Source organism: Pleurodeles waltl, chromosome 4_2, assembly GCF_031143425.1.
Source record: "Pleurodeles waltl isolate 20211129_DDA chromosome 4_2, aPleWal1.hap1.20221129, whole genome shotgun sequence".
NCBI lineage: Eukaryota > Metazoa > Chordata > Amphibia > Caudata > Salamandridae > Pleurodeles > Pleurodeles waltl.
The window spans coordinates 515,139,092-515,211,180 of record NC_090443.1 but is presented as its reverse complement, the minus strand read 5'-3'; positions in this window follow the sequence as shown (position 1 = coordinate 515,211,180).

The window sequence follows — 72,089 nt, the reverse complement described above, 5'->3', positions numbered from 1 at the left end:
AAAAAACATTAGTTCCACAGAGGCACATATCGAAGCTTATCAAAAAGGATAACTTTTAGCATTTTTTAAATCCATTAACAAGCCTGCCCCGGAAACATATCGGCCATCTTGAAATGAACCTTGCATCACTATGTTAAAGTGCACAGGAACTTCAAAGGTAAAAAAAAAAAAAAAAAAAAAACCTTTTAAATAAATCCTTGGAGAAAAAACACAATACAAATAATGAAGGTGTTATACCTTGATTAAAGACCACATTTCTGACAAATCATTTAATCCCTTCTTGGCAGTTCCAAATTTTTCTATCAGACGTGCTTCCATTCTGTCCACAGTGGAAGCTGTCGATCTGCATGTTTTTGTTTTACTAACTACATACAGGATTGACCATCTAATATCTTCTGGTCGATGATCTTTTTCAATATAATGGTCGACCAGTGGAGCCCCACGGACAGCACAACGAATCCTAGACATGTGTTGTAGGATGCGTGTTTTCACAGGCTGTATCGTCTGACCAATATATGTAAGACAGCAGGGACATGTAATGTAGTAAACCACATGGCGTGTGTTACAGTTCAAAAAACAGCGTTGGTGATGGATTTTACCATTCACCTCTACCTGTCTGCTCTTCTCAGTATATTGACAAGCCAAACAGTTGTTACATTGAAAATGGCCAATGATTGGAGGAAGATCTAACATACTTCTCAAATCTGATCTTTTCTTAGTATTAGACATGAACGGGGGCATGTACTAAAGAGTCATAAGATGTTACGACCTCTTTTAAATGCAAACAAGGGTTTGTTTAACCCTACAGGGAGAAGCAATTTCCAATTTCTTTCAATAATCACCCTAATTCGATTCGCTTTACGGTTATATGTTAGTACACACATCAAAGGGCACTCCTTGTTTTTTTGTTTAGGGGTCAACAGATGTTCACGTGGGGTATACCAAGCACGCTTGCAGGCTCCTTTGACGATTTTCTTAGGATAGCCCCTATCTATCAGTCTTGATATTAAAGATTCTGCATTTTGAAAGTAGTCTTCTTTATTGGGACAATTTCTACAGATCCGAAGGAATTGGCCATATGGCAAATTCTCCTTGAGGGTCCGAGGATGGTTACTTGAAAAATTAAGTAAAGTATTTCTATCTGTAGGTGTTTTGTATAAATTCACAGAAATGCAACCATCATTCGATTGGATCCATAGATCCAAGAAATTGATCCGTTTGGAATCAGAGGCCAGCGTAAAATTTAAATCAGGTGTTAAATGGTTGATCCAATGTTGAAAATTGGAAAGAACTTGTAGGTTGCCTTCCCAGATCATAAAGATGTCATCAATATATCGTAACCACATTTTAATGTGTTTTTGAAAAGGATTGTTTATGTAAAAAATCCATTTGTCCTCAAAAAATGCCATCACTAAATCCGCAGTTTCGGGAGCAAAATGACATCCCATTGCTACGCCCTTGACTTGCATATACATCTCATTGTCAAAGGTGAAAACATTGTTTTTTAGACAGTGTTGCCAGATTTAATAAAAAGGAGGTGGGGACCTTGTGGGGAGCAGTTCTCTCATCTAAATAGATGTTCATTATTTCTAGTGCCTCATTTTGTGGAATGTTAGTAATCAGTGCTTCTATATCTAAAGTGACTAGTAGTTGTGTTCTTTCATTAAACAAACTACCTTCAAGTTTGTTGATCATGTGCATAGAATCACGTACATATGCTTTAGTATTGTACACTAGTGGTTTTAGAAAGAAGTCTACATGTTGGGCCAGAGGTTCTAGTATGGATCCACAAGCCACAATTATCGGTCTCCCAGGGGGGTTATTTATGTCTTTAGGGATTTTTGGAAGATTATAAAGGAGAGGAATATGTGACTGACTTTGATTTAAAAAGTCATATTCTTTTTTACATATCCATCCTTCTCTAAGTGCTTCATCCGTAATAGTAGTGATGGTAGTTTTCAGTCTAGGTATAGGATCCTCTGTTATCAAACGGTAGTGCTCTCTGTTGGCTAGTTGGCATCGTACTTCCATACTATATTTATCCTTATCTAGTATGACTATGCCTCCGCCTTTGTCAGCTGGCTTAATGATGATGCTGTCATTCTGTGACAAGGAGTAAATAGCATTCTTTTCCTCGTTAGAGCAGTTGGATTTAAAGGAAATGTTTGTATTATTCAATGAATCAATTTCACGTAGAACCACATCTTCAAAGATCTGGATTTCACATGGCATATTAGTGATATCAGGGCAAAATGTGATTTTTGGATGTAATCCACTAACATTATCTTCAATAGAATAAATATCCTCAGTATTGTCTCGAAAAAAGGCTCGTAGTCTCACTGTCGACACTAAAACTGAAGTGCTGCAGTTCTTACGTAATAAGAACTGCAGCACTTCAGTTTTAGTGTTGACAGGGTCTTGAAGTTTAGTAGGAACAAAAGAGAGACCCTTATTTAATACCTCATACTCTGTTTCTGATAGAACATGTTTGGACAAATTATAGACAGGTATCATGTCTAAACACTTGTCAGTTATCTTCTGTACGTTCTCTTTCTGGTGCAAAATTCCCCTTGTTGGGTATACAAATCTCCGTTCTGATCTTGATATTGGAATCTGCCTCCCGCACCTCCCCCTCTCCCTCTGCGTCCCCCTCTGCCAAAAAAAGGTTGAGTTGTAGGGTGTTGGGGTCCCGAAAAAGTATCTGGTAAATGTTCTGTGTCAGAGTCTGAGGAAGTATCAGAGAAAGTGATAAATCTCCTATGTGAACAGGTTTGAAACTGTAAGTTAACATTACTGGGGTTTTTATATTTATAAAAGTCTTCTTTCAAGAAAGGATATACCTCCTCAGTTTTAAAATTCTTAATGTCCCTTGCCACTTTTGATGTTTTTTTGATTTGTAGTCTGAATTTTAAACTCAGCAATAGTTTTATTTGCTGATTCTAATAGTTGTTTTACGTCTTGAATTGTTTGATCTTGTAAAATTTCAAGTTGCAGCAATTCAATTTCTTTCAATTCTGTTTCACTTATCCTCAACACAGTCTCAATAGAGAGGGCCAACCAATCACGAGAGCATTTGGTACCTACTCCACTGAATTGTAGTAGATAAGGTTTATCCAACACAAAAATTACTGGGATATTTCTCACCTATAAGTGGACCTAGGCAGGGCTCCACGTTCTTTGCCTTCTTGAACATCGAGACGAGGTGTGGACCCATGTCCTCCATGTAGGCAGAGTAAAATTCTACAGGAAAACAATCCAAACCTGGGGTCCTATTCCTTGCCATGCCCTGGATGGGCGTACGTACCTCTGGCAGCATAATATCCTTCCCTAGGGTCTCCGAGTCTTGAGAGGAGAGGGTTGGCAGGTCTATCTGCAACAGGAAGGTTTGAATTGCAGTGGCCATTAGACTACCTTTGCTGAGGTATAAGTACAAATACTATCTACAGAATTCGTGATTGATGTCAGTCTTTTGGCATATAGGGGTTCATTCCAACCCTGGCGGTCGGTGTTAAAGCGGCGGCAAAACCGCTAACAGGCTGGCGGTAAAAAAAATGCAATTCCGACCCTGGCGGAAACCGCCAACAGAGACCGCCACTTCAACACACCGCCCGCCACGGCGGGACAAACAAACAGTGCGGCGGTCACCGCCAACAGACAGGCGGGAGACGATTTACCTCCCACCCTATCACAACCCACCAATCCGCCACCTTTTCCGGGGCGGTAGCCCCGCCGATAAAAACACGGCAGAAACAGCCATTTCAAACGGAAAACGCTCACCTCCATACACCCCACGAGGAATCTGGACAGCATGGAACCCGAACTCCACATCCTCCCAGCGATTGTCTTCCTGCTCCTCTACCAGGAGCACGAACGCCGGCGCAGAAGACAACGGTGAGTACTGCACCTACGACACAGGGGAGGAGGGAGGCAAAAAACGGGGACACACATATGCGACACACCCACCCTCACCCTCACCCACTACAACACACACATCAATGCATAGCAAGACATCACAGTTACCCCCCCAAAACCCCCCGGAAGAATGCAAAGACAAAATTAAATGATTATAAACATTGGAATATATTGTATGACTGGCTTTAAAATATATCACACATCAAAAACTTTTATATACATAAATTGTCCAGTCCGATATTTGTATCAGGCATTGTTCGTGGACCACTGGGCCCAAATCACATGGGCAAAGCCCACACAGGATACCTGACTCCAACGGAGAGAACACTGCAGGGGCATCAGATACCAAAACTACAGGCACCTCAGGGGGAAGGGAAGGGGGGGCACCTCAGCCAGATGAGTACACAACGCCAGATCCACGAGGGGCCTCCATGGCCACTGTTTCATCCTGGGGAGTGCAAAGCCACAGTCTCTCAAGTCTCTACAGTGGGTGGGTTGCCCACTGTTCCATCCTGAGGAGTGCAAAGCCACAGTCTCTCAAGTCTATACAGTGGGTGGTTTGCCCACTCTTACATCCTGGGGAGTGCAAAGCCACAGTCTCTCATGTCAATATCAGTCTCCACTGGTACTGGAGGGGGACTAGTGCCCAGAGTGCTTCGTGCAGCCGTGCCCGACACAGATGCGGGCCTGCCCCTTCCGCCAATGGGCCAGCGGTGCTTGAGACGGCGGTGCCCAGTTCAGCGGTGCTTGAGATGAAGGGCCCAGCGCAGCGGTGCTTGAGACGGCAGTGCCCAGTTCAGCGGTGCTTGAGACGGCAGTGCGCAGCGCAGCGGTACTTGAGATGAAGGGCCCACCGCAGCGGTGCTTGAGATGAAGGGCCCAGCGCAGTGGTGCTTGAGATGGCGGTGCCCAGTTCAGCGGTGCTTGAGACGGCGGTGCCCAGTTCAGCGGTGCTTGAGACGGCGGGGCCCAGTTCAGCAGTGCTTGAGACGGCGGTGCCCAGCGCAGCGGTGCTTGAGATGAAGGGCTCAGCGCAGCGGTGCTTGAGACGGCGGTGCCCAGCGCAGCGGTGCTTGAGATGAAGGGCCCAGCGCAGCGGTGCTTGAGACGGCGGTGCCCAGTTCAGCGGTGCTTGAGACGGCGGGGCCCAGTTCAGCGGTGCTTGAGACGGCGGTGCCCAGCGCATCGGTGCTTGAGACGGCAGTGCCCAGTTCAGCGGTGCTTGAGACGGCGGTGCCCAGTTCAGCGGTGCTTGAGATGAAGGGCCCAGCGCAGCGGTGCTTGAGATGAAGGGCCCAGCGCAGCGGTGCTTGAGACGGCGGTGCCCAGCACAGCGGTGCTTGAGATGAAGGGCCCAGCGCAGCAGTGCTTGAGATGAAGGGCCCAGCGCAGCGGTGCTTGAGACGGCGGTGCCCAGTTCAGCGGTGCTTGAGACGGCGGGGCCCAGTTCAGCGGTGCTTGAGACGGCAGGGCCCAGCGCAGCGGTGCTTCGGATGAGTGCCCAGTTCAGCGGATCCACCCATGGCGTGGAGGTCATTCGCCACCTTACCTGTGGCTGGCTGCGCCTTCCTGCCCACCTGGGATGGGGCTGGTGGGGCCCTCCTGGGCTGCAGTACCGGGCCTGTTGGTGTCCTCCTGCCCACCTGGGATGGGGCATGCATGGCCCTCCTGCACAGCTGGGCTGCTGGCAGTCTTGTCGGGCGTGCTGCCCTTCCCAGCCTTCCCTGTTCGCCTGTGGCCCTTCCCCACCTTTGGCGGTGTGCCAGCTGGCACCACACTCCCTGCCGGAGCCATGGTAGGGATTTTGGTCCCAGGTGTTTTAGGCCTCTCGCGCCGGCCACTGACAATCTTCGCATGTTTTTGCGGGGGTGGGCTGGCCGTGCCTTGGCTCCCTACTGAACTGGCTGCCCTTGAGGGTGGGGGACTCCACAGTCCATGGCAGACTGTCTTCACAGGGCCCGCTTTTGTGGTGGCTGAGGTGCTGACTGGAGTCCTATTAGATGGACGGGATGGGGGAGTAGTTGGAAAGAGGTCAAGTTTTGATAGGAAAATAAGTTTAGGAAGAGAGGGACGGGTAGGTGTAGTAGGTATGGGAGTGGAGGAAGAGGTTGTGGTTGTAGGAGTTTGAAGTCTGGTGTCTTTGGGTGCAGGTGCTTGGGCTGGAGGCTGTCGTGAGGTGGATGGCTGTTGGGTGGGTGGCTGCCTGCGTTTGTGTAGCTTGGAAGAGGGGGTGACAGACACACTGGGAGAGGACACAGGGGACGTGTGAATGGTAGTGGGGGTGGTGACTGCACGTGTGCGGGGGGTTCTGGTGTGTGTGCTGGTGATGGACGTAGTGGCTGAAGATGTTGTGCATGCAGGTGTGAGTGGAGACGTGACAGGGAGGGAGGAGGGAGACGAGGAGGAGGGGGCACAGTGGAGGCAGTGGGTGTTGGTATGTCTGCATGTGGATGTTGCTTGTGTGAATGCTTGTGTGATGTGTGGTGCTAATGTCTGTCTGAGCTTCCCTTGGGTGTTGAGGTGTGTGCAGGCTGGTCTGTAGGTGTGTCTTGGATAGGCAGAGGTACAGGGGATTGGGTATGGGTGGAGGAAGTTGGAGGGGGGAGGCTAGAGACAGGGACAATTGCTGCCATCAGTGCTGAGGCCAGAGTGTTGAACGATCGCTGATGGGCAGCCTGACTAGAATGAATGCCCTCCAGGTATGCATTACTCTGGTGCACCTCCCTTTCTACACCCTGGATGGCATTCAAAAGGGTAGACTGCCCAACAATGAGCGTCCTCAGGAGGTCAATGACCTCCTCACTGAGGGCAGCAGGGGTGACTGGGGCAGGGCCTGAGGTGCCTGGGGCGAAGGAGATGCCCACCTTCCTGGGTGAGCAGGCACGGGGCAAACGCTGAGGGGCTGCTGGGAGGGCGGTGCTGGTGCGCTGGGTGGCAGCTGTACCTGTTTTTGCGGGGGGCACGGATGTTGCCGCCACCACAAGGGAGCTCCCTTCAGAGGACGAGTCGCTGTCACTGACATCCGCACGAGTCCCCGCTGTGGAGCTCCCCTCGCCCTCCGTCTCCCTGGTGAATTCCGATTCAGTTGCATGGCCCGCCATGCCCATGTGAGATGCAGCTCCCTCATGCTCTGATGCCACTTCTCCTCCGCCTGATGATGCTAATGCACAAATGAACAGGAAGACAACATAAAAGGGGGGTGGGGAAAAATAAAGAAATGTTGAGTGCATGCATTGGCGACACCGTTGGCGGACAGGACAGACACAGAAGCCCCCTGCACTACGCCGCGCACTTGGGGTTGACTACGCAATCCGTGGGACATGGCCTACAAGCCTATGGGCGACCTCTGCTCACATACATGACACAGGGCAATGAATAGCTGTACTTGGTACCCTACAGAGGTGGGGGGCGGGGGCACAGGGCCATGCCTTACGGAGGGGTCTAGCCTACAGATATCGCCCTGGCCTAGGGATACCCACAGCCCTCCTCCCCCACCCAGACACCTACTGCGCGCAAAGTCACCAGGATTTGAGTGTACTCACCCCCTTGTGTCTGTTGTGATGTCCTCACGCACCCATCCAAATCGGGGCAGGCAACCGCCAGGATCCGGGACATCAGGGGGGGTCAAAGTACGACTGGCACCCCTCCCACGTTGGGAGGCCATCCCCATCTGAGCCTCCGCCGTCTTCCTGCTCCAGCGTCGGATGTCCTCCCATCTCTTCCGGCAGTGGGTGCCCCGTCTGTGGTGGACCCCCAGGGTCCGGACGTCCTTGGCGATGGCACGCCAAATATCGATTTTCTGGTGGGCGCTGACCTATGTGACATGTACAGGGAGAGAAGAATAATCATCACCTTCTGCATGCTCGATGTGAGTGGCCCCCCCATCCCCACCCTTGCCATGTGGCACATGCTCTCATCTGTCGTTTGATGCATGCCTCAATCGCTCCCCTCACCACCATCTTTCATCCACCCCACTCAACACAGGCATTGGCCACAAAGCATGGTCCCAGTGTACTTACCTGTTGGTCTGGAGGACCGTAGAGTAGCGCATACTGGGGGAGAACCCCATCCACGAGTTTCTCCAACTCCTGAGCAGTGAAGGCAGGGGCCCTTTCCCCAGTCGCATGAGCCATTGTCTCTTCCAGACCGTGGTCACAGCAGCACTTGCAGTGTAGGTCCTCTCCTGTCGAAGATCAAGTATCGAGTGATTAAGCAGATAGAAAATGGCGGTCACGCCCGCGGCGGTGCGTACCGCGGCGGTGCGTACCGCGACCTCTGGCGCACATCGTCATTGGCTCCTGAGACCCATAGGGTTCAATGTTAACCAATGCAGCTTTGTGCCTCGGTCTTCGACCGCCTACCGCCACGGTGTGCCACGCCAGCGCATTGACCTCACATCCCATTGTCGCACTTCACAGGTCAGGCAGCCGCCATTTCAAGGGCCCACATGCCTTATTTTCTACTGCGTCACACATACCTAGGCCTTGCATCGACACTCATACAAGCCATTCAATGCATTGGGAATCGTGTTATGTGCAAGCTGTGGCTACGTACCTGTGGGTTGATTGACTCTGTGCTCCATGTTGTCCTTCCTAGGCACCGTCCGCTGGGACTTGCGAGGAGATGGAGGAATCCTCCCGTGTACAGACCGCTGGTGGACCTGTCGACAATGGAAGAAAGACATGTCATACTGACATACAGACTTGACCGAGCCACTATACAGGAACTGTGTGCCCAGCTGGAGCCAGACCTGATGTCCCCCATTCGCCAACCCACAGGGATTCCCCCTCTGGTGCAGGTTCTGTCAGTACTCCATTTTTTGGCAAGTGGATCATTCCAAACAACAGTGGCCATATCATCTGGGATGTCCCAGCCCATGTTTTCCAAGGTGTTGTCCAGAGTGTTGTCTGCCCTGCTCAAACACATGCGGAGCTACATCGTCTTCCCTGAGGTGGGGGATTTGGCTACAGTGAAGGCTGATTTCTATGCCCTTGGACATATACCCAACATCATTGGTGCCATTGATGGTACACATGTTGCTTTGGTCCCCCCCAGCAGGAGTGAACAGGTGTACAGGAACAGGAAGAGTTATCATTCCATGAATGTCCAGATGGTGTGTTTGGCAGACCAGTACATCTCCCATGTTAATACCAAGTTCCCTGTGTCAGTGCATGACGCGTACATCATGCGGAATAGCAGCATCCCTTACGTGATGGGTCAACTCTAGAGGCACCGTGTGTGGCTAATTGGTAACTCTGGTTACCCCAACCTGTCATGGCTACTGACCCCAGTGAGGAATCCCAGGACAAGGGCAGAGGAACGGTACAATGAGGCCCATGGGAGAACTAGGAGGGTGATCGAGCCGACCTTCGGCCTCCTGAAGGCCAGGTTTAGGTGCCTCCATATGACTGGTGGATCCCTAATGTACTCACCAAAGAAGGTGTGCCAGATCATCGTGGCCTGCTGTATGCTTCACAACCTGGCTTTGCGACGCCAGGTGCCTTTTCTGCAGGAGGATGGTCCAGATGGTGGTGTTGTAGCAGCTGTGGAGCCTGTGGAGAGTGAAGAGGAGGAAGGCAAAGAGGACGACATAGAGAACAGGAACACAGTTATACAGCAGTATTTTCAATGACACACAGGTAAGATTCCAACCCGGCATATTACATATACTTAACCCCTACTACCTCTCTACTGTCTGACCTTTTCCCTCAGTGTATGGTAACTGAGTTGTGACTTTCCCTTCCGATTTCAGAGATGTGGGCCCCACTGCGTGACATCTGCTTTATTTCCCCCATGGACTCCAGCTGTGTGACATTGGTATGTTGGCATCACAATGTGAATATGCCATTTGGCACGGTAATGTCTAATACATTTGTACAAAATCACAGCCAGACTCCAGATTGTTTTATGCAATAAGTGTGTTTATTACAGTGCTCTAAATTGGTGGGTGGTTGCAAATCGTTGAGGTGTGATGGTGGAGGATTGACCATGGCAGAGTCCAGACTATCAGTATCACAGGTGCATTGTCCAGATGCCTGTGGAAAGTGGAGCAGGGGCAGTGTAAGGTTGGACAGGGTGTCAATGTGGGACAGTGGGATGAAAATCAGGGAGGTATCCTTTCCTGGCTGGGGTCTTGGCATCTTACTCTGTCTTCTTCCTGGATCTCAGGGCCCGCTTGCGGGGTGGTTCTCATTCTGCAGGGGGTGGGGTTCTGGTGGCCTGTTGGTCTTGTGTCGGGGCCTCCTGTCCACTAGCGCCGGCGGAGGTGGTAGGCAGTTCTTGGTCCATGCTAGTGTCAGGGGCCCTTTGTGGTGCAACAGTGTCCCGCAATGTGGTGACTACCTGATTCAGAGCCACTACGATGGTGCCCATGGCGGAACTGATGTTTCTTAGTTCTTCCCTGAACCCCATATACTGTTGCTCCTGCAGAAGCTGGATCTCCTGAAACCTGGCCAGGACCGTGGCCATCGTCTCCTGGGAGTGGTGGTATGCTCCCATGATGGAGGAGAGGGCCTTGTGGAGAGTGGGTTCCCTGGGCCTGTCCCCCCCCTGTCGCACAGCAGCCCTCCCAGTTCCCTTGTTTCCCTGGGCCTCTGTCCCCTGGACCGTGTGGCCACTACCACTGCCCCCAGGTCCCTGTTGTTGTTGGGGTGGTGGGTTAACCTGGGTGCCCTGTAGTGGTGGACACACCGCTGATTGACGTGTCCTGGGGACAGAGGTATGGGCCCACTGGGTGGGTGCTGTGCTGGTGTTCCCAGAGGGGGGAAGGTCTGCTGTGGCCTGTGGCTGTCTGAGGGGAACCGACTGTCCAGAGGTCCCCGATGGGCCGGGCTGGTCATCTAGATCCAGGGAGACAGAGCTGCTGTCATCACTTTGGGCCTCTTCTGGGGGTGGAGTGGACATTTGTGGACCCTCCTGCGCGGTGACGTGGCGTTCGGGTCCTGCAGGGGTATAAAAGTATGATTATTGCTTCTGTGTGTGCCATAGCGTGCAATGGGTGGGTGCCCGTGTACCCCTGTGCTTGCATTCCTGTGTGGGGGCTTTTGTGACGGTGGTTTGGGGGGGGGATGGGTATGTGCAGTGGGCATGCTTAGGTGATGGGTGTCCATGCTTTGTGGTCGCATGCAGGGCTTGGTGTTGGGATGGGTGGGTTGTGAGGGTGAGACATTTGCAAGGATTAGGTGTGATGGGGGTGGGGGGGGTGGGGGTATGAGTTGGCATGCTGGTGGGGTGGGGGGGATGAAGTAGTTAAGATTTGACTTACCAGAGTCCATTCCTCCGCCTACTCCTGCAAGGCCCTCAGGATGCAGGATCGCCAAGACCTGCTCCTCCCATGTTGCAAATTCTGGGGGAGGAGGTGGGTGTCCGCCGCCAGTCCGCTGCACCGCGATGTTGTGCCTGGATACCATGGAACGCACCTTCCCCCGTAGGTCGTTCCACAGCTTCCTGATGTCGTCCCGATTTCTTGGGTGCTGTCCCACAGCGTTGACCCTGTCCACTATTCTGCTCCATAGCTCCATCTTCCTGGCAATGGTGGTGTGCTGCACCTGTGTCCCGAAGAGCTGTGGCTCTACCCGTACAATTTCCTCCACCATGACCCTGAGTTCAGCCTCAGAAAACCTGGGGTGTCTTTGCGGTGCCATGGGGTGGTTTCCGTGATGTGTGGGGTGGATTGTGTGGTGCTAAGTGTGGTGATGTGTATTGGTGTGTAGTTTGAAGTGTGTGGTAATATTGCTGGGTGACAGTGAATTGCGTGTCTGGGTGCTCGGGTCTCTTATCTCTGTGCGTGTTCACGAATCTCTAGGAGTGGGGGTTTGTGGGTGATGTGGGTGTGTGTTTTATATTGTGTTGGGTGTGTGGGAGTGTTGTTTGTATGTGTATCAGGTGTGTGTATTTCGAATTATCCAATGTGGCTGTGTTTTGAAGTGTGTGTGTATTTTGAGCGCGGCGGTGTGTACCGCCAATGGAATACCGCGGTTGAAAGACCGCCATGTGGATTCGTGTGTCGTGATAGTGTGGGCGTTTTTCTGTTGGCGTGACAGTGGAGGTCTGGTCATCGCCAGTTTCTCGCTGGCCTTTGGTGTGGCGGACTTTTGTGGATGTCTGTATTTTGGCGGTTTGCCTGTTGTGGGTCAGAATGACCGTGGCGGTTTACCGCGGCCGTGGCGGTGTTATGGCGGTCTTCTGCACGGCGGTAAGCGCCTTTTACCGCCGAGGTTGGAATGACCACCATAGTGTTGTCTGGAGGTAATTGCAGCTCCATAATCACTAAGTCCCTTTTTCCTAGGTTTACCAGCCATGCTAGGAGAGCACATGTGCGATCTCTCTCTGCACGGGTGCGGGCCGTGTAGTGCTTATAATCATAACAGTGAAATCGTTCGACCTTCTCTGCCACCTTTTCCCCGGCCTCCAGCAATTCAGACTGGATATTTGGTTCATATGGGTGGCTCCTCTCAAGAGCCCACAGCTTCGTTCCTGCCTGCAGTATATTATTCAGCAGTGTCCTTTGGACACCCACAGTGGCTGAGATGCAGCACCGCCGAATCACTGCTTTCAAAGCTTCGCACTCCATCAGCACGTAGGCCATAGACCTCTTGTTGTCCTCGAAATAGAACTGTATGGAAGTGCTGATGGAGCCATGGAAGACCTGGTCCTCTAGCAATTCTAGCCTTAGCTTCCATGTGGAAACGGGAGGTCGGAGTCGGCGTCATCTGCGGCCTATAAACAGGGGATTGTGGTCCGATATGGTTCTCATTAAGTACTCAGTCAGCTGGACCAACTTGTGCACGTCCAGCGAGCTCAGGAATGTATCCAAACGGAGGTGCAAATCATGAAAAGAACAAAAGAACAAATAATCTTGTTCCCGTGGGTGATGGGCCCTCCAGGAGTCAATGAGCCCCCACTCCCGTTGCCACGCCAGAAAGACTTTGGCACTCTGGTGTATCAACGATTCTCACAAGTAAGGGGGCATGCAATCTATCAAAATTGGTGTCTGAAATGCAATTGAAATCCCCTCCCGGAATAACCAAATGTAAGACCAATTGGTTAGACATGGAAGCCAGGAAACCTGGTTGGTCGGTGTTGGGGCTATACATGCTCCTCACTGTGATCTATCTGCCATCTAATTTTCCAGTAATGATGACATAGTGGCCTAAAGGGCCAATAAAGGACTGGGAAATCAGGAATGGGTTTCCAGGTTTGATCTAGATGAGGGCCACCCTTGCATAGGCAGAATATGTGGTGTAATACATTTGGCCCCTGTGTAGGAAGCTGGCTCTTTATAGACTATACCAAAATGAGGTATGGTGTGCACAGAGTCCAGGGGTTCCCCAGAGGCTTAACACATGCTAAAGTAGTTAATACTAATGCTCTCTTTTGTGGTAGTGCGGTCGAGTAGTTAGGCTTACCAGAGGGTAGTGCAAAGCTTTTGTTGTACACACACAGTCAAGGAATGAGGCACACACGCAACGACTAACTCCAGGCCAATGTTTTTATATAGCAAAAATATATTTTGTCACTTTAATACTATAACCAAAAGTCTTTGTTGCAGGTAAGTACAGTTGTACGTGGGTATCAGACATATGTATCAAATGTACTTTGTTTGGGTTTTGCAGATAAAGCAGTTTACAAGTAAGTAACACTTTTCAATTTTAAAAGATGACACTGCAATTTTTCATAGGCATCAATGCAGTCCTAGGGGAAGAAGAGTGTTAACACATTTAACAGGTAAGTACTTGACATACGATCCCAGTCTTCAGGGGTTAGGATGTCCACTAGTCTAAGTTCAAGTTGACCCCAAACGTGCACACCCAGCAACACAGGGCTGGCTAGGTGCAGAGGTCAAAGTTGGTGTTGGGTTTTCAATGGAATCCCATGAGGATTGGGGTGCATGATAGAAAACAGATTGCAGGTAAATACCCATGGTTTCAGGACACAGGCCTAGGGAGTTTAGGTCAGCACTGAGTGGGCCACACGGAAACACCAAACACACACCTTCAGAGGCACAGGGGGAGCCTGGTGCAGGGTGCAAACAAAGCACTAGGCGCCCAATGCTTTTCATTGGGGGGAACTCGGGGTCACAAAGATGCTGTAGGCTTGATCTAGGGGGTCGGTTCCAGAAAACAAAGGATGGACAAGTAGGAGAGGTGCCCTCTGGACAGCCGGTCGCATTCCCCAAGGCCAGAGGGCTGCGGATGCAGGGGTACCTTTTGGGCGTTGGGAATCTTTGTTGGATCCGGTCGTGGTCAGGGGGGTCCTCTGGATTTAGGCTGCAGGCATCTTCATGTTGGCCAGGAGGGGTCAACCCAGAGTGGATTCGAGGTCGGAATTGCCTGGGACCTTCTCTGGACCAGTCGGCCACCTGAACCTGGGCCCTGAGCATCAGGTGGAGAGTGGGCAGGTCTTGCGGATCCAGGGCAGTTCTGGAGTCCTTTTGGGGGGTTTCTTCTGGACAGGGCCTCTATCTTCTGGAGTTCTCGGTCTTCTGCTGAGCAGGCAGTCCTCTGGGGGTTTGCAGAGGTCGCTGGTCCTGCAGGATGAGTCGCCTTTTGGTAGCAGGAGTCATGAAGCTGCAGACAGGCTGGTAGGGCTGGGGCCAAGTCAGTTGTTGTCTGGAGTCTTCACTGCTGGGGTCAGCTTTGCAGTCCTTTTTTCTTCTTTCTTGAGGGCACCAGGTATCTCGTAAGTAAGGTTCAGGGGTGCCCCTAAATACTAGATGTAGGAGCTTTACAGAGATCAGAGGTCAGTAGCCAATGGCTACTGTCCCTGATGGTTGGGGGTCGGGCATCTTCAATAGCTGGAGTGCTCTGAGGGCACTGTACCAGGAGGCCTGAACCTTTGAGGCTCAGCTCCAAGGTGTGAAGCACCTCCACCCAGAGCATGCTTTGTTCCTGACTCCAGAGAGCACAAAGGCTCTCACCCCATGGAGTCAGAAACTAGTCTGTTAGTGGAAGGCTGGCACAGACTGGTCAGTCCTGCAATAAAGATACAGGGAGCATCTCTAACATGCCCACTGTGTACATTTTACAGTAAATCCAACACTGGCATCAGTGTGGGTTTATTGTGCTGAGAAGTTTGATATCAAACTTCTCAGTCTTCAGTGAAGCCAGCATGGAGCTGTGGAGTTTGTAATGACAAACTCCCAGCCCATGTTCTTAATATGACCACACTGCACTTACAATGTCTAAGAATGGACTTAGACACTGTAGGGGCATATTGCTCATGCAGCTATGCCATCACCTGTGGTATAGTGCACCCTGGCTTAGGGCTATAAGGCCTTCTAGAAGAGTGACTTACCTATGGCACAGGCAGTGGGTTGCGAGCATGGCACCCTCGGAGGGGTGCCATGTCAACTTCACCTTTTTTCACTCCACCAACACACACAATCGCAATGGTAGTGTGCATGTGTTTGGTGAGGCTTCTCTTAGGGTGGTACAATACATGCTGTAGCCCTTAGGGACCTTCTCTGGGGACTGAGCCCTTGGTACCCCTGGTACCTTTTACAAGGGACTTAGCTGTGTGCCAAGGTTGTGCCAATCATGGACACAATGGTACAGTTTAGGGAAAGAACACTGGTGCTGGGGCCTGCTTAGCAGGATCCCAGTGCACACTTAGTCAATTTAGCATTGAAACCAGGCAAAATGTGTGTGGGGGGTAACCATGCCAAAAAGGGGCCCTTTCCTACATCCTCTATCTGCGCTTCAATGCTAATCCCTCCTTTACACTTAGAGGAGTCTCTTGAAGAAGGGCTATTTGGATCCACTCCCTAGTGAGCTGTGAGAACACTTTGATGCTTGGTCATCAAATTCATCCCCCTAATATTCCATATGAGAAGTTTGTACTCTATATGGTTAACCATGGGGTATGATGTGTGGCATGGGTGGCCAGCCACGTGGGACTGGGTGCATTGTCAATTGGATCCCCCCCTTGTGATGGGCATGATTTGTAGCAAAAGGGCACATAATGGAACAATCCCCACATCAACAAAAATTGTAATTTCCCAACTCCTGTTCTCAAGGACAAGAAGCGCAACCCAACTCATCCAAACTACTGAAAACCAAAAAGCATACATTCTTGTACCGCCAGACTTTCGAACAGTCCGTAGGGGGGAATGACATTTTGACTTGCGCTCTTTCGTTACCCCTGTAGCTCCCCATCTAGCCTATGAGCTGTTGCCCCAACACCATAGGGCCTCTTTGTAGCCCAATGTGTTCAAGTGATCAGCTCTAATTGGCTATAGCTTATCAGTACTGCCAGACACCACCCTATGTTATGTAGGAAAGTTGCCATAATGCTTATAGGAGCTCATCCGCCATCCTCGGGGTTATGATAGGTAAGTGCTCGCTTGATGACTCAGAGCCAGAGTCGGATGAGTACACGGAATTTCCCGGATGAGCCGGGTCCAGTGAGGAGGCTAATGTCTCTCCCCATTGCTGCAATGGATTCCAGTGACCATCTCTGCTCCCTGTGTGCTTCGGCATCAGACAACACACCCTGTCGAGGTCGCTTAAGTGGTTGTCTCTGCTGGCGTCATTGCGGTGGGCTTCCCCCCTATGACCGCTCGGGCCCACCTGTGGATGTACTTCTAGTCGGTCCCACACCTCGCAAGGGGTGTGAAAAAACTGTACACCTTGAGGTTCGATCGCCTGTAGTTTGGCAGGGAATAACATTGCATATTGCAGTCCTTGAGCCTGTGGCTGTTACTTGGCTTCCATGAACAATGTGCAGCGCTTTTGAATGTCTTTGGTGAAATCAGGAAAGATCATGACTTTACTTTTGTTAATTTGAATATCTCATTTTTGCCTGGCCTGCACTAATATGTGGTTGCGGTCCCCAAAAATAATAGTCTGGCGACCACTGGTTGCGGGGCACACCTGATGGAGGCAGCTTGGGAAGCAAGCGATGGGCACGCTCAAGGGCATATCCATCCCGGGCCAGCCACCACAACTGTTGTCCCAGGCCCTCAGGACTGGGTGCTCACGCCTCTCCGCAGCACACAGCTGAGGGCTCAAATGCAGTATATCCGTGGGGTTCCTACTCCAAGAGGGGCCCTCCAGATTATGTGGAGATGCTCCTATATGCAGCAGGCTCTGGCCCCCGGAGGGCACTCTTCAACACTCCGGTCCTTGGCAGACTGGCCGCCGGATCTGTCCCCCGTCACATTCCTGGGTGAAGTCGGCCCCAGGCGCCGACCCCTCAATGCTCAGACCCCCTCGCAGGACAGCAGGCATGGCAGGGCTCCCCTCTGGTTATGGTGCCTGCTGGCCACACGTTGTGCTTTAACAGGCGTTCGGGTACTCAGCTGCTTTGAGGCGATTGAAGTCGGCGAGGCGGGCCGGGCCGCAGCCAGACCCATCCCGCGGTGCATAATACGCTGGAAAGCACTAAAATCAACTCAGCTCCCTGCAGGTTGGGATCTCCTGGGGCTGGAAGTGGTATCAGGGGCTTTTGAGTCCCTCAGGATGGAAGACGGCGATCGAATGGGGATCAATAGGCAGGTGCTCATGGAGCCATGTCTGTACACAGCAGCGCCTGGCCACGCCCCCCCCTTATTTTAACAATTGACATACAATCATTCCAGTCTTCTGATAAGCTACCTAGGAACAGATTAGCATAGGAAAAAGGAGCAATGTGATTGAAATACAGAATGTACCTGTTCTGAAACCTTAATCCAAAACTGTTGAATTTAATGACAGCTAAATCTTAAGAGCTAGATTTATAAGGCCCTAGCGCTTCCTTGCGCCACATTAGCGTCATATTTACAAAGTGGTGCAATTCGTGCATTTGCCGCTTTACAACCCCTTACGCCAGGCATAATGGATGCAATTGGGGCATTCAGGCGTTCAGGGGTTAGGAAGCCCGCAAGAATGGCGCAATGAAATCTACAAGATTTTATTGCACCAGTTTTCGTGTTATTTTTAATGCCTGCTCAAAGCAGATGTTAAAAGGACACACCCATTGAAATTAATGGGCATCCTTGTACTCTACTCTAATTTTTACGCTATCTGCCTAACGTGCGCCTTGGAGTGCCGTATTTTAAATATGGCACACCCATGGTGTCATTAGGGGAGTTCAAGAAATCTGGCGCATCAGTACTGGTGAGTCAGATTCTTGTAAATCTGGGCCTAAGTGTTTGTAGTCTGGGGTACATTCATCACACGACCAGCATGTGGTAGTTATGTTAGGGGTTATCTTAGACAACATTTGAGGAGTTTTAAGAAGACTATTATATATGAAAACAAAGATTGGGTAATGTTTGCTGCTCTTAAAGATTTTCAAATCTTGAGCCAATTTTGATTCCACAGATTAACAGAACAGTTAACATTGAGATCTTCTTCCGACTTCAGTTCCACCTGTGATTTTTGCCTCTCAGTATCGGAAGATCTATTATTTTTATATAGTGTGGACGCTGATGGTCTTGAAACAAGTTGAGTATCCAATACCATGACTGCATTATTGATTGCAACTTTATCATATATGGCAGTTACAATTTGTGCTAAAGTGTCACATTTGTATTTAAATGAATTTTGAATCGGAAATATATGTTCTGCATCAGAGAAAGACAGTACTGTATTCTCCTTTAATAATTGACGAACCCAGATAAAAACCTTTCTCTTACCATGGTTGACAAAACATTGTTCTACATTTAATTTTAATGCATTTAATATTCTATTTGATGAATTAAATAAGTTATCCCTATCATTGAGACACAGAAATAGTCTGGGGTACATTCATTTTCATGTATTTTTAAGGATGGGTTGCGACATACATGAGGGTTGTTTTTTCTACCTGAGCCCATAGAGGACAATCATGATCAATTTTATCTAATAGCCAGTAAGTGTTTTGTTTTAAACAAAAAGCACTGTGGTAAGTTTGAAAATCCACAAAGTTAACTCCACAGTACTGCTTATTCTTTATTAACTTCAGTAATGACATATGTGGTTTTCCTTTATTTCACAAGAAAGATGTGAGTAAAGAATTCATGTTCTTGAAAAAGTAAGATAGTATATTTGTAGTAATTGTAGATAGCGCAAATAAAACAATAGGAACTAACACCATTTTAATAGTTTAACAAAATCAAGATGCCCCCACCAGAAATTAAATAATGGGTTCCATCTCATTTATAATACGCTTAGCTTAGTATTAGTTCCTTCTAAATTGACTTTGACCATACCTTTCACAGAATTAGAGAACCAGAACCCCAAATTTTTAACTTTATGTGGGCTTGAACAAAAACGGAAAGATATAAAATCATGTTTCAAGCAAAGTTTATTGAGAGTAAGTATCTCACATTTTTCGATATTGAGTTTGTATCCTGAGACTAGGAAAAATCATTCACTTCATCAAGAAAAGATGGAAGTGACAAAGTTGTATTAGATATTCATAGGAGTATGTTGTAGGAAAGTAGCCTCTTTTTGGCATGGTTACCCCCACTTTTTGCCTGCTGTCAGTGTGTTTTTGACTGTGTCCACTGGGATCCTGCTAACCAGGACCCCAGTGACTGTGCTCTCTACCTCTCAATTTGGTTGTTCCTGACTTTTGCACCCCACAATTGGCATAGTGGTGCCCCCATATAAGTCCCTATTATATGGTACCTAGATACCCAGGGCATAGGAGCACCAGGGGTTCCCCATGGATTGCAGCATGTATTATGCCACCCATGGGGGCCCATGCAAAATGTGTCTGCGGGCCTGCCATTGCAGCCTGTGTGAAAAGATGCATGCACCCTTTCACTACAGGTCACTGCACTAGGTCACTGAAAGTCACCCCTATTGTAGGCCCTCCTAGCCCCGAGGCCAGGGTGCAAGAGGTGCCCCAACGAACACCAGCTCCCTTTTCGGGAGTGCAGGGAAGCCACTTTAGCCATGTACTGGACATAGGTCACTACCTATATCCAGCTACATAATGGTAACTCCAAACCTGGGCATCAAACATGTTGGAATCATACCCCAATACTGTTGCCAGTATTGCCTGTATGATTTCATCCACTCTGGGGCTCCTTAGAGGACCCCCAGCTTTGCTCCTACCAGTTTGCAGGGCTTTCCCAGGCAGCCTGCATAGCTGCCATCCTACAAACAGGTTTCTGCCCTCCTGCTGCTTGAACAGCTCAAGCCCAGGAAGGCAGAACAAAGGATTTCCTTTGGGAGATGGAGGCAACACCTCTCCCTTTGGAAATAGGTGTCACATGGCTTGGGAGGGTAGCTTCCCCAAACCATTGGTATGCTTTGAAGGGCATGTTGGGTGCCCTCCTTGCATAAAATGGTTTGCACCAGTCCAAGGACCCCCGGTCCCTGCTCTGGCATAAAACAGGACAATGGCCAGGGGAGTTACCACTCCCCTGTCCATCACCACCCTAGGGGTGGTTCCCAGAGCTCTTCCATTTGGCCACTTGATTCTGTCATCTTCAATTCAAGGTGGTCAGAGGCCTCCTGGAGCATCTGAGTGGCCAGGTCAGGCAGGTGGCGTCACAGCCCCCTCCTGATAGGTGGACACCCTGCTAGGTGACCAATCCCCCTTTTAGGGCTATATAGGGTCTCCCTCTTGGGTGGGTCCTCAGATTCGATGTGGAAGATTCCAGCAGGACTCCTTTGCAATGTTTACTTCAAATTCTGGCCACTGGAACCACAACTGGACTTCACAGGAATCTACAATCTGCAGCTCCAGCACCAGCTTTGCTCTGCAGCATTGTTTCTCCGGCTTCTTCCAGCAACAGCAACATATCCCCGGCTGTGCATCCTCTGAGGGCGGCAAGTCTTCAGTCTGCACCATGAAGCAAGAAGAAAAGTCCATTGGATTGAAGGAGTCACTCCCCTGCATCCACAGGCACCAACTGCAATGACAACTGGCTGTGTGGGTACTCTCTCCTGCAACTCTTTGTGGATCATGCAACACAGACAGTGATCTTGAGTGGCTCTCTTGGTCCCCTCTACCAGCTGTCCAACTTTGGAGGTGGTGAGTTGTTGCCTCTCCTTGCAGAACAGTACCCCTGTGCAATGTGACTCTTGCAGTTACCAAGACTTGTTGGCTCTTCTACCAAGGGATCTTCAGGCTCAGTGTTGCCCCAGCCTCCAGCACCCTTCTCTGCAATGTGTAGTCTCCTTCCTGCTGCTCTAGCGATGTGGGACTCCTTTCCAGGTGTGCTGAGTGGACCTCACTGCGACTCCTGTGCCTGCTGCCTGTGAGTTGCCTGTGAGGACTGCATCCTCAACTTCTTGCTCTTCTCACTGCTGAAGTTCACCTGGGACTCCCCTCATTGGGTTGAGTCCACTCGGACCTTCCTGGTCCCCAGCAGCTCTGCAACTTCTCTTCTGCGACTCTTGCCTTTGCCAAGGCTTGTTGGTGGTTTCTCCACACCACCGATGGACTGCAACTCTTCTTCTGACGTAGGACATCAACTGCATCACTCCTGGATCTCTTCCTCTGCTCCTGTGGTGCATAACCGACTCCTGGTCTTCACTGTCGACCTGGCCCGCATCTCCAGAAGGGTGGGTAGTGGCTCCTACCCCAGCTGGACACTCCATCTGGAGCGGGACTTGGTCCCCTTGATTTGCAGGTCCTCTTCTGACTGGATCTACCTTCTGTTTCTTCGAGTCTTGCTTGGGTCTTGCACAGTACATTTAAAAACTTTCTCTGTGGGTTTGGGAAAAACCAGGTTCTTACCTCTTCTCTCCTGGTTGCTGGGGGATACTCTGGTACTTACCTTTTGGGGTTTCTAGTTCCTCCAGCTCCCCCTCTACAGATTCCACTTACCTGGGTGGGGTCCTGACTTTTGCATTCCATTTTTTTTGTATATGGTTTGGTCTCCCCCAGGGTCTCTATTGTTTAAGGTTATTTCACTGTCTTCTATTGCTTTCTATGCTCATTCCTGATAACTAAGGTGTATATAATAGTGTATTTACCCACCTGCTAGTAGAGTACTGCCTATACAGTATTTTAGTATTTGTGTCACTGAAATAAAGTACCTTTATTGTTTGTAACACTGTGTGGTTCTTTCATGTGTGTAAGTGCTGTGTGACTATAAGTGGTATTGCATAAGCTCTGCATGTCTCTTAGTTAAGCCTTGGCTGCTCATTCACAGCTACCTCTAGAGAGCCTTGCTTCTAGACACTGATTACACCTCACTCTTAAGGAATACCTGGAACTGGTATAGGGTGATAACACTATAGGTGCTCACCACACACCAGGCAAGCTTCCTACATATGTCATCTACATAGACAGATAGTTTGATTTGATTTTCACCATAAATGAAACCTTGCATTTTTTTTCTTATTTTAGATTTAAAAAAAGGTTCATGGGACAACATAATATAGGAGATAAAGGACACCCCTGTCTAAATCCTTTTTTTAGCTTGAAAGGTGGGGAAATTAAACCAGTAACAAATTAAACCAGTAACAAATATAGAGGCTTGCGGTGAGGACAAACGTGATATTAAATTGATAATTTTGGGACCAAACCCAAACCAATTCAGATCTGAAAAATAAAGGCGAATTCATACAATCAAAGGCTTTTTCAGCATTAAGTGCAACTGCTGCTAAAGAATTTCTATAACTGTTGGATTTGGTTAAAATAAGAAAACATAAACCTTATATTATCAGAGATAAATCTACCTTTAACAAAACAAGATTGCTCTTGTTTCAACTGATCTGGCAAGAATGGACCTAAACGCAAAGCAATAATTTTTGCAAAGATCTTATAATCAAAATTAACCCGAGATCGTGGTCTATAATTCTTATAGAATATATATCTCCTTTAAGAATGAAATAAATCAATGCATCTTGAAAGGTACACTGAGCTGTCCGTGTTTTAGGAAAGTAATTAAACAAATCATGCAATTTCAACACTAAAATAGGGGGAACAAATGAATAAAATTCAATTGAAAACCCATCTGGGCCTGGTGCATTGCCTTTTTCATTTAAATGAAGTACTTTAGCGATCTCTTCACAAGAGATATTCATTTCCAATTAATGAAAATTGTTATCCTTCCCAGTGTTCAGTTGTATGGCAGCAAGATATTCTACAGTTCGCTCATATTGACGTATAAGTTCAGGAATGTATAAAATATTAGAAAATCGGGCAAATTAATTTAGAATATCATCACCCTTAAATATGGGGTCTTTATCATTCTTTAAAATACATTCCACATTAGTTTGAGATAGCTTGACAAACTTTTTCAAGCTTTAGCTTGTCCACTCTAATATTGCACTCTGGGCATAAGAATTGTTTTCTGTGAACATTTTATGAAACTAGAATTTGGCTTTTATAATTTCATCTAAGCATGGTTATGATTTAGATGAATAATACTGATGTTCTAATTTGTTTATATTATACTTAATATTGTACAACTCTATATTTTGCATTCTTCTTTTATTTGTTACATTGGGTGATTATGAAATCCCTAGCTGCCACCATGAAGGATCCAAAACATCAATAGTAGAGTTATGATTGAAGAACTCAATAGCACATTTCTAAAAGGCATGTGTGAAGGTTTCATCCTTAAAAGAGCATTGTTAAATCTCAGCCATCTGTTTGCATTCAGAGCACATAAGAAATCAGATCAATACCGATAGGAGCATGACTGGGTATTAGAAACATGTCAATCTCAGCACTGATTAAGGTTTGTGATGTATGTTTTGATACAAATATATGATCAGTTCTAGACTGAGAATGATGAGCTGGAGAGAAAAAGGTGTACTCTCTTAAAGTAGGATTACACTGTCTCCATGCATCAAACATTGTTTATGCATTTTACTTGGGATAAACGTAAATTTAGAATTCCTGTCTAGAAAAGGATCAGAGATTTGGTTACAGTCTCCAACAAGTATTACATTTTACACCAAAAGAATTGCCAATTTGAGTTGGACCATATGTAATGAAAATACTTAAAGCAACTTTCTGAATAAGTAACTCAAAAGCCAACCATCTTCCCTCATCATCACTCTCTGGAGATATAAGTTGAATGGCAAGATGTGTATCACATAAAATGATCAATCTGTTTCTTTTTCTCGAACCTGGAGAGGGAAGAACATTGCCCACCTAGCACTTTTTAAACTTTAATATTTCTTTTTCAACAAGATGGGCCCCCTGCAGTAATGCAATGTTTGCTTTAAGCTTGGCAAAATGAGCTAAAACTCTTTAGCCCATATTTAAGACAAATGACACACAACTGCGCTAGCACAGTTGTGTGTCAAAGAAATTACAGCGAGTTAACACCATTCCCTAGCGTCATCTGTGCGCCATATTTATAAAAGGACGCACAATGGTGCTAAGGAATGGTTAGCGTAAAAAAAAATATGCTAAACTCTGCAACATCCTATGTGTAAAAATGACGCTAATGCTGCAAAAGTGGCGTTAGAACGTTTTGCAGCACGCTTTTTGGTGCAAAACGTGTTAGCGCCATATTTAACAGCATTAGCGTCACAAAAAACACATGAGCAAGAAAAAAATTGGGAAGACAAGCTGGAGAATGCAAGCCAGGAGAAGGACCAGGGAAATCCCATCAGCCAAGTACCACCGAGGAGGGTCCTGCAAAGTCTCAGAAGAAGAGGCAGCGGGAGTGTCGCTTTACTGAGGAGGAGAATGACATCTTGGTCAGAGAGGTGACAGAGTACCAACACCAGTTCTTGGTCACCTCCAAATTGCCAATAGGTAGGAGAGAGGCTATATGGCAGGCAATAGTAGATAAAGTCAACAGCGTGGCAGAGGTGAAGAGGACTGTCATTGATTGCAAGAAGAAATGGCACAATTGCAAGTGCAGAACTAGGAGAAAACTGACCAGGAACCAAAAGGCAGCACTGCAGACTGGAAGTCCTGCACCCCAGGGGGACCTGGATGAACTGGAGGAGATGGTGGCAGTGGTCATCCCAGAGGAGCTGGTCACTGGAATCGGAGGACAGGACAGGACAGGACAGACTACCAAGAACTACCACAAATGCAGGGTAAGTTGCAGGGCGGGACTAGCTGGAATCTCATAAATGGCAGAAGGGGGAGGCGCATAGGACACACTGAATGCATGTAAAAGGGTTGCATCGGGACACATAGGGCTATATTTAAACTTTTTGATGCAAAACTGCGCCGATGCAGTTTTGAGTCAAAAGTTTAACGCCGGCTAATGCCATTTCTTTGCGCCACCCGGGCATCAAATAATATTTTGATGCTCCGTGGCGCAAACCACAGGGTAGAATTATTTATTTTTTTACTCAAACCTTTGCGCCACGTTGTAAAGAAAACCGATGTTAACGCGGAGAAAATTACTTTTATCCAGTTTACAACGTCGCAAACCGGATATGCGCCTTTTTTCATCGCAATAGCGTCAAAAAGCGGCCCAAACACAGCAAAATGTGCAAAAGAGCCACAAAATGGATCCCAGAAGCCATGAGAGACCCCATGAAGACTACAACTGACCAGGAACCAGCCAGGAGGACCCAGACAAGACCCAGGAGAGGGAGAAGAAGAAAAGGAAGTGCCGGTGCAGTGCAGAGGAGCAGGAAATACTGGTGAAAGAGGTGACGGAACACCAGCATCAACTTTTTGTCACCTCAAAATTGCCAATTGGGAGGAGAGAGGCAATTTTGCAACAAATTGTCAATAAGATCAACAGTGTGGCAGAGGTACGGAGAATAGTCACTGAGTGCAAGAAACGCTGGCATGACTGCAAGCGCAGGACCAAGGAAAAGATGGCAAGGAACAGGAAGGCAGCACTGCAGACTGGAAGTGGGAGTTTAACACCACAGGAGGCCCTGGACCACATGGAGGAGATGGTGGCAGCCATCATCCCTGAGGAGATGTCACAGGGATTCAAGGACAGGACAGCGCAGACTACCAGGAAACAACACAGATGCAGGGTAAGTTGCATGGGGGACAAAAATGCTTAAATGTTAACTGCAAGCGTGGGGGACATACCTACTACATAATGCATGTCAGCCATGATAATCAGGTAGTGGAAAGGGCATAGGGGCACGGCACGGGTGAATGGGCTGTGCAGGGGAAACCTGGGGCACAGCACAACACTGCACCAACAACCTTTGCATGGGGATACTCTGCCATGCCAAGGCTGTTGGAAAGGCAAAGCCAGTCCAGGATGGTAGGGTACAACGTAAAACAGGTCTGCTGTCACACAACAGCTGGTATTGTCGATACATGAACTAGGGCTCAATTTCCAGTGTCAGGCCATATCTGCAAGTGGTATTTACCTTTGACAACAGTTGCCACTACCACCTGTTCTGTGTGTGCAGCTCAAGTAGCCAATGGCAGTTACGTGCCCATGGTTCAAACACACCCAAAATAGAGGGTTCAAGATGACGACGTTATCAATTTCCTGTAATTACTAACAATGTGCAAATCCTGTCAAATGCTCATGTCTATAGGCGCAATAAACACCAGGTATTGTTATTAACATTATGAGGTACACAGCAGTCATGTCATACCCATGCTGCACATTTCAGGGTCAACCCCGTGCCAGTGTTACAATAGCTGCAATGCCACCTTGCAACATCCCAACTGTCATACTGCTAAGACAACAGCATTGAGGGTGAGAACATATGTGTCTAGCTAGTGAAACACACCCGCACATTCATAAGAGGAAATGGAACACTGCTAGGACCATCAGTGCAATCCAGTGTAGCACACATTCCCCAACATCAGCAGTACACACTACCAATGCTGACACCTGTATCGTGCCATGCCAATGCTATACATAGTATATGCTAGGTCTCAGCAACATATAGGTGGATGTGAAATATCTGAGACTGGGTCAGTTCCAGATTGTTAAGTGTGGTGCAAGTGCCATCAGAACACCCACAGCTAGTGCAAGGCCTCACTATGATAATGGAAGTAGAGGGAGGGTTGAGTAGGACAAGAAGGTGGCAACATACAATTTGGACAGAACCTACACCTAGAGGTTGTGACGCAGACAATTCCCCAAACTGCCCACACTACATGTGACATGCAGGTGGGGCATAGGCCTGTGAGAATGCTAATCTTAATGACAGGAACAATGAACAGGAACCAAGATGCCAATGTTCAACTAATAGGAAGTCAGGAACGTCACATTACAAATGCCACAACACAGACACACTAATTGTACAATATCTCATTGCAGAGGACGAAGGCTCTCCTGGGGATATGCCTGTCCTGGACTTCCCTGATGACATGGATGACGACCTGACAAACATTAGCCAGCAGACCCTCCAAGATGTCCTTGGAACCCTCCAGACCCCACCTTCAGTCGCAAGGAGGAGCACAGAAGTAGCAGCTACCACAGAGGACCCACCCACCACCCCAATAGTACAACCTGCCAGCTCCAACCCAGCTGAGGACTCTGAGGACACTGGTACCACCTTTGAGAGGACTGTAGTTGGAGTACAGCGGGAGCTGGCCAAGGAGGTGCGGGTGGGGATGCAAAATATGGCAGTAAGCCTTGAGGGGATGCGTACGTGCATGATGTCATCTGCAGAACAGGCAGCAGCCATGCAAGCGCTAACATCCACCCTGCAAGGACTACAACAAAGTGTAAGGGAATTCACCACTGCAGTAAGGGAGTTGCCACAACACCTGGCATCCCAAACCTTTCACTGCGTGCACGAATGCAATCATGACCCCCTCAGGGCCGACCTGGCTGCCTACCACAGTGATGTAGCTGCTATACTCAAGAACCAGCAGCTCCTCCTTGCTGCAGTAATGCTCTTAATAGCCCCACAGTTGGCAGCTACCGGGAATTCTGACTCCACGTCTTCAAACACTGAAGTGTGTGTTGCCCCTTCAAACCCACCACCAAGGGCAGAGGAGACGACACACACATCAGAAGATGAAGACATGGAACAGATCACCTTCACCCGTAGGAGTACCCGGTAGCACCAGTCCATGCCACATGGGCACTGATATTCTAGGTCCTATGCATGTTAACATGCCAGTCTTGCAACAGTTGGTCATATGCACTGTTCTCCAGCACACTGTTTACCTTGACACTATGCTCTGTGATTGTCTCTCACTACCTCATTGGCAATTCATGTTCCTCTGTACTGTATGACACTTCACCCCAGCATGTCCAATGACATGTCCCATTGCACTTGTGTTGCATCACAATAGAAGGCGTCACACTAATGGACTCACAATCCTGGACTATGTAATTATTGCACTACAGTACTTTAAAATAAATAGCACTTACACAACCACTTTGTCTCTGTGTAATGTGACACATCAACTGTGTAGGAGATTAGTGTTGGATGTCACATGTTAATGGCCATAGAATGTCAATACAACTGCGTTGAAAGATTGTGGGCTGATAACTATGCACTTGGGTCTGGATAGTATCATCATCTGCACTTCCTGAGGCCTATTTCTAAAGTAAATTGAAAACTAACAGTTTAATGCTGTGTTGGACGGAAAAAAGTCAGCTTCAAGGTATGTATAAGCTGAAAATCAATGTGCCAACATTCCCTTCAAGACAATCTTTATGTATGTGCCATCTGACTATAAACTTTCATCACTCACACACCCTACAGCAGGAATGGATGTGTACGAGTTTATGGACAAATATGTAACCTGGGAGTACAATGTAAGAAATGATAGGTGCGAGTTATGTATACAATACTACATAAGATTATAACATCACTCAGCTTATCAGGGTTCACATGAACATCCGGCTGCAGGCAGACGTACCACAGTGCCCAAGATTCCAAATCAGGTCTCAAACGATGACAGATTTAAAAACACATCCAAACTTCACAACACATTGGGAACCATAGTAACCTTGAGTGGTGGGTTCAATGGATGGCATATGCATTAGAAGTAGCTTTGGTCTAGCTGCCAATGTGACTGCACATTAGGAATTGTGAATAACCATGTAAATAATGGGATTCAGATGCAGGATGGAACACAAATGCAAATACTACATTGACACTGTTCACCCATGCCAAGGCCCTGATCCCCAAGCATATGACACATACTGTAAAGGAGTACCTAAATATTTATTCAACAGTAATAAAGGATAATAAAACTAGGGGAAACACCTTGACTAACCTAACCTATCCTAACTACACATTACCAACAATAGGCCTTAACTACCCTAATCTAAACTTACCTATCACATTTAACCAAACACTGTAAACATCAACCCCCCTTATATGACGGGACATATGTAGGATAATATATACTAACCTAAACACATAGGCCCATATTTATACTTTTTTAGCGCTGCATTTGCATCATTTTTTGACGCAAAAACAGCGCAAACTTGCAAAATACAATTGTATTTTGTACGTTTGCGCCGTTTTTGAGTCAGAAAGCGGCGCAAATGCGGGGCTGAAAAAGTATAAATATGGGCCCTACTATCTTATCCTAAACAAATATATAGATTTTTTAATAAAAAAAAAAAAAAAAATTATTAATTTTTTTTTTTTTATAAACATTTAATCCCCAACTTCATCCTCCCGCCAACCCACCCACCCACCCACAAACACATGTAATAATATAACCCCCTCCATCCCCAACCCACTTATACTAACTAAACTAACATCCTACTCTAACCTAACACTAAGCCCCCTAAACCCACTGAAGATAAGAACCAGGAAAGAGGATGGAGGAGTAGGGAATGATGACTGAGGGTCCAAAAGTCACACATTTGCCCTCCGCAGGATCTTCTTTATACCCCGCAGTCTCCTGCTATTGCGGGACACCTCCTGCTGCAGCCTGTCCGTCCTGCGCAACATCCGTTGCATGTCACATCTCATGGACTGAAATTCTGCATTGTCTCTCACAGCAGCTGGGGTTGTCTGTGTTACACTAATTGAGGGCACTGCTCGTGCCGTGCTTGTAGGGGGAGGTGCAGGAGCTGCTGTCTGTGGGCCTGGAGCAGATGAGGTTGACGGACCTGCAACAGTGGCTCTCATCCTTTGGACGACTGTGGTCTGAGCTGTTGTGCTGGTGGTGTTGGCTGTTGTGGGCAAGATGGCCCCCCCTTAGGCAAATGCCCTCCAGATCCCTGTGGCTCTCTCATGGTGATAACGCTGTGCAATATTACGGAACCCAGACTCCACATCTAGTATGTGGCGGTAACGCATTGCCCGCCTCTGGAATTCCCTGATCTCATGAGCATTCATGTTGGCAGCTGTAAAAATAGAGAAAGCCAAACATTAGTGACATCATTGTGTGGTACATCTACAAATGATATTGTAACACTTCCTCAAAATTAGCTGAAACAGTCCAAATCACAGTACAGATCATAGAATGTCCCTGAGGAACGACAGGCCAACGCAGCCTGCACACCTACTATCTAACAGCACAGCAATGCTAAAAAAGGTGTGTATCTACTTAAATGATCTGTGCATCATTGTACTGCTATTAGTCACATAACAAATGCTACAGGAACTCCACATGTGACAGGCCAACTAATGACTATCTTCTAGATGACAGTCAAGGCCCATAAGACCTGTGATTTGTAAATGGAATTGCCTGGACGGTATGCAGTTGCTAATCATGAGAGGGTATCCTAGGTTGGAACAAATTAATGTTGAAATTACATGTCTGTCTTCTACACTGGGATCCTCACACCTAAGTACACATATTTCATCTGGCTCAGGGAGTGATGGATATGCAACACATACTTTCAAACATCAAGGATAGCCAGGAAGCTTTGGACAGCTGTCCATGGGTTTAATCAGTCCACCACAGGTAAGGAGGGCTGCCAACTAGGATTGACTCAAACATTGGATAATCACATCCACATTTATATTCCTAATTGCGGCCAATTGTCAACATCATTTGATCTCACTGATACCTTTCCAAAAACAAGCACATAGATGAAAGCACCCATCTGGGCTTTAGCTGCATGCACACCTATGACATTCTACTCAAGTGCCACATAAACAGGGCACAACATGTGGATCTAGATGCTGCTAGGAAGTCACACATACAGTCCTACATGTTCATTAGTTAACAGGGATGCTCAAGTGTGTGGGTCATACTTCGAAATCACTGGTCTGTGTGAATCAGGGTATGACTTGCTGACTAAATAATGAAAATGGCCACCTCCAAATTATTTATTGGCATAAATGTAGCAAAAAGAAATCGCCCTGTTCACCTGCCTATGCCTATAGCGCAGCACTAAAATCCCAATATATGACTTTCCGCCACTGATTGTCCAACTCAAACATGGAACAAAATGTCAAACTCCAGTCAAGTCACATTTCAGATCATGTGCCACCACATCATACCTTGCTATGTGTCCAACACACAGGAGTCAATCACACAACAGCTGCAAACACAACACAGGACTAACATATCAACACTAACTGCATGCCTGGGTCCGCAAATCGAACCACTTCTGTGTAGGGGGCTGGTCCACCTATAAAACATGGAAGGGTGAAATGTGCTCAATGTCTGCTCTCTGTACACAACTTGGAACAATAAATCACTGTGTGTGACATTTTATATGATAGAGCAGCACCTCAGACATGTAGACACCCCAACAGACATACTACTGCAAACATGCATTGACCCTTTCACTCCAGTGAGTGATAGACACACATATGCACACATGCACTGGCCCTAACAATCATGTGGTGCCAAACATGATTACTCAATTTAGTGCAGATTTATTTCTAGAGGGTACTCCACTGTTTTATTTGTTATTATGAGAGACATGCAAAGCCGCATTCCTGGTGCACTGTAATACCAGTCACTCAGGTATTGTGGCTTGTGCATCAAGGGACAATGAGATACTGTGTGATGCTCACATGGGTTGAGTTTAGGTCAGGAATTATTGTGCTTGCTATGGTCCATTATATGTGTGCCTGTGTTGTATGTAGGTTACATATGCCACATTGGCAGTGTACCAAGAGCCGTATATGCCCACTATGACACCATGATGGCAGGGATCCTGTGTGTTACTTGATGACAATGTTACGATAAACATGGATTGGCCATTTATCTAAATCAAAACAACAAAGAAATATATGCTGACAGTGTCTAATTTGATTATCCGTGACAGAATGCATGGGCACAGGTGTAGTCATTGCACCTGAAATGTGTTACTCAGTGCCCTGTGTACCTATACCAGCTATTGTAGATCACAGTTAGCCACATTCATTATCTTACATTTGCTAAGTTGGGTGATCTGTGGTTATACAACGAACTGACACTGTCCCCTAATTGAAACATGGTTTAGCAAATGCCCTACTTTGGCAATCTTGATGACGTAGGTCTCAATTTGTATGCACCTTGGGAATGGCAGCACTCACAGGAATGCCGGCCTGCTAATCTTAGCATACACCCATGTCTGTGATAGCCTTCATACTGAGAAGTTAAGAATTGTACATATGCTGCACTAGATCAGCAGGGGTGTACCAAACATAAACTACCAAACTATTTCGTCACTTTAAATGAATGATGGAAGCAGCCAGAGGTCCCTTGCACAACATCATGCAAATAAATCATTTGTGACCATGCATTCACAAAGTTCAGGGATCCCATGATGAGCCATTAACTATAGAAAATTATTTGGCTATAAAGTGACACAGATGGCAAATGCATCAGCTCTGTATCAGCAATTGTGCCCAAGGCAAAATAAAACACACAGGAACAATGATCATAGGGCCAGATGTTCTTTTTTTATGTGTAGCATTTGCTTCATTTGTTTACGCTACAGCTATGGAAAGTAGCACAAAATATTTAGATATTATCAAGTGTGCATTACTTTGGCATCCATAATTAATTTAAATGCTGCACAAACCAAGTCGAAATATCAGCCTAAGATATTACCAGAGGTTAGGAAGATCTTTGTACGTATGGCCATGAATATTGTTCAGACATGTATCCAAAAAATTGGGGACTACATTGGTTCCTTGCATTAGCATGTGAAACACATCTCATTCCTGGTACACTCATAGGCCCTGAATAATACTTTTGTTTGTGCTGCATTACCATCATCTATTGATGTCAAAACAACACTAATTTACAAGATCAAGTTGTCTTTTGTAATTTTGTGCAGCTTTTGCATCAACAAATGACGGTAATGCGTAGCAAAAAGTGTATAAATAAGGCCCACTGTATGTTCAACTTGCATTCCACATGTCCACAAACATTGCATGCAGCATGTCACACAATCTGCTAATGTCACTACAGAGCATTTTACTGTACACATTAGTCTAATTTGTACTCACCAACAGGGCCACCAATCACCACACCCAGGTGGTCCAGCAGGTCTTGCTCTATGGCCACCAGATCAGCCCAGCGATGTTTAAGTTGGTGGTCATTGCGCTGACTGTGGAACACTCTCTTTAGGTGGAACAGCACCTTGGACTACCTGAGCCCCCTCGCCTTGGTTTGATACCCATGTATCACCCTGCCACTAACCTCTAACATCAGGGGAAGGAAGTGGCACACCAGCCAAATAAAAGCCCCCAGCTCCTCCTCACCCATTATCCTTAGACGTGGCCTTCCCAACATCACAAAAATAATAGGGATAGGAAAGGGAAAAGAGGGAAATACAGGGAAAGGAGGTATGGAAATGAAACTTAAAGAACCCACAAACAGCCCAACAATACCCCAACTAACAATACCCACTACACACTCCCAACAGTACAAAGACAAAATTAAACACAAAAAATGACTAAAACACACTTACACTGATTTACAGAGACACTTAAGATGGCAATGGAAATGGCACACAGGAGACAAAAGCACAATATTGACTGACACAACTCTCTACACAGCCACACAGTGTAGAAGAATCACAGACTGCAAAGTGAAAGTGAAAGTACATCCACTGTACCCTTTCTGTAAACAAGATATCCTATTATATCACTTCCTGTCTCAAATACTGTGCGTTTTCATTATGATGTGTTGAAGTTTATGACGCTTACGGGCTTTGCGTCAATATTTTTTGACGCATATGCTTAAAGATTTTCCCTGCATTCAAGGATCAATATATTTTTCATGGATAACGGATTTCATGGGGTGCAGTGTTGGAATTAACGCTAGGGACCAATCGATGTATAATGGGTGTGAGCGTCATTTTCAAACGCATATGCGTCATATTTTGACACATATTTATCTTTTTTGATGCTTTTGCATCAAAATATCTGTCTATAACTGTGTTGTTGCCCTTCACATGTGAAATAGACAGGATATATGTCATTTACACTGTGTGTGATGTTGGCTGGACATTCATACCCATCAAATGTGATGTGGCTTTTTCAGTATCCTAATCTGTATTTCTGCCATGCTCCATGAGGCTAAACTCTGATTATGATTCCTAGGATTCATGCGATGCATAAAAATTACCCAGAGCATGATTGAGTGATGAACGGTGGTGTTTAATGACATATGATAACAAAGTGGTGATGGTGACTATAGTTAGAAGAAGTTTTGTACAATGTGTTGTCTCTGATGCAATCCTGCTGCAGTGTTTGGATGGTCCCCCTCGTTTTCATGGACAGCATCCTCCTCTTCCTCCTCTTCCTCCTCTTCAGGCATTTGTGGGTCTGGTTCATAGAGGGGAATGTTCCTCCTTACACAAATGTTGTGAAGGATGGCACAGGTCAAAATGATGTTGCAGATCATTTCAGGTGAATATAGGAGGCTGCCTCCGGTGATTTTGAGGCACCTGAATCTGGACTTCAGGATGCCAAAAGTCCTCTCAACTATGGTGTGTGTCCTCTGATGTGCCTCATTATAGGCACGCTCTGCTGCAGTGCTTGGGTTGGCAAATGGGGTCATGATCCATGGCTGGATCCCTTAACCCTGATCAGCTGAAAGAGAAAATGAGTGTAAATATTTGGATGTTGGTTGCACCTTTATTATAACTTTGCATGGCAGTTGTTATCTTGTGTCGTTTGTGACTCATCTGTGTTTGTGTTATTGTGTGGGATCCTAGGCTTCTAGGATGTTCTTTCTGCATTGGGTTGTTTAATTATCAAAACTGGTGTTTGGCTGATTTACCTGATATCAGCGGTATATTTGTCAACTTGCAGCTCTTTGTGTATCTCCCATGCATTATGTCATGTGAAAGAAGTGTCCATGTGCCTTCACTGGAGGTGACATGATACTTCCACACACAGAATGAATTCCACTGTGGTGGTAACAGGGTTGCACTACGTATATGGCCTGAACATCCCATCCAATTCAACATATGTAATAGCATGTGAAATACAACAGTGAGGCCCTATGATTTGGCTAGTTGACAATGTACAACACATCTCCCTAAGTTGGCAGCACTGAAGTGTTCACAATTGACAATGCACAAATATCCCATGTGTGACAAGTTCTAAGAAAACCTATTTTTGTGCCCTCACTGAGTTTGCTCATGTGCAAACGTGTACAAACAGTACTGAACAGGCTCCAGGTAAGCTGGATAACTTGGTTGTGGGGGTGAAGGTTTAAGTGTCAGAAAGTCCATGTGCCTGTACATCTGTTATGTATATGTGTAATTGTCTCTATCCGTATGTGTAGCAGTGTGCACTTTGCATTAGTGTCACATCAATATGTGTTCATAGCACAGTCCACTTCCTTATTGCTAGCGGGCAATGTCACCCCAGGAGTGATGTGCGATGTTGGTACTGTCTCAATGATTCCATGTCACCTTTATTAGAGTCAGCATCATCATGCTATGTGTCTCATGGTTTTTGACCTGCAGCAAAACACATTACACACCCCTTACACAGTACGTATTGGTTGGAAGGGTGTGTGATTGAGTGTTATTGATGTGATATTGGAAGATTCATCTTCCAAGTTGTACTGCCAGTTAAGGCCATGTCATTGTCACTGTGTGGTTTTAAATTGGTCCCTTGTGGCTCTGGAGTGGTATCTCTTGTTATTTGCATCTGTCATTTGTCCATAGGTGTGTATCCCATTGGGTTCGGATATCAAACATGACTACCAGTGTCACAACCTCAGTGTCTTCTTAGCCACGTGTCAATGTAGTGGTGTATGTGTTGTGTGTCCTACAGGGTTGCTGTTCTGTGTGTATATATAATAACTAGGTTTCGGTACTTACCAACATGTAGGTCATTGCCATATCGTCCATCCTGTAAGTGTTGATTGATGGTGCAGTGGCGGAAGATGAATGAATCATGTACACTCCCAGGATACTTTGCCACGATGTTGGTGATCAATCCCTGGTGATCTGCAATGGCCTGCACATTGATGGAGTGTGTGTGCTTCCTGTTGCGGTGTAGATGCTCCGTTGCAGCAGGTGGCACAATCCGTAAATGTGTGCAGTCAATGGCACCAAGCATGTGTGGGAAGCCATTGATTTGATAGAAGTCCTGTTTGGTCTCCTACTGCTTCTGCTGTGTGTTGGGGAAGCTGATGTGGCGGGGTGTGAGGGAGATGATGGCATCCAGTACCTTGGGAAAGAAGGCAGAGAATGAGGGCTGTGAGATCCCTGCAACCAGTGGTTTGAAAAGAGCCACTTGCCAACATGTGCAGGACAGCTAGCAGCTTGGTCTCTGGTGGAATGATGTGTGGTGTCTGCAAGCTGGGTGCCAACTGTGGCTCAATGTGGTGCAGCAGCTGCGGTATGGCTTGCCAGTTTAGTCTGTACCTCTGGATGATGTCATGTTCCCTGAGGCGCTGAAGGGTTGTCCTGGTCCGGAATAGCCTCTCCTGCCTTCGCCATTGCCTTTGGGGTCCCTGTTGGTGTGGTGGAAGCTGCTGCTGTTGCTCCTGTGCTCTGTGTCTTCGTGCATGCTGGATGAATAGCACCTCCATGTCTTCCTTTTGGAGCTCTGATGTTGCTTCTGTGGGTTTTCCATAAGTACTGGTGTGTTTGCCCCATTTTAACGCCTGCCCTGACCCAGGCATTAATTTTTATTTTCTGACTCCGCCTCCCAGCCGTGCGGCATTTTTGCGTGGTTGGATAAATATGGCGTACGGGTGTTTAAGTCACTTTTTGGATGGGAACGCAAGTAAAAAGTGCCATTTTCAAACTGACAATCTAAAAAACAACTTTACCAAAAGATGTATTTTTAAATTGTGAGTTCAGAGACCCCAAACTCCATATTTCTATCTGCTTTCAAAGGGAATTTGAACTTTAAGAATATTTCAAGGCAGCCCCCATGTTAACCTATGAGAGAGATAAGCCTTCCAAAGTGAAAACCGAATTTGGAAGTATTTCACTGTTAGGACATTTTAAACACATCAGTGCATGCCCCACCTATAACATACACTGCACCCTGCCCATGGGGCTACCTAGGGCCTACCTTAGGGGTGCCTTACATGTATAAAAAGGGAAGGTTTAGGCCTGGCAAGTGGATACACTTGCCAATTTGAATTGGCAGTTTAAAACTGCCCACACAGACATTGCAGTGGCAGGTCTGAGCCATGTTTACAGGGATACTAATGTGGGTGACACAACCAGTGCTGCAGGCCCACTAGTAGCATTTGATTTACAGGCCCTGGACACCTCTAGTGCACTCTACTAGGGACTCACTTAGTAAATCAAATATGCCCATCATGGATAGCCAATTTTACATACATTTTACACAGAAGCACCTGCACTTTAGCACTGGCTAGCAATGGTAAAGTGCCCAGAATATTACAAACACCAAAAAGAGTCCAGCACACATCAACACCCTGGGAAGCAGAGGCAAAAAGTTAGGCGTGGTCTCGCCAATGATGCCAAGTCTGACATGTGTCCCCCCAGCTGAAAGTGGGAAGAAACTACCCAACCTCATGGGAGTTCTCATCACTAAGGCAGAAGAATCAGCATTGGTGTGTTCTCTGCCAAGGGGGTGTTCCACCATAAAGTCCATTCCCTGTAGGGAAATGGACCACCTCAACAGGTTTGGATTCTCACCCCTCATCTGCATTAACCATCTGAGGGGCCTGTGGTCTGTCTGAACCCGGAAGCGAGTCCCAAACAAGTAGGGTCTTAGCTTCTTCAGAGCCTAGTACACACAAAAGCTTCATGCTCAATTGTGTGAACAATTAATTTTTTACTAATAAATATTCATGTACTCTGAATGTTGAATTTGCATAGAAAATGAATTAATATGGAAAATAAAGCATGACTTGGAAAATGTGCCTACTTGAGTGGCCTCGATTAATCATGAAGTGTACTTATTAATTGCTTATTAATATGAAATGATGTGCTCATATTTAGATTAATGTAGTAGTCTGTTATATGAATGATTACATATTGTGTATGTGCTTTATTAATTCTAGGCCTTAAGTTAGCAAGGTCTTGGGTCTAGTTGCACAGCCTCATGTTAAGTTTCATTGTTTAAATAATTCACATACAATGGCCGTTTAGAGAAATGAATACTTGCAGTGTTCTACTGCATTGACCAAATGCTAGTTAATGGTTTCTTTCCAATGAGAACTGCTTACTAGAATATGCTGTATTAGCTATCAATACATTGTAAAGTTTGGTGTGTGTGAAAGCGATGTTCCAGGAGCTAACAATGGATGCACTGATTGAAGAACAGAGAGATACAAAGTTGTTACATGATGAGTCAGATGATGGGAACAGGAGAAGTGGAGACAATCATCGACATGTGAAAGACAGTTTAGTTATATCTTAGATTTGAAGCTCTACTTTCATTGGACTAAATGTAAACGTACGATTCTTTGAGCAATGGCAATGTGGGAAGAGTTTTAGATGATTTTAACTTAGCCCGACTGCACAGGGACGGGGAGAGCTAATTTTTCCTAATCCTTTTCTGAGAAGCGCGCCATTTCAATCATTCTCACCTTCCATGCTCATTTGTATTTAATTCCTTTACTTCGAGAATTCTATCTTGAATTTTATTGCTTAGACTTTTGATGCTGAATGCTGGTCCATGAACTATGCTTTGCAAATGGTCCAGATAGCCTAGAGTACCCTTGTTCTGAACCATTCCCATTCACGGTCCGAAGCTGACTGAACAGATGTCCAATTGACGAAGACAGTCGCAGCTTGCTGATCCATACCGGGGAGAGGTATTAATCAAATGTTATTGTTTGATGTAATTTGCCTTTTGTTTCTTAAGTACCTACCACTATTTGGATAGAGCCATAGCTAGATGTTTTTCCAAATTTGTGTTGACTAAATTGTTTTGCATGAAGCCCAAACATGCCATTCTAATCAGAAGGTTAGCTAGGAGACCCACAGAAAATGTTTGCTGATTATTGACAATAGTTGATGTTGTTTCTTGCTGAATCTAATTGTATGCTATTTCTATTGCACAGTTATTCTTGCTATTGATTTGCACTGTAATCCTAGAATGAGTAACAATACATGCTTTGGTTAAATTGAGACTCTTTAGAAGATTTGGTCAACCAGCGTTGTTTCTGTATGTGTATTATTTGATTTTGAGACTAAGGGGGTCATTCCGGCCCTGGCGGTCTTTTGCCGCGAATGACGGAAGCACTGCCAACAGGCTGGCGGGGCTTCCTTGCCCATTCTGACCGCGGCGGTAAAGCCGCGGTCAGAAAACCGGGGCCGGCGGTTTCCCGTTGGTTTAACCCTGGCTGGGCGAATCCGCCATGGCGGCGCTGGGGATTCTGACCCCCTTACCGCCAGCCTGTTTCTGGCGGTTGTCACCGCCAGGAAGAGGCTGGCAGTAACGGTTGTCTAGGGGCCCCTGGGGGCCCCTGCACTGCCCATGCCACTGGCATGGGCAGTGCAGGGGCCCCCTAGCAGGGCCCGATTAAGCTTTTCACTGTCTGCTTAGCAGACAGTGAAAAGCGCAACGGGTGCAACTGCACTGGTCGCACCCCCACAACACCGCCGGCTCCATTCGTAGCCGGCTTCTGTGTTGCAGGGCTCCTTCCCGCTGGGCCGGCGGGAAGGTCAGAATGGCACCAGCGGTCTTTTGACCGCGGTGCGGCCAAATGGCAGTTCCCGCCAGGCGGGCGGCAACCGCCGCCCGCCGGGGTCAGAATGACCCCCTAAGTTACTTGATAATGGCATTGTTAATATAGGGAAATAATCGTTCTAACTTTTACATACAGGTGTGGTTATTCATGGCCAAAGTGTTCATGGTGTGTGGAATTACAAGATTATTGGTTCCATTGATTGATATTGTTATTGATTGGTATTAAAATTGAGTCCTATGGTAGGATTTCCTCTAAGCGCAGTCAAAAGGTCCATCGAACCTCTAACGCGTCCCCTTATAAATTAAAGATAAGAAACCAAATAGGGTCAGACTCGCTAACAGAGATGGTAGCAGAGGATGGTTTGTCTCCTTAAGAGCCCATCATAAAGGCCCGGTACATGGTTAGTCTCCTTAAGAGCCCATCATAAAGGGCCGGTACACAGTTAGTCTCCTTAAGAGCCCATCATAAGGGCCCAGTACACAGTTAGTCTCCTTAAGAGCCCATCATAAAACATTTGCCCTCTAGAGAAGGTAAGGGAGTAGCATGGCTATGTATCCTTAAGAGGCCACCATGAAAGTTTCCCCTTTGAGAAATAGATGGTCCCCAGAGATTATAGTAGGGTAATGGTTAGCCCCCTAAAGAGAGAAAATAATTTGCAGATTGGGTAAGAGAAATTGGTAAAAGTTAAAACTTTCAGATTCAATTATACAAAGTGGTGAGAAAATGTGTCCCTAAGAACTTAGGATGACTTTCCTAGAATCTTGGAGCTTCCCAATGATTGTTTGAAGATGTTCTCAGCGTTCTAGTGATAGTGTGAATGGATTAGGTTTTGCGCTTGCACAGCTTATGCAAATCGCAGGTGAATTGTGATGTTTGTGAGGGTTTAGGAAGTCTGCGTACTCCAAATGAAGTTGTTGAAGTAGTTTGCGTACTCCAATTGAGGTAGTCGAAGAAGTTTGCGTACTATGCAAGCTGATTACTAACAAAGCAGGAATATTGCAACAGAAAGTAGCAGATTTAGCCGAGCAAGACGACATAAAGGTTGAGAACGAAGCACTTGAGGAGAAGTTACAGATTAGATTTTGATTCAAAAGATTTTGAGAAAATGAGAAGACCAGGAATGAAAATTCATCTTAGGGAATTTATCTAGAGCATTCAAACATGGGGAGCTTTAGACGAGTGGGAGAAGAAAAGAGACAAGAAGAAAAGGGATTCTGCAAATCTTACTGCAAATGTGCAGAAGGTTGAGGACCCAGGGAAAATTCTGCAAATGAGAGATTACAGAAGGGAATTTTGTTCATGTCCCTTGGAGCAGGAGTGACATTCTGTCATTCACAAATGATTATCCCAGGTTGAGGGAGAAGCCAGTAGAATGGTACCAACAGACAGACAGGAAACTCACAAAATGCCTGTGGGAGGATTTGAACACCCTGTTAGAGATAGAAGTCCCAGCAGACTTATGGATTGAATGCAAGAGGAGTGTGGATTGGCCGTCAACGGAACCTCAGAGAGATCCAGCAACAGGTGCATCATCCCCTGACGTAGTGAAATATTACTATAAGGTGATTGCATTTTTGAAAATTAGAATTTTGCCCCAGAATATTGACTGGCAGAGAAAAGACAGGACAGCCCAGGAAGAGAAAGAGTCAATACATGCCAAAGATTGTTGCAGGCACTCATATATTACAGTGGTACGGAAACAACTGAGCTGAAAGACATGATTCATTTTGTGTTCAGATTTGTTGAAGGATTGAGCCCTGAAATTAGCCAGATGATTAAGAGTCATTTGATTTGCTAGCAAGCAAAGCCGATTGATGAGGTATTGCAGTCTGCAAAGTACTGTAGTGACTAGATTGAGTTGAAGCAGAGAAAGTTGAAAGAAAAGGCAATGGTGATGCAGATTACAGCGGCACATAGGGATGCAGGGAAACTTCCCGCAACAATAGCAGCTGGGAAACGTGGTGTTTCAGAATCAAGCAAGAGGTAGAGGTCATGGAGGAATTGGAAATGGAAATCGTAATCCTGATTTGAATACTGTGGTGGTTCAGAATGATGTGCAGGGAATGAAGAGATTGTTGCCAAGTCACACTTGCGGAGGGCTCGGACATTGGAAGCGGGAGTGTCCGATGTTGGTACAGCAGGGCGTTGTTCAGCAAACGAGTGACATCAATTATTTTCAAAACATGAGAGGTCATAATCCAAATTTCCAAAACAATGTGAATCAGATGCAAGGTTTTCAGCCTATGCAACAGGTGCAAATGCCACGTTTACAGATGCCACAGATGCAGCAAATGCAACCGCAAGTTCAAATGGTACCTAGACAGCCAATTCAAATACCTCAAGCCCCGATGGAGCAGCAGCATGTGATGCTTCCCCAGCAGGTCACAGGTCAAAGGTTTAATCAGAGTAATAACAGTGCACCAATTGCTGTTACACAGTGAGAATGGAATAAACGATGATTGAGTGAGTGAGAGTTCAGATGAAGAAGAGTGTGTGCTTGCAGCATTCCTAGAAGTAGATCAGAAAGGTCCATATGCAAAGGGAAAAGTAATGGATCACAAAGTTTCATTCTTGGTTGACACCGGAGCTACATGCTCTCCAGTAAGAACTTCAGAAGTTCCAAACTTGCCCCTTTCAGGGAAAACTTTCCAGATCGTAGGAGTTGCAAATCAATATTTGACTAACCCAATTACAGAACCAGTTCAGGTTAAAATTGGCACCTTTAAGGGGTTACACTCATATGTAGTTTGTGATTCGAGTCCAGTATCCTTACTAGGAAGGGACTTGTTGTGTAAAACAAGATGCTCAATTACTTGCTCAAATGATGGAATTGAAATTCAGACTAACAGTGATGATGAGGAAGACCTGACCCCAGAACTGGATAGTGAGACATTGAATTAGGAGTACCCTTTGATTAGCTTCTTTCCGGTTTTCACAGTGAGAGATCTTCCTTCTGACTTACAGGGAACAGTTAAAATGAAGGTGTGGGATTTGACAGGAAAATACGTTGGACTAATAAAAGGAGTTGAGCCAGTTAAGGTCCCAGTCAAGCCAAACGTGATTTTTCTCCAGATTCCTCAGTACCACAGGATACAGGACACCATTGAAGGGATTGCACCCATAATTGCAGAATTTGTAAATCAAGGAGTTTTGAAAGAAGTGTTGAGCAGTCCATGTAATTCACCGATAATGGGATTGCAAGACCCCTGTGGGAAATTTTGAATTGTTCAGTATTTGAGAAAGGGGAAAGACATTGTAATTAAACGTTGCCACGTAGTGCCAAATCCAGCAGTGATTTTGTTTCAGATCCCATGCGCTGCTGAAAGTTCACCATAATAGACCTGTCACAAGAATTTATTTCTGTACCTCTTGATGAGAATAGTCAATTTATCTTCTGTTTCAAATTTTTGGATCGAGTTTGTTGTTGGTGTAGAATTCCTCAAGGGTTTTCAATCCCCTTCCATTTTCGCCCAGATCTTGAAAAGGAGCCTGGAATCATTGGCAATGCCTTTACAATCAACAATGGTACAGTACATTGATGATTTGTTGATTGCATCCAAAACAAAGAAGTATGCAAGTATGGTGCAATTGCTTTACTGAATCATTTAGGGAAGAATGGACATGAAGTGTCCCCAGTGCAATTATAGTACTGTCAGAAAGAAGTGAAATATTTGGGTCACCTAATTGAGAATGGTATTAGAAAAATATCCAGAGAAAGGGTCACAGCCATCTTGCAGATGAATCCCCCAACCACACAGAGAGATGTCAGGATGTTTTTGGGAATGGTAAGCTATTGTCATCAGTGGATTCCCAACTTTTCAGTCATTTCGAAGTCATTGCAGAAGCTGACTCACAAAGAAGTTACTGATCCCTTAGTGTTCGATCAAACCTGTATGAAAGCATTTTTGGAGTTGAGAGAAAGTTTGTGCAAAGCCCCTACTTTGGGAATGCCTGACTACACAAAACCCATCGCGTTGTTTTGTCATGAGCGTGATGCATGGTCATTGTCTGTCTTGAGCCAAGTCCATGGTGGTGTAAACCGCTCAGTAGCATATTTTTCAGCTACTTTCGACCTAGTTGTAGTAACTTAACCAGGCTCTATGCGTTCAGTCGCTGCGGTTGGAATGAGCCTCACTCAGAGTGAGAGCATTGTGATGGGACACCCTCTGACTGTTATGGTCACTCACTCCATTGACGTTTTACTTACGCAAACCAAAACGCAGTACCTTACAGGTGCCAGGCTGACTCGCGATGAAACGAGCATCCTGAAGTCCCCAAATATATCATTGAAAAGGTTTACAGTGCTTAACCCTGCAACCTTACTCCCAAAAGAGAATGTTGAAATTGACAAATTGGAAGAAGTTGAACATGATTGTTCTGTGCACAAAACAGAGACCTGATATTAGAGATACCCGATTGGAAAATGACCAAATTATTTTTGTTGATGATTCCTGTTTAAGAGACAACACAGGAACACTGAGAGCAGGCTATGCTGTGTGCACAATTTCTGGCATACTTGAGGCATCCTGGCTTTGAGGAGTATATTCTGCACAAGTGGCAGAACTGGTAGCCCTTACTAGAGCATGCCATACTCCTGCACAGATTGAAGTTACCATCTATAAGGACAGCCAGTATGAATTTGGAATAGTCCATGTTTTTGGTCAGCTGTGGTCACAGAGAGGTTTCCTGACCTCTTCTGGTTCACCAGTCAGAAATGGTGAGAGAATTCATGAATTGTTATAAGCTATTCAAATGCCTGAGAAGATTGCTGTGGTGAAATGCAGTGCACACCTGAAATCACAAGATTTTGTGCCAATGGCAAATGGATATGCGGATCAAGTCGCAAGATTTTGTGCATTGAACTGCATATCGTTCAAGGATAAATGGGAATTGTTATCTGATGAAGACGGGATGTGCCCAGGTCATGCATTACATGTTATAGATATTTTAGAAGAATTGAAAGCATTGCAGGATAATGTTGAAAGGGAAGAAAAAAAACATGGATTAAATTGAAATGTGTCCAGTTCGAAGATGAACTATGGGTTTCAGAAGAGGGACAGTTGGTTTTGCCAAATAGTTTGTTGACTCATATGGTAAGATATTACCATGGTCAAGCACATGTTGGGAGAGATGCTATGATTTGAGTGTTCAAACAAAATTGGTTCAATCCAAAGTTTAGACAGGTTCCCAAAGCAGTTTGCCATTGTTGCGTCATTTCTCAACAAATGAATGTGGGTGAAGGGACAGTGGACTATTTGAGCCACATTGGAAGAGCAGGAGGTCCATTCAGCAGAATGCAGATGCATTTTATTGAGATGCCTGTATGTGGAGGATTGAGATATGTGTTGGTGATTGTCTGAATCTTTAGCCATTGGATTGAAGCTTACCCTACAAGAAGAAATGACAGCCTTACATTAGTGAAATTATTGCTTAGGAAACTAAATCCACGCTTTGGGTTTCCAGTCTCTTCAGAATCAGATAGAGGAAGTCACTTCAACAATGAAGTAATTAAATTACTATTCAGCTTTAAACATTGAGCAGAAGTTGCATTGTAGCTACCACCCTGAAGCACCAGGACAAGTGGAACAAATAAATGGTACTTTTAAATCAAGAATTGCAAAAATCTGTGCGTCCACGAATTTGAAATGGCCCGACGCACTGCTGTTAGCTCTGATGACAATGAGGATCACACCTGACAGGAAGACATGACTGTCACCACATGAGATCCTCATTGGCAGAGCAATGAGGTTGCCAGCTGTTCCTGCAAATGCTCTTGTGAACATAACAGATGATATGGTGTTGTACTACTGTAAAGGTACCACCTTTGTTTTGGGTTGTGTCTTGGGGCCCACCCACCTGTTCTGGTTTTTGGGGGCCTACAAAGGACTCTTTTTCTTTGTTTCTAGTGTCACCCACTTTCTCCTGGGGAGTTTTTGTAACCCCTTTCTTTTGGTCACCCCCAGTGGAAGTTTTGGTTACCCTAGTCTTGACCCAGTGGTCTGCCTTCTTTCCCAATTCTTGGGGAGAAATTGGACCTAGGTCTACCAGATACTGATGCAACTTTTCATTGAAGCAGTTACTTAAAATGTGTTCTTTCATAAACAAATTATAAAGCCCAACATAGTCACACACTTCATTTCCAGTTAACCAACCATCCAGTGTTTTTACTGAGTAGTCTACAAAATCAACCCAGGTCTGGCTCGAGGATTTTTGAGCCCCCCTGAATCTAATTCTATACTCCTCAGTGGAGAATCCAAAGCCCTCAATCAGGGTACCCTTCATGAGGTCATAAGATTCTGCATCTTTTCCAGAGAGTGTGAGGAGTCTATCCCTACACTTTCCAGTGAACATTTCCCAAAGGAGAGCACCCCAGTGAGATCTGTTCACTTTTCTGGTTACACAAGCCCTCTCAAAAGCTGTGAACCATTTGGTGATGTCATCACCAGCTTCATATTTTGTTACAATCCCTTTGGGGATTTTTAGGATGTCAGGAGAATCTCTGACCCTATTTAAGTTGCTGCCACCATCGATGGGACCTAGGCCCATCTCTTTTCTTTCCCTTTCTATGGCTAGGAGCTGCTTTTCCAAAGCCAATCTTTTGACCATCCTGGCTAACAGGGGGTCATCTTCACTGAGAGCATCCTCAGTGATTTCAGAAATGCTGGACCCTCCTGTGAGGGAAGCAACATTTCTGACTATCATTTTTGGAGACAGGGCTTGAGAGGAACTGGTCTCCCTATTTAGGACTGGAAGGGGGGAATTGCCCTCCAAGTCACTAATTTCTTCCTCTGTGAAGTCATCCTCAGAGGGGTTGGCTTTTTCAAACTCTGCCAACAGCTCCTGGAGCTGAATTTTGGTAGGTCTGGAGCCAATGGTTATTTTTTTGATATTACAGAGAGACCTTAGCTCCCTCATCTTAAGATGGAGGTAAGGTGTGGTGTCGAGTTCCACCACATTCATCTCTGTATCAGACATTATTTTGCTAAAAGTTGGAAGACTTTTTAAAGAATCTCAAAACTGTTTCTAGAATCTAATTTCAAACTTTTAACAAACTTTTAAACTCTAAAAGACAATGCTAAACAGGGACTTAACACACAAGGCCCTAGCAGGACTTTTAAGAATTTAGAAAAATTTCAAATTGCAAAAATGAATTTCTAATGACAATTTTGGAATTTGTCGTGTGATCAGGTATTGGCTGAGTAGTCCAGCAAATGCAAAGTCTTGTATCCCACCGCTGCCACCAATGTAGGAAGTTGGCTCTGTATGTGCTATTTCAAAGTAAGGAATAGCATGCACAGAGTCCAAGGGTTCCCCTTAGAGGCAAGATAGTGGCAAAAAGAGATAATACTAATGCTCTTTTTTGTGGTAGTGTGGTCGAGCAGTAGGCTTATCCAAGGAGTAGTGTTAAGCATTTGTTGTATATACACATAGACAATAAATGAGGTACACACACTCAGAGACAAATCCAGCCAATAGGTTTTTGTATAGAAAAATATCTTTTCTTAGTTTATTTTAAGAACCACAGGTTCAAATTCTACATGTAATATCTCATTCGAAAGGTATTGCAGGTAAGTACTTTAGGAACTTCAAATCATCAAAATTGCATGTATACTTTTCAAGTTATTCACAAATAGCTGTTTTAAAAGTGGACACTTAGTGCAATTTTCACAGTTCCTAGGGGAGGTAAGTATTTGTTAGGTTAACCAGGTAAGTAAGACACTTACAGGGCTTAGTTCTTGGTCCAAGGTAGCCCACCGTTGGGGGTTCAGAGCAACCCCAAAGTCACCACACCAGCAGCTCAGGGCCGGTCAGGTGCAGAGTTCAAAGTGGTGCCCAAAACACATAGGCTAGAATGGAGAGAAGGGGGTGCCCCGGTTCCGGTCTGCTTGCAGGTAAGTACCCGCGTCTTCGGAGGGCAGACCAGGGGGGTTTTGTAGGGCACCGGGGGGGACACAAGTCCACACAGAAATTTCACCCTCAGCGGCGCGGGGGCGGCCGGGTGCAGTGTAGAAACAAGCGTCGGGTTCGCAATGTTAGTCTATGAGAGATCTCGGGATCTCTTCAGCGCTGCAGGCAGGCAAGGGGGGGGTTCCTCGGGGAAACCTCCACTTGGTCAAGGGAGAGGGACTCCTGGGGGTCACTCCTCCAGTGAAAGTCCGGTCCTTCAGGTCCTGGGGGCTGCGGGTGCAGGGTCTCTCCCAGGTGTCGGGACTTGGGATTCAAAGAGTCGCGGTCAGGGGAAGCCTCGGGATTCCCTCTGCAGGCGGCGCTGTGGGGGCTCAGGGGGGACAGGTTTTGGTACTCACAGTCTTAGAGTAGTCCTGGGGTCCCTCCTGAGGTGTTGGATCGCCACCAGCCGAGTCGGGGTCGCCGGGTGCAGTGTTGCAAGTCTCACGCTTCTTGCGGGGAGCTTGCAGGGTTCTTTAAAACTGCTGGAAACAAAGTTGCAGCTTTTCTTGGAGCAGGTCCGCTGTCCTCGGGAGTTTCTTGTCTTTTCGAAGCAGGGGCAGTCCTCAGAGGATGTCGAGGTCGCTGGTCCCTTTGGAAGGCGTCGCTGGAGCAGGATCTTTGGAAGGCAGGAGACAGGCCGGTGAGTTTCTGGAGCCAAGGCAGTTGTCGTCTTCTGGTCTTCCGCTGCAGGGGTTTTCAGCTAGGCAGTCCTTCTTCTTGTAGTTGCAGGAATCTAATTTTCTAGGGTTCAGGGTAGCCCTTAAATACTAAATTTAAGGGCGTGTTTAGGTCTGGGGGGTTAGTAGCCAATGGCTACTAGCCCTGAGGGTGGGTACACCCTCTTTGTGCCTCCTCCCAAGGGGAGGGGGTCACAATCTTAACCCTATTGGGGGAATCCTCCATCTGCAAGATGGAGGATTTCTAAAAGTCAGAGTCACCTCAGCTCAGGACACCTTAGGGGCTGTCCTGACTGGCCAGTGACTCCTCCTTGTTGCTTTCTTTGTTCCCTCCAGCCTTGCCGCCAAAAGTGGGGGCCGTGGCCGGAGGGGGCGGGCAACTCTACTAAGCTGGAGTGCCCTGCTGGGCTGTGACAAAGGGGTGAGCCTTTGAGGCTCACCGCCAGGTGTCACAGCTTCTGCCTGGGGGAGGTGTTAGCATCTCCACCCAGTGCAGGCTTTGTTACTGGCCTCAGAGTGACAAAGGCACTCTCCCCATGGGGCCAGCAACATGTCTCTAGTGTGGCAGGCTGCTGGAACCAGTCAGCCTACACAGATAGTTGGTTAAGTTTCAGGGGGCACCTCTAAGGTGCCCTCTGTGGTGTATTTTACAATAAAATGTACACTGGCATCAGTGTGCATTTATTGTGCTGAGAAGTTTGATACCAAACTTCCCAGTTTTCAGTGTAGCCATTATGGTGCTGTGGAGTTCGTGTAAAACAGACTCCCAGACCATATACTCTTATGGCTACCCTGCACTTACAATGTCTAAGGTTTTGTTTAGACACTGTAGGGGCACAGTGCTCATGCACTGGTACCCTCACCTATGGTATAGTGCACCCTGCCTTAGGGCTGTAAGGCCTGCTAGAGGGGTGTCTTACCTATACTGCATAGGCAGTGAGAGGCTGGCATGGCACCCTGAGGGGAGTGCCATGTCGACTTACTCATTTTGTTCTCACTAGCACACACAGGCTTGTAAGCAGTGTGTCTGTGCTGAGTGAGGGGTCTCTAGGGTGGCATAAGACATGCTGCAGCCCTTAGAGACCTTTCTTGGCATCAGGGCCCTTGGTACTAGAAGTACCAGTTACAAGGGACTTATCTGAATGCCAGGGTGTGCCAATTGTGGATACAATGGTACATTTTAGGTGAAGGAACACTGTTGCTGGGGCCTGGTTAGCAGGGTCCCAGCACACTTCTCAGTCAAGTCAGCATCAGTATCAGGCAAAAAGTGGGGGGTAACTGCAACAGGGAGCCATTTCTTTACAGTCTGGATGATGTGGTTCGCTCTTTCTCTCATCAGGTGGAAGTATCCACACTGCAACCGTCTCAAGATCAAGGACACAACCTGAGAGCAGGTGACTGGGTTGTGATCAGAAAGCACGTGAGGAAGATGTGTTTGGATCCTCAGTGGAAGGGTCCTTACCAGGTAGTGCTGATCACTACCACAGCTGTGAGGTGGGCTGGAATTCTGAACTGGATCCACGCAAGCCATACAAGGAAAGTGGTATGTCGGTTGAACAATGAAGAGGAGTTCAACAAAACTGATTTGGCAACACTAACAAGAAGAAAATCAATCCACATTCCCATAGTATTCCTAAATAAATCTTAATAAAGGGTGCTCATACACTAAAACACATCGTTGCCATGATGTGCCTCCCGTAATTCTCCAAATAAAACCGGTAACAGACAAAAAAGAAAGATATAGCTGAGCACACCAAGTTGTTCTTAATATACAAATGTAAAGTGTCAATAGTGACTCCTGAATTAGAAACAAGAAAACAGATATATTCTCACAATACTATTATACATTAGCAACCCTGGTGTAAGTTCTCTTATTCACATATACATACCAACTCCTTAGCACATATGAAAAAACCTATGATTTATTGACAAAAAACACATAGCATACAATACTAATCATAACCCATAACAAACTGATACATTGAACACACACTAACAATTGACGATTACAAACATCATAATGAATTCTCCATATACAAATACAGACTTGAAGTTATTGGGCCTAACAGACATGTGTTGAGCCCATATGTAGCAACAGCCGACACGTGTTTCGTTCAAGACTGGACTTCTTCAAGGCTGGTGAATTATAATCCAAGAACATTATGAATATCTAAAATTATGTAATACTACAAATACAATAATAACTATACATTATAAATAAGTAAAAAGACACACCAAGTCTCCTGAGAGTGTGTGGTACTGATAAGAAGTTTGTGAAAAGAGAACCAACACCAGATGTCATAACAGTCTAATTGTTAATAAAGAATGAATTGATAAATTAGACTTCGTCATACTGTAAATATGGCAGAGTGATAAGTAGGTGGAAATATTTAATATATCAATATTCAAAAAGTTCCCAAGATTTCCAAACGTGCAAAAGCCCTTATATAGCAAATCCTTCCCAGGGTGACCATAATTGCTGATCCAAAAAGAAAAATACCTTATTTTCTCCACAGGTTCCTAAATCCCAAAACGGTATCTCAAACTATGAATGAAAAATAGGAACCAAGTTGCAAGCTATAAGCTCAAAGTCATATGTATATATAGAATATGAAATGCTCCAATGCAATACTAACCTTGAAAGGAATATCACTTATGCCCATTTGTTATGATAGGTCCCAAACAGAACGCTTTCCTCCTCATTATAAATGTTATGTCAACTACCAAACTCTCCAATTGTCCCAACAGCAGTAAGTGTTTACATATATCCCATGAGTAGAGAAGAACGTCGCTAATGACTATTCCTCTGCCTACAAACACAAAGATCAAACAATTAGCTATTAGAAATGAACCATTTCTCAATTCAAGCATCCTTTATTTCAATAACAAATATATGTTGCCAATTCCTCAACAGCATAAAATATGCGTGTTGTTTTCACTTAATCCAAAATAATTTAAGAATAAAATGTATAAGGGATGTAACCAATAATGCGTATCACCATAATAATAGCTCATAAAATAAACATAATCCTAATAGAGAATTCTTGAGTACTCATATATACGTATTAGTGGAGAAATGAGATGTCCCAAGGTGAACAACCAGGTAAAACAAATATAAACATAACCCGATTAACACTAGGAGATGCTTTTATATAAAAAAAATTAAGGGAGCACCAGAATGGTGCCAACATTCGCGGTGCAAAAACATTGAACCAACGTACAAAATTACCTGTATGATAACATTTGGAACGCCGTCAGTCCGCGTCGCGTCTCACTCCAAACCAATATATTTAAATCTTCTACGCAAACAGACCGCCTTATAACCTCCAATGCCGGCATTGAATAATCCGCCGTCCATTACCGGACGGGGATCGTATTCACATGAACAAAGAAAGAGGCCTCCGAACAAACCATAAACAATGGCGGCCATCTTGGAATATGATCCATATGGCACCTCCGTACGCTATTACAGTCCTAAAACGGCCATCTTGGAGTGTACTCCATATGGCGCCTCCATGTGTTATTATAATCCTACAGCAAACGCGACCAAATGTCATTTACATCTTATAAAGTGATATAAAACTGAAAAACATCATATATAACATAGTGCATATAGCTCTCCCAAAATAAAATTACCTCACAAACAAATTATATTACTAAAAATGAATTTTTTATATAGACTGTATTATATCATATCACTAATTCCACATTGTAATGTCAGCAACTGATAGATAGAGACAAAAATACCCTAGATTATGCTCATCTGCTTGGCCTGTAAAGATACGTGAACAAAATGTATCCTAAGCTGCATCACTGATTAGTCGATCTTGACAGAGAAGATTTGTAATGGGAAAAATAGGAAAATAGACCGGAAGGAGATCGAGATTAGCCCAGAAAGACCATCACCATAGTGAAAGGTAATGTGACATTTAAGTATACAATAGTAATATCGTATGCATATTAGTCCAAGCATGTTATACATATTGGTAGCAGATCCAATTTTTAGGAGAGGAAAATCTACACACTACACATGCATGCATATTTATAGGAAATGATACAATTTGTCATCCAAGTTCATCCCCATTTCTGTGGTCCTTAATTTGATTATCCATTTAGCTTCATTCCTTCTCAAATCCTGTGTCCTATTTCCATCCCTAGAATTTACGGAGGTGTGAGTAATGCCCATAAATTATATTAATGGAATTTCTGTATCTGGATGGTTTTTATTCATATGTCGTACCACTGGTGATGTTACATCATTATTTCTGAGTGCACGCATATGTTCCTGAATACGTTCCTTTAGGGGCCTGATTGTACTGCCCACATATATTTGGCCACATTCACATTCTAAAATGTAGACAATAAATTTGGTATTGCAGTTGATAAAAGTGGTGATTTTGTATATTTCACTTCCATTGTAACTCAATTCGGAAGTTTCATGTAGTGAGAAATTGCACATGTTACAATGGCCGCATCTATAAAAGCCCTTGATCTTTTTGGGTAAAAATGTTAGTTTAATGTCCCTTAGAGGAGGCAAAAAACTTTTGCATACAAATGTTTTTATGGTTTTGCCTCTTTTATGAATCATTTTCGGCCTTTTGGGTAGAATCTTTGCAAGTGTGCAGTCAGTTTGTAATATATTCAGGTGTTTGTGTAGAATACGATATATGTTTTGGGTATTTTGGCTGTACACCATACAGAAGTTAATACTTGTACCTGGCGAACTGTCCTGAGACTTAGTATGTTTGCTTAGCAAATATGTTCTACATGTTCGATTGATCTTATTTCTTGCCCCCCCTATGATACATTTGGAGTAGCCTCTTTGTAGAAATCTTTTTTCCAAAACATCTAATTCAATATCACATGTATTGGGTTCACTGCAATTTCTTTTAAGTCTGGCCATTTCCCCAAAGGGGATAGCTGAGACTTGATTTTTCGGATGGGCACTCTCAGCATGTAATATTGCATCAACTGAGGCAGCAGGAGAGACTAGTCAGAGGAGGGCTCTCCCAGAAGCAGACAGTCTTGAGAGACAAACAGAGCAATCAACAGATCCCGACAGGGAAGGAGTTGAGGCGGATGAAAGCCAGTGTGGTCTGACTCCTCCTGAGCCAGTTGCAGGTCTGTCAAGAGAAAATCCTGCAGAAGAAGGAGAAATTACAAGTCAAACATTGAAAATAGCACTGACGAAAGGTCCACTGAAAGGAGATAAGTGGCCGAAGTCACAAGTGAAGAGAAAAGAAGCAATTACAGTGACAAAAATTGAGGAGGAAGTAGACATGACAAGGAAAGAAGATTTGAATGATGGACAATTAAATGGAGATAGAAGATTGAAAAGAAAGAAAATTGCAAGTCGAAAGTACGCTGGTCCTAAATGGGCATACACAACAACAAGTGAATGGCAAAGGGTATTTTTGTCTTTTTGTTTTGATCAAGATATTCCAGGTCAATATTCTGGCACTTGAAGGAAATCAATGAACTGAACTGTAGAGAACAGTAAACTGAAAAAAGTTCAAGAAAGCACTATTGAAAGCCACTGGAAAAGATTTTTTGAAAACCTGATTTGACAAGCTGGTAAACCGATTTTGACAAACGTACAGATTTTTTACAAAAAGGATCCTGGAAGAAAGACTGAAAGCTGTAAATAATTGCTAAAGAAGATTGAAGATTTGTTATTGATTTTGCTGCATAGTTGTAATTTTTCTCTTCTACTTTCTGATTCTTTACAGATCATGAGTAACCTTAGCCAGCAGGGTAGGAAGAATAGGTGCTGTAAATACATGAGTATTGGTATGGCAAGTCTACGCATGGTATTGTGACTGGTATTGATTGTGGGTATGACTGTTCTTGACAAGAGTAAAGCCAACCGTACTAGCTTTAGAGACAACTACTGCACTCACAGAAATAGAGAGGTTTAGGTTAGATGAGAAAAATCTGCACATAGATAGTGCCCAAGGAGAACTTTCTTCTAATTGTTTCTATCGCTTATTGAGTGAGTATGTTGAGATGATGTATGCAAGAGATTGTTATGTTTGCACACAGATTCCTTCATCAGTTGAGGAAGGAGTTACTTATCATAATTTGCCCCTTACTTATGGGATAAGTTGTAATCTGCTACTAACAAGATTCTATAACCAGGAGTACGTTCAGTATTTCTACTCCAATTATGACATTGTATTTTCGATTGTCCCCATAATTAAGTATCTGAGTAGAGTAGCTAGGGAAAACACTATAGAATTAGTGAGAGGATTCTTTGAGCCTACATTGATGTTTGGCACAGCTTACACACATAGAAATAATTTAGGATGCTTGCTTACACCCACAGAAAAGAGCTTCTTAGATCAGACAGATGACAGGAGGAAAGCATTAAAGGAGAAATTAGAAAAGGGCTTAGAGAAAAGGGCATTTAAAAATGAATATGCATTTACTGAGATAAAGACACAAGGAAGGTTATCTTTAGATGCGCAACACGTAGGAAAGCTGTGTGTATATAGGCATAAATATAGAACTGATACATTGTTTGTGGGAATGAGTGAATGCAGACATGTTTTTGGTTAAGAGTAAATGGAGGTTCATATTGAATGGACAGGATCCAGCCATTCCAGGAGTTTATTACATCTGAGGACCAAATGCGTGTTACTGTCTTCCAAGAGGATGGTATGGCACATGTTACATGGGGATAGTTTTCCCAAAGATATATTCAAATAGAGAACTTGAGTAAAAATGACCTACAAGGACTGAATTACATCATGTTAGACAAAAGCTAGAATCATATTCCGGCATAGTTGGAGACATATTTGGAGAAATCATTCTTTCAGCATGAGATGTTCTGAATTCATCGAAAATTCGGAATTTGTCTACTATTGTGGATAACATGCTGACACATTTTTTAGGAGCCATGATCCTAATGGATACAGAAATGGCTGCAGTAAGATCTATGACTCTTCAGAACCGCCTTGCGTTAGACATTCTTTTAGCAAAGGATGCCTTAGTTTGCAAAATGTTGAACTTGAACCATTATTGCTCATAACTTCCTGACAATAGTAAAGAAATTAGAAGCTTGATCAGCAATCTGACTAATGATAGTGCTAATTTGAAAGAGCTGAAAGAGCCAGGAGTTAAGGGAAAGGTTGGCAAAGGATTTGCTTCTGTGGGAAATTGGCTTGGCAATCTAGAAAAAGGGATAATATTGAAAATAATACAAGGGATATTGATTATTGTGATTTGCATAATTGGACCATGGGGAATATGTAAATTGTACCATGTGATTAAATTAAAAAAAATTAAAAATGATCAGAAGAGGGAAGAAATTACAAAGGAAAATGTATTTAGGGAAAATTTGAAAAGAGAAAGAAGACATAGGGAGGACAAAATTTAGTGGAGCAACAATTTGTGTGGGAAGATGTAAGTGCGATGACATATTTAGTCATCAGAGGAGGGACTGTTAATGCAGACTTTTTACTAATAAATATTCATGTACTCTGAATGTTGAATTTACATAGAAAATCAATTAATATAGAAAATAATGCAACACTTAGAAAATGTGCCTACTTGAGTGGCTTTCAGTAATCACGAAGTGTACTTATTAATTGCTTATTAATATGAAATGATGTGCTCATGTTTAGATTAATGTAGTAGTCTGTTATATAAATGATTACGTATTATGTATGTGCTTTATTAATTGTAGGCCTTAAGTTACCGAGGTGTTGGGCCTAGTTCCACAGCCTCATTTTAAAATGCACTTTTTAAATAATTCACATAAAATGGTTGTTTAGAGAAATGAACACTTTCATTGTTTCACTGAGTTGACCAAATGCACTAGATGGTTTCTTTCCCATGAGAACTGCTTGCTAGAATATGCTGTATTAGCTATCGATACATTGTAAAGTTTAATGTGAGTAAAAGCAATGTTCCCAGGAGCTAACAATGGATGCACTGACTGAAGGACAGAGAGATACAAAGTTGTTACATGACGAGTCCGATGATAGAAACAGGAGAAGAGGAGCCAGTCATCGACATGTGAAAGACAGTTTAGTCATATCTTGGATTTGAAGTTCTACTTTCATTGGACTAAATGTAAACCTATGATTCTTTGACCAATGGCAACGTGGGAAGAGTTTTAGATGATGTTAACTTACCCCAACTGCACAGGAAGGGGGGAGCTCATTTTTCCTAATCCTTTGCTGGGAAGCGCACCATTCCGATCATTCTCACCTTCCATGCTCATTTGCATTTGATTCCTTTACTTAGAGCTTTCTATCTTGAACTTTATTGTTTAGACTTTTGATGCTGAATGCTGGTCCTTGAACTATGCTTTGCAAATGATTCAGATAGCCTAGAGCCCCCTTGTTCTGAACCATTCCAGTTCGTGGTCCGATGCTGGTGCTGACCGAACAGATGTCCGATTGATGAAGACAGTCACAGCTTGCTGATCCATACCGAAGAGAGGTAATAATCAAAGGTTATTGTTTGATGCAATTTGTCTTTTGTTTCTTATGTACCAACCACTATTTTGATAGAGCCATAGCTAAATGTATTTCCAAATGTGTGTTGACTAAATTGTTTTGCATGAAGCCCAAACATGCTATTCTAATCAGAAGGGTTGCTAGGAGACCCACAGAAAATGTTTGCTGATTATTAACAATAGTTGATGTTGTTTCTTTGCTGAATCTAAATGTCTGCCATTTCTATTGCACAGTTATTCTTGCTTCTGATTTGCACTGTAATCCTAGAATGTGTAACAATACACGCTTTGGTTAAATTGAGATTCTTTAGAAGATTTGGCCAACCAGTGTTGCTTTTGTATGTGTATCATTTGATTTTAGGACTAAGTTATGTGATATTAGCATTGTTAATATAGGGAAATAAACATTCTAACTTTTACATGAAGGTGTGGTTATTCATGGCCAAAGGGGTCATGGTGTGTAAAATTACTGACTCCGAAGATTATTGATTCTATTGATTGATATTGTTATTGATTGGTATTGAAATTGAGTCCTATGGTGGGATTTCCTCTAAGTGCAGTCAAACGGTCCATCGAACCTCTAACGTGTCCCCTTATAAATTAAAGATAAGAAACCAAATAGGATCAGACGCGCTAACAATTGCACGTTCCCTGGGAAGTAACCTCCTGCTAATGAAGGCTACAGGTTGATCTAGGCCCACTTCATTTAGCTGTGATAACAATGCTCCTATACCATGCTCGGAAGCATCAGTTTACACAACAAACTCCTTGGACAAATCAGGTGCCTTTAGCACAGGTGCTGTGCACATGGTTGTCTTTAGGGCATCAAAAGCATCTGGCAAGACTCAGTCCAGGTCACCTTCTTTGGATGCTTCTTGGAAGTCAACTCATTCCAGGGTGCAACAAATGTGCCATACCCCTTGACAAACCTCCTATAATAGCTAATGAGGCGCCCAAAAAGGCCCTCACCTCTGTCTGGGTCTTGGGAGGCTTCCAAGGCAGAATGGTGTCAGTTTATGGCTGTAGGGGGGCCACCTGGCCACTCCTCACCTGGTGTCCCAAGTACACCACCGAACCCTGCCGTATTTGGCACTTATTAGCTTTAATAGTGAGGCCTACCTTTTGCAGGGCCTCCAACACTTTGCAGAGGTGCTGCAAGTGTTCTTGCCAAGTAGAAATGAATGCAGCAATGTTGTCCAGGTAGGCTGCACTGAAATCATCCAGTCCAACCAACACCTGGTTGACCAACCTCTGATAGGTGGCAGGGGCATTTTTCATCTCAAAGGGCATCACTTTAAACTGGTAGTGCGCATCTAGGGTAGGAAATGCTGACCTCTCCTTGGCCCCCTCAGTTAAGGCAACCTGCCAATACCAAGATGTCAAGTCAAAGGTGCTAAGGTATTTGCCAGCTCCCAACAGATCAATCAGCTCATCAGCTCGGGGTGGGGTGCGCGTTGATCTTAGTGACCGCTTAGAGACCCCGGTAATCCACATAGAACCGGAGTTCTGGCGTGGCACCAGGAGCAGCAGCCTTTGGGACCAAGACCTCTGGGCTGGCCCAAGGACTACTGGAAAACTCAATTACCCCTAGGGTTAACATCTGTGATACCTCATCATTGATGCTAGCCCTGACCTTGTCGGTCACTCTGTAAACCTTCTGTTTAACAAGTGGACTGTCCCCAATGTCCACATCAGGTGTACACAAGTGTGTGACCCCTGGGATCAAGGAGAACAGGGAGACAAACTGACCCGCCACCTGGCGAGAGTCCCTCTGCTATTCTGAGGTCAGGGAGGGGGAGAGGATCACACCCTTCACAGACCCATCCTTCTCCTTAGCAGACAGGAGGTCAGGAAGAGACTCATTCTAGTCCTCCACTCCATCATCTGTTGCTAGGAGCATTGTCAATTCAGTTAGCTGAAAGTGTGGCTTGAGGCGGTTCACATGCAGGACCCTCAAGTGGTTCCTGGGAGTCCGCAAATTCAACCAGGTAGGTGACTTTGCTATTGCCCTTCACCACCTCAAATGACCTAGTCCACTTGTCCTGGAGCACCCTAAGCTCCACTGGTGCCATCACCCATACTTTCTGGTCAGGCTGAAACTCGACCAGAGTGGCAATCTGATCATACCAGCGTTTCATGTCTTCCTGGCTTGCTTTTAGGTACTATTGTGCGAGAGCCCTGAAACGGGCAGTCTGGTTCCTAAAAGCCAGCATGTAACTGAATACATCCTGTGGGTATGGGGGGAGGTTTAATGGGGGCTTTCTCCAAGCCCTCCTTTATCACACTCAAAGGTCCCCTGACAGGGTGGCCATACAGTAGCTCAAAAGGACTACATCCAAGCCCTTTTTGAGGTACCTCCCTATAGGCGAACAGAAGGCATGGCAAGAGGATGTCCCACTTACACCTCAAGGGATCTGACAGGCCCAAAATCATGCCTTTCGAGGAGTGGTGAACTTATACATTACCCCACACTCCTTCCACAGAGACTTCACATAAGTAGATATGATGTTGGTGTCACTATCAGATACTACTTTCATGGGGAACCCCATGTGGGTAAAACACCCCATCAAAGCACGTCCTTCCTCAGAGGAGGTGATTGACCACAGATGATTGGCTTCTGGGTACCCAGTGGCATAGTCCACCAAGACCAGGATAAACCTGTTGCCCATGGCTGTCTTGGAATCCAGAGGCCGCACAATGCCACAATGTCAATACCAACCCTTTCAAAGGCGGTACTAACCACTGGAAAGAGTTTGAGGGGAGATGTGCACTTCCCCCCACTGTTGCTACTTGCCTCAGAAGTTTGGCAAGACCTACAGTGTGCATCTGAGTGCCTGCACATTTGGGGCCAGTAAGAGTGGGTGACAAGCCTGTCAAAGGTCTTGCCTTGCCCCAAATGTCCAGCAAAAAACACATCATGAGACAGACCCACTAGGAAGGCTCTGAAGCACTGGGGTACCACCAGCACACAGGATGACACAGGCTCAGCAACCTTAGGCTCACTATACAGGAGTCCGTCCTCCCAATAGATCAGGTGAGATCCTGACTCCTTGTCAGCGCCTGACTGCAGCCTGCTGCCGCAAACCCTCCATTTTCAAACTGACAATCTAAAAACCAACTTTACCAAAAGATGTTTTTTAAAATTGTGAGTTCAGGCACCCATATTTCTGTCTGCTCTGAAAGGGAATATGCACTTTAACAATATTGGATACACTTGCCAAGTCAAATTGGCAGTTTGAAACTGCACACACAGACACTGGAAGGTCTGAGCCATGTTTACAGGGCTACTAATGAGGGTGGCACACCTAGGCCCATATTTATACTTTTTTAGCGCAACATTTGCGCCGCTTTTTGACGTAAAAATGGCGCACACTTACAAAATACAATTGTTTTTTGTAAGTTTGCACCGTTTTTGCATCAAAAAGTGCGCAAACGTACAAAATACAATTGTATTTTGTAAGTTTGCGCTGTTTTTGCGTCAAAAAGTGGCGCAAATGCGGCGCTAAAAAAGTATAAATATGGGCTCAAGTGTCTGGAATTTTCCCTGATGAGAGCACCAGTACAACTAATATGTGTGGAACAGAAGAGGCAAAATTGATCAGTGACAGGCAGCTGTCAGTGTGCCAGGATACATACCACAAATAAGGTGAAATAATATGTGCTACACTTTACAAGAATTTTAGTGACAGATTTCAGCGATAACAGATGATGTTCCATTCTTACCTGTCAAAGATTTTGTATACATACACAATGTGATCATCAGGAACTGGGGATGACAAATGTTTTGAGTAGCTGATGTCATATTCCAGCCAATCTGACAGCTCCTTGGTCATAGGGGATACACATAGTCATACATGTCAATTAATACAGAAAGCATACCCTAAGGCATTCCTCCAACTTGGCCAGTGCACACATGTGAACACCCAGACACTCAGTCAACATGGACACCTATTTGTCTACAACTAACAGGATTTATTGGTACTTAAAAACAACACCTTATCAAAACCTAACCTAGACACTATCCTACACTAAACTAATCTATACTAACTTATCTAAACATACCCCTACAGCTATCTGTCCTAATCTAAACTTATCTTATACATTTAACACCACACACTAAACATTGTGCCTCCACCCCCTTAAGAGACAAGATATGAGTAGGACAACATCAGCTAAAGCTACACATATGCTAACTTAACCCATATCTTAAACAACTATACTTACTCTATCTCACAATAAACCTAATCTGTTTAACTAACCTATCAGTACCCACCCAAAACCCACTAAAACTCATTACAAAATACAACCAGAGAAGGGAATAAACTGGGAGGCTGTGCATTTAAATGATTACAGCTTCTTCAGCTTTATTTTGAAATATTTCAACAACTTGAAATTGCGAGCATTGTCCTGCTCAAGTTTGTCCAACCTCACCATAATGGCTGCCATGACCCTCCTCAAATCCACCTCAAAGTTTGAGGATGTGGCTTCTCCAGGTGGCTGTGTAGCCATAGGTGCTGTCGATGTGGAGGGAGTTGGTCTAAGTGAGGCACCCCTGACCCATGTTGTCATGCCTGATGTGCTCTGCACTATTGCGGCCTGTTTCAAAGTTACCCCATGTGGGAAAGCAAGACAAGCCCCCTGAAGATTTTTCCTGCCGCTATCCCCTGGCCATCTTCCGGTACCCCATCTGTACCTCCATGATGTAGCAGAAACACTCTGCCCTCTTATCAAAAGCACGCTTCTGTGCAGAGGTCATAGTGGCAGCTAAAACGAGGAGAACATGGCATCAAATACTGCATTGGAAAGAGGTAGAACAAACATGCAATGTACAAAGCATCCTCAGATGACACATACTTTCCACAAGACATTCCACACCAATGTCAATTACTAATTCAAGACTAAGCTTCCTACCAGCCATCTACTGTATCATGTTCATGTCACTGGGTTAATGGCTATCCATTGTTGACGATTAGGGCCTAGAAATAAATGGACTAGTGCCTCCTTGCACCACATTTGTGTCATCATACTTGTGAGGATCAAGGGGCCCAACAGGTCCCAAATCCCTGTGCCATAATCACAAAGTGGCGCAATGCATGCATTCCACCACTTTGACACCTCTTGCTCTACATTAGACCTTGGCCAGGCATCATCAATGCAAGGTGGGTTTCACCCAGTAGGGGGGGGCAGGAAAAATGGCATTGGGAATTATAAGGAATGCCTATCCGTCATTCATATTTCCTTTGGTGAACACCTGCTCAGACAACGCGTTACAAGGGCACACACCATTGCTTACAATGGGGCACTATGTACAGTTCAGGGTCCGTGCCCATATCGTTTGAACTAAGCTGATCAGTACATCTATATTGTCTAAAGAATTTGTACCTATTGCCCCCTACCCTGTGGCATGGTGTGCAAACTTTCTTATGCAGTGCACGCATGGTAGCTGTATGGGTGCCCTAAGGGGCACAGGAATGGGTGCAGCGATGGTATTTCTTCTTCTTGTTTTACATCTCCTAAGTACCAGATATACACTCAGCATCCACATACGATACACACGTGATATGACCAAGCTCACTCACAATTATCATGATGGGTAGATCATGTTGGTTCATCTGCACACATCTAGGGTCTGATTTATGAAAAGTTAGCACCATCTTTGCGTAATTGTTTGTCACAAAAACGATGCAAACTTGCAAAATATTATATTTTGTACGTTTGCGCTGCTTTCCTGTCACAAAATGACACAAAGGCACCGCAACCTTTTCATAAATCAGGTCCCTAGTTTGCTACAGTCCGTAGACTGGACATGTCCCACATCTATCTGGAGCAGAGTTGAAATCTCATTGTGGACTGAACTGACTGTTGCCCAGCACAATAAGGCTCCTTACACTGCCGCTGCTTCACTTAGGCCCATATTTATGATTTTTGCCACAAGACTGCACTAATGCAGTTTTGTGGCAAAAGGTTTAGTACTGGCTTGCATCATTTAACAACACCAGCTGGGCGTCGTATTTATTGAATGGCGCAAGCCGGCGCTAAACTTGGGCTAGCGTCTTAGAAGTAGACACAAGCCGGGTGGGGGTGGCGGTAGGGAGGAGGGGGTTGTGCTTCAAAAAATTGCACTAGCCTGGTTAGAGGCAAAAACAATGCCTCTAACCAGACTAGTGCCATTTCCTGGTGCACAACCACCAAAAACATGACTCCTGTCTTAGTAAAGACAATTGTCATGCCCACCACCCCAAAGGCAAGCAGAGGGGACAAGTGTCCCCTTGGTATGGCCATTGCACCCTGTGACATGTAGGGGGCCCCAAGTTATGGCCCCCAATGGCACATTAAAAGAAATTAGAAAATATTTACCAATACTTACCCTACTCACCCGGGATAAGGTCCCCCATCCTCTGGTGTGGGTGGGGGTGTTACTGGGGCTTGGGGAGGGCACCTGTGGACCCACTCCATGGTGTTTAACCATGGAAATGGGTCCACAGATCCTCTAATGCCTGGTCTGACCCAGGCGTTAAATAATGCTGTAAAGCAAGCTTTGCATCCTTATGTAGCCCCTCCTCCCACCTGTGTTTAATTTTAGCACGGGAGAAATATGGCAATATGGGGATCGCACCATTTTTTAGACGGCAACGGCTACTTTGCATCTCATTGATGCAAGGTAGGTGCACGCATCCAAAAAATGGTGCAAACTCCTATATTCAGACATTAGACATGTCTAGTGTCAAAATATAAATATAGAGTTAGGTTTGCGCCGAATTTGCATCAAGCAAAATGACACAAATTTGGTGCAAAAAGAGTATAAATATGCCCCTAAATATCTTAAGAGTTGCGTGGCACGGTGGTGCAAATGTCTCCTTCAGAAGCCCCCTAGAGACCTCAACACAGGTACCATGTACCATGTCCTGAGTAACTTAAAAGCAATGTGTGGTACACAGTGCTGTAAAATGTGCTGTGACAAATATGTTGGCAACAGGCATGCTAATGAGATAAACAGCACCTCTGACACATATCTTGACTGACATCACTGTGTATGTGATCATGCTTTCTTTTCCCTAACACCCACATTTCTATAGCAGCACAGGTTGGCACTTGTGTAACAATCACCTTAATCTACATCCTCAACATTGCATCACACATGATGACAATACCTTAACTCAGATGATGTTATCTAATTGGTCACACATTCCATTTCAACATTGCATTGCACACATCATACCCTCTCACACAAAACCCTGGAATGACACATGTGATGCACAAGGTGACACTTACCGGTGGCATCGGGGTCTTCAAACTAGGACACCCCTCCAATTGTGCAAGACATGACATGAACACATAGCTTTGGGCCAGATGTAGCATCTGATTTTGCACTCGCAAACAGCGAAATCGGCCGTTTGCGAGTGCAAAATCGGGGTCTGCAATGCATCAACTGCATTCGCAGACCAAAAAATGAAAATCGCAAAAATTTCGATTTTCTGCGTTGCGACCTGGATTTTGCGAATTCGCAAAATCCAGGTCGCAAAGCAATTCTGCAAAAAATCGCAAATTGCAATTTTTCGCAGAATGGAATTTTACACTTGCAAAATACCATGACCTGCAACCAGGTGGTAACCTGGTGCAAAATTTAAAATGCAGTATAACTGCATTTTTAAATTAGATATGTAAAGCACACATGCCCTTTTGGCATGTGTGTACTTTACATGTGCAAAAAAAAAAAAAATGGGGTGCAGGAGAGGGGGCCATAGGCCCCCAGCAGCCTGGCCCTTTGCTTTTCCAAAATTGCGATTTCTGTTTCAGAAAATTCAAAAAATTCACAGCTATGGGCCATCAGGCCCATAGCTGCGAATGGGGCCAGTATCGCAAATGTGATACATGGCCCTTTGCGAGTCGGTAATTGCTATTTCTTAAAAATCGCAATTACCGAATCGCAATGGGCCATATTCATACATCTGGCCCTTTGTGATTTATAAGCAGTTATGTGCTTGGACAACTGTTACACATTCAACTTGTTAAGCTGAGTCAGCAAGTCAACTTTGTGTTAGGACTGAACAACTGTCAACCATTAAATTTCTGTCTGTAAGGCAAAGGGCCAGATTAAAGAGGCCTTGGCACCACCAGAGTGTCACTTTCTCTGATGTTCCTGTGGTGCTTTTCACTGTACCATATGTACAAGGAGCTGTCATGCAGCTTTTTGTAGTGAAATGCATCCATGTACATATGGGGCAGCATGACACAGTATTCTGCATCAGAGGGGCATGCAATGGTTGTTGCAGTGGTTCTCCCATTGTAACACCCATAGCTTTTGACGCTGCCCCAGATTTTCAAGACATCTTACTTGTTGCCAGCGCCAAAAGACTGACAACAGCCTAGGGGTGGAGTAAGCATGGCAAAGCGTTGAGGAATGCATTAATACCACCTTGTTTCTTGCTTCTTATGTGTGCACTATTTGAAGGCATTCGAGGTAAAAAGCCATGGATGTTTGTTTATGTGCACATAGGTGTCCCTTCCTGCACATTTACAAAATAACTTAAAAGATGTTTTGGCACTTCTATGTGGACTGCATTCAGCAGCACACATAGAAGTGACAAATCGGCATTGTAGACGGTTTCTGTCCAGGAAGGGATACCTACCTGCACATAGACTTTCTCCGCAACACAGATACACTTGCACTGTGGTCCAACTACGCCTGCGTAGGAGGAGGCTGTTGAGTTATGTGCCAGTGCAGGCGCAGATGAAGGCCTGCCCCATACTCCAGGTAATAAGGGGCAGGCCTGTGTTTAACATTCAGCGCACCACAGTGCTGCTGATGTTGGCACAGCACTGTGCTGCACCTGTTTCTCACATATGTGGCTCATAGTAATCACACAAGAACATGCACAGATTTGACCGACTCTGCAGGAGTAACACCAATATTTTGGCACTATCCCTGCAGAGCATATCAATAGCGTCATGAGAAATAACGCTATTGCCCCCTACCCTGCGCTAGTGTGTGCTGAATTTTAAATGCAGCACACACATGGTGGTGGTAGGGGGGTGCTAAGGGGCGCAGGAAAAGTGGCGCTGCACTCGTTGCAGCGCCACTTTCCATAAATCTGCCCCTAAACTTCCTGTCCTGACCCTTGACAAAACATACTGCAGTCAACCTTATGTCCCCCTGTCATGGACATGCAAATGAGGATGTTGCAATGCAAAAGGGGTACTTACCAACTGGTCCACCAACCCGAATCACCAGGTGATCCAGTCGATCTCCCTCTCGTGCAATGAGGCCTGCCCAACGGTGTTTGATGTGGTGGTCTGTACACACAACACCAAAGATCATCCGTAGGTGGTGGAGCCACTAACTCCCCTGCTGAGGCTACATTGACTCTTGACACAGTCAGGGGCCTGATGCTTGTTCACAGTGGGATGAGCTGAGTGGAGCACCGTCAACCTGCGTCAAGACATGCAACCATGAGTCTTTGTGGGCACACAAAGTGCCACAGGAGCAATGATGACTAGGGTGCCATCACTGCCTGACAGCAACCCTGCTATACAGTTGTATGCTATTGTATGTATGTGGAACACTCTTCCCACCCACCTGCGCCAGACCAAAGACCTCCTTACCTTCAGGAAACTTCTCAAGACCTGGCTGTTCGAGCAGTAGCAGTACTTTCCCACCCCTCTTCTCCCCTGTCCCCTCCTCAGCGCCTTGAGACCCTCACGGGTGAGTAGTACGCTTTATAAATTCCTGATTGATTGATTGATTGATTATTTGTATTTTCCATGTGAAGCTTGGTTAGGGCATGTATGTCTACTGTAACTTGCTTATGTTTTCTGACCCATGAGACAGATTATGTCATCTGTCACTGCCTTCTGTCACAATAATATGTGATGGGCAACTAAATCTTTGTTGCAAATATTAATGGGTTATACTGACCTAGACATCCTCTGTCAATATATGTCTGGTGATCACATGGTAACATTGTTGTGTTGCACAGTCACTATTGGTCTATGTGTGTACCTTCGCCAACATTAACGGCATATCGTGTTTGGAATTGATTTGCTCCTACATTGCTGGCATTCCTTAGGCTGCTTACCCTTTGTACACATCTACTACAACATTGGCCGGTCATACATGGACAGGATGCTGTGTGAGACTTGTGTACTTTGAAGATGTACACATCTTCTACTGGCTACATGATAATATCCCTCCTATTTCTAGGCTTTGCTAGAGTACATGACTTCCACACACACATGACAGTACACCACCCACAGAATATGTGTAGTATTTTAGTGACCTGCCCATGTTGTATCTCCAGGGGGCATATGTATACTCTGTCTGCACCACATTTGCGTCAAAAAGTTTGACGCAAATTCAGCGCAAACCTAACACCATATTTATACATTGACGCCCACGAACGCCTAAATTCCGCCGTGTGCGTCATTTTCTGGATGCGTGAAACCGCCTTGCGTTAATGACATGCAAGGTAGGCATTCCCATCCAAAGAATGACTTAAACACCCGTGCGCCATATTTATCCTACCGCGCAAAAATGCCGCACGGCTGGGAGGCGGAGTCGGAAAATGGCGCACACCCGATTTGCGTCAAAAATTAACACCTGGATCAGGGCAGGCATTAAAATGGGGCAAACACACCAGTACTTAAGGAAAACACACAGAAGCAACAGCAGAGCTCCAAAAGGAAGACATGGATTTGCTATTCATCCAGCATGCACGAAGACGCAGAGCACAGGACCAACAGCAGCAGCTTCCACCACACCAGCGGGGACCCCAAAGGCAACGCAGAAGGCAGGAGAGGACATTCTGGACCAGGACAACCCTCCTGGGACTCAGGGAACATGGCATCATCCAGAGGTACAGACTAAAGTGGCAAGCTATTCAGCAGCTGCTGCGCCACATTGAGCCACAGTTGGCACCCAGCTTGCAGACACCCCACATCATTCAACCAGAGACCAAGCTGCTAGCTGTCCTTCACATGTTGGCAAGTGTCTCTTTTCAAACCACTGGTGCCCTGGTTGCTGTGATCTCACAGCCCTCATTCTCTGCCTTCCTACCCAAGGTACTGGATGCCATCATCTCCCTCACACCCCGCCACATCAGCTTCCCCCCAACACAGCTAAAGCAGCAGGAGACCAAACAAGGCTTCCACCAAATCAAAGGCTTTCCACACGTGCTTGGTGCCATTGACTGCACACATGTACGGATTGTGCCACCTTCTGCAACCGAGCATCTGTACTGCAACAGGAAGCACACACACTCTATCAATGTGCAGGCCATTGTGGATCACCGGGGTTTGATCACCAACATTGTGGCAAAGTATCCTGGGAGTGTACATGATTCATTCATCTTCCGCCACTGCACCATCAATCAACACTTCCAGGCTGGATGATATGGAAATGGCCTACTTGTTGGTAAGTACAGAAACCCAGTTATATACACACAGTACAGCAACCCTGTAGGATACACAACACATACACCACTACATTGACACGTGCCCAGGAAGACACTGAGGTTGTGACACTGCTAGTCATGTTTGATATCCTGACCCAATGGGATACACACCTGTGGACAAATGACAGATGCAAATAACAACAGATGCCACTCCAGAAACACAAGGAAACAATATATAACCACACAGTGACAATGACATGGCCGTAACTGGCAGTACAGCTTGGAAGATGAATCTTCCAACATCACATCAATAACACTCAATCACACACCCTTCCAAACAATATGTACTGTGTAAGGGGTATGCAATGTGTTTTGCTGCAGGTCAAACACCATGACACACATAGCATGATGATGGTGACTCCAATGAATGGGACATGGAATCATTGAGGCTGTACCAACATCTCACATCACTCCTGGGCTGACATTGCCCACTACCAATAAGAAAGTGGACTGTGCTAAGAACACATATTGATGTGACAATATTGCAAAGTTCACATTGCTACACATACAAATTGAGACAATTACACATATACACAACAGATGTACAGGCATATGGACCTTCTGACACTTAAACCTTCACCCACACAACCAAGTTAGCCAGCTTACCTGGACCAGGTTCAGTAGTGTAGGTACACGTATGAACATGAGCCAACTCGGTGAGGGCAGAAAATAGGTTTGCATAGAACTTGTCACACATGGGATATTTGTGCATTGTCAATTGTCAACACTTCGGTGCTGCCAACTTATGGAGATGTGTTGTAGATTGTCACCTAGCCAAATCAAAAGGCCTCACTGATGTTGAACAAATTCTATTGCATATGTTAAATTGGATGGGATGTCCAGGCCATATAGATGCAACCGTGTTACCACCACTGTGGAATTGATTTTGTGTATGGAAATATCATGTCAACCCCAGTTAAGACACATGGACACCTCTTTCACATTACATAATGCATGGGAGTACATAATGTACTGCAAGTCTACAAAAATACCGCTGACTTCCTGTCAATCAGGCAAACACCAGTTCAGATAATGAAACATCCCAATGCTGATGGTACATCCTAGAAGCCTAGGATTCCACACAATAACACAAACACAGATGAGTCACAGACAACACAAGATGACAACTGCCATGCAAAGTGATAATCATGGTGCAAGCTCCATCAAGCATTTTCTCTCATTTTCTCTTTCAGCTGATCAGGGGTATGGGATCCAGCCATGGATCATGACCTCATATGCAAACCCAAGCACTGCAGCAGAGCGTGCCTATAATGAGGCACATCGGAGGACGCGCACCATAGTAGAGAGGACCTTTGGCATCCTGAAGTCAAGATTCAGGTGCCTTGACATCACCGGAGGCAGCCTCTTATATTCCCCAGAAATGGTCTGCAAGATCATTCTGACCTGTGCCATCCTGCACAATATATGTGTAAGGAGGAACATTCAGCTTTATGAACCAGACCCACAAATGCCTGAAGAGGAGGAAGAGGAAGATGCTGTCCATCAACGTGAGGGGGACCATCCAAACACTGCTTCAGGATTGCGTCGGAGACAACACATTGAACAAAACTTCTTTTAACTATAGTCACCATCACCACTTTCTTATCATATCTCACCTACTCTAATCACTAAATCATGGTCTGAGTAATTATTTATGCATCACATGATCCCTACGAATCACAATCTGAGTTTAGCCTCATGGAGCAGGGCAGTAATACAGATTAGGATACTGAAAAAGCCATATCACATTTGTTGGGTATGAATGTACACCCAACTTCACATACAGTGTAAATGACATATATGGTGTTCATTTCACATTCGAAGGGCAATGTCAGAGTAGCACAATTATGGGACAATTCCATGTTGGCAACATGGTTCATTACAGCATATGGCACACATCTAAGACACCATCAATCACAAGTAAAAAACCTGCTTCATACATGAGCCAGTGGATTTGCAATTGCATTAGTAACAGGAATGTATGACCACACCCTTGACAGCAGTAAGTGTGACATCAGCTATCTCTGCATAGAGCATGTGTGACAAGAAGTCCATGTAAGCTGCAAATGGATAGCCCAAGTGCCCCAAGTATGACAAGCATTGCTCACAAGACATGCCCTGTGCATGCCAACCCAGGTTATAAATTCTGTCACAGGCATTTATTCAGTCTCTCCCCACCCTTCTCTAGGTGGCCCTGTAACAGGACTATATGTACCCTGATAATCCATCATCTGCACACACCCAGACTCACATTCTGACTCCAGTGTGCTTCCCTCTTTAGTATGGCATGCCATAGTCCTAGTTCATCTGACAGCATGGCCTGCAGGTCCCAAAATGCACTGCCTGGTAGTCTGTAGGACCTGTAGTCACCTGTCCATTGCTTCCCATGTGAAAGGTACTGCTGGCCCTTTGAACTTGATTCTCACCTACAGGACTTGTGAGAGACTGAAGCTGCACACACCTGTGAGCACTTCCATGCAGACCACCCATTTGAATCTGCACTGCCATTGCTGCTGCCTGGAACTACTTAGAAGCTGCCTTTTTATGTATATCCTTGTTGTGCATTGCCGTATAAACCACTTGTGTAACACAGCCCTTGGGTTATTGTGTAACGTTGCAGCCGACAGCAAAAATCCAGTTTTAATTATCCACAGTGTTGTTCAGGCTTTTCCCAGTCTGAGTCTGCTCACTGTGCATTTGCCTTGTTCATGCTAGTTCCTGACAGAGCGTGCATCCTGTTAGCCTGATTGTCACCTGTTTTTGTGTTACCATAGAGGTTCCCTGTGGCTAGATTTCTCTCATAGTTGCTTTCCATGCCCTCACTTTCCTCCTGGGGTATTGTGTCTGGTAGATCTACGATGAATCCACAAATATATTGTATAGTTTAATCATTTTACATATGGTATCAAGGTCTGGGACATGTATTCAAATAGCCTAATCCCGGCACTATCCCTTTCCTTTGTTTCATGTATGCATGAGTGACAAACAGTGACAGTGTACTATGGCTATATGCATGGATTGGGAATGGTGCCTCCAGCACAAAAAACAAAGTTTGCTAATGTTCATGAATGGACAAAACATTTTTGTGCCCTGATGGTCCACACACAGATTCACATTGGCTGCAACCCAATGATGGTGCTTGCGTGGTGATTAGCTGGGAGAATAATCAGCACAGAGGCACTGATGTTCCCTATTACAGTGGGAATTTTAGAGTCCACCCTGTGTACAAATGTTGTGATGAAAGCTGCCGGGTTCTGTTTACTGATCCATTACATTTGTGAGCACACCAAGGTTACCCTGTTGTCAGCCTCATAAAACTTCTGTAGTGCCATAGCTCATATATCCCCATGGGTGTTGTCAATTCCCCTTTGGCTTTCGGTCAAATCTGCTTTGAAGGATACTCTGTTAATGCAGGGACTGGATCCACAGACTCATGAGTAGACATGCACTCAACAGTGACAACATGGAGGACAATAATGACACCGGGTACACATGGCCACACACTTGAACTGGACACCTTTGTGCAATTAACCACTGAAAATATGTGAACACATGCAGCTTGGTCTGCTGGTCCTCCACTGCCACACGAGAAACATAGGTCATATATAGGACTCAAACAGTGGAGTGACATTACATTTTTGGATTGTTTTGCGACTGTGGGCCACAAACACTGTACCTACAAAGCATTTTCAAATGACTGACTCATGGCTAGTATACAAACCAGTTACCAGGATGTGGTATCCAACATTCCTGTACATGTGATGGCTTACTCATTGCCATTATCAACCGACCTCTATCTAGCCTGTGCATAGTTTGTCATGGGAGATGTATTGTCCCAAAAGT